This window comes from Erpetoichthys calabaricus, chromosome 10 (assembly GCF_900747795.2).
Source record: "Erpetoichthys calabaricus chromosome 10, fErpCal1.3, whole genome shotgun sequence".
In the NCBI taxonomy this organism is placed as follows: Eukaryota; Metazoa; Chordata; class Cladistia; order Polypteriformes; family Polypteridae; genus Erpetoichthys; species Erpetoichthys calabaricus.
The window spans coordinates 141,624,478-141,696,566 of NC_041403.2; the positions used below are offsets into that span (position 1 = coordinate 141,624,478).

The 72,089-nt window shown below is 39.1% G+C and overlaps 1 long non-coding RNA gene across 1 annotated transcript; it reads left to right on the plus strand.

The window, feature by feature from the left end:
• The first annotated feature begins 34,921 nt into the window (after nt 1-34,921).
• Nucleotides 34,922-56,048, plus strand: LOC114658601 (uncharacterized). The gene is made up of 3 exons (XR_003717432.2): nt 34,922-35,037; nt 38,988-39,042; nt 55,823-56,048. It is a non-coding gene; the product is annotated as an uncharacterized LOC114658601 (long non-coding RNA).
• The last annotated feature ends 16,041 nt before the right edge of the window (nt 56,049-72,089 follow it).

The following is a 72,089-nucleotide window of genomic DNA, read 5'->3' on the forward strand; positions in this document are numbered from 1 at the left end:
TCCTTAGTGGTGGTGCACTGTTCTATTGTCAGCGACACCTGAACATATGTGATCTTCCTAGTAGAGTCAGCAGAAGAAAAACATTTGTGCACCCTACAGGTAGACTGAAGTTTGCAAATGAACGTCTAAACAAACCTGATGCATTTTGGAAACAAGTCCTGTGGACTGATGAAGTCAAAATAGCAATTTTTGGCCACAATGTGCAAAGGTGTGTTTGGAGCAAAAAGGGTGCCGCATTCCAGGATAAGAAGACCTCTCCAACGATTAATCATGGGTGTGGATCAATAATGCTTTAGGCTTGTGTTACAGCCAGTGGCACTGGGAACATGTCACTGGTAGAGGCAAGAATGGATTTAAAGAAATACCAGCAAATTCTGGAAGTAAACATCACACCATCTGTAAAAAAAAAAAGTTGAAGTTTAAAGGTTGGATGGGTCCTACAACAAGATACTGTAATGATCTGGAACTCAACTCAAATTCTACAATAGAATACCTCAAGAGGTACAAGCTGACAGTTTTTGCCATGGCTGGCCCTCATGATCCCCTGACCTCATAGACCTCAAAAAGAGTGCATGCAAGACAGTGGAAGAATCTTGCAGAATTAGAAGCCTTTTGCAAGGATGAATGGATGAAAATCCCCCAAGTAAGAACTGAAAGTCTCTTAGCTGGCTACAAAAACTGTTTACAAGCAAAGGGGGTGTTATTAAGTACTGACCATGTCAGGTGCCCAAAACGTTTGCTTCAGGCCCTTTTCATTTTTTTGGTATTTGGTGCCTGTGAATGATGGAAATAAAAATGTAATCTTGCTTAAAATAACAAAGAAATGTTTTGCTTTAGGGTGGCGCAGTGGTATCACTGCTGCCTCGCTGTAAGGAGACCTGGGTTCGCTTCCCGTGTCCTCCCTACGTGGAGTTTGCATGTTCTCCCCGTGTCTGCGTGGGTTTCCTCCGGGTACTCTGGTTTCCTCCCACAGTCCAAAGACATACAGATTAGGTGGATTGGCGATTCTAAATTGGCCCTAGTGTGTGTGTGTGTGTGCGCCCTGCGGTGGGCTGGCGTCCTGTCTGGGGTTTGTTTCCTGTCTTGAGCCCTGGGATTGGCTCCAGCAGACCCCCTTGACCCTATAGTTAGTATATAGCGGGTTGGCTAATGGATCCAGGAAACGACTAGCGCATAGAGCCCCCTAGTATACTCATATAAAAAAATCTCGTTTAGCATATTTTATGTACAACTTTAGTGCTACTAATGTCCACAAATTTACAAAGAATAAGAAATAATATAAATATCACAAACAAGTGATAGTGGATCACCACATCATTCGTCTGTCTGTTCAGTGCCTCATCTTTGTTCAGCTCAACTTATCATCACTAACACCAGTCAAGTCTGTATGCATCTCTAGGTTGGTGACTGATGACCAGGTATCCTTTACTGACCCTGTTGCAACAGTGTTGGATTTCAGATTCACTCTATACAACATCTGCAAGATCAGAACCTCATTTGTAAATTGTACAGATTTCAATTTTGTAATCTTGTCCTGTAGTGCTTGTTCCTAAACATTACCTCAGACTGATATTTCTCGATTACGTTGACCTGCTGGATTAAAGCACCTACTAAGCAATCAAAATCACCAAGCATTGAGGTTGTAAAGGTAGTTATATAAAATTAACTTTATGGCCATAACTCCTAGCTTTTTTAATTTATTGTTATAATGTTACAATTTGGATGTGCAGTCATGGCAGTGGAGAGATTAGCGCAGCTGCTCACAGATGCAACTTCTTGGCTTTGGCTCCCCTAGCCATGGTCTGGATAGAGTCTGCCTGTTCTCCCCTTGTTAGTTTGGGTTTACTTCAGTTTTCCTTACACATGGAAAGAGGTGCACATTTAGCAATTTGGCAATGCTTGATTGACCCTGTGATCTGTGGATCCTTCAACAGACTGCTGCCCTTTCCATGTTGTCTCTCTCCTGCTAAGCTACAGGGGAATGTATTATTTTGTTGATTGCAACAAGCATGTCTGGGTTATTTGTGAAAGTAAGTGTATGGCCATGTTCGGACCACATCAGACAAAGTGAATGTGTTAATGTAGACTTTCGCTGATTTATGAACCTTGTTTGTAAATTGTACAGATTTCTTCATACTTCTGGCATCCAAGTCAGAATTAAAGCAGAAATCCTTTACTCAACCGATATTTAACTTGGTGTCCCTTGTTGACTGTTTTCATTAATTACCATCATTGCAGAAGGTAAAACTGATAATTAACTTAGTACTCATACATACCACCCTTCACCATCCATAGATGTGATACCAGCTTGCTTCTAACAAAAGGTTTACTCAAGATTTTCAGCCTTTCCTCTGTAAAATGGCATAAACTGCATCCCATTTTCTTCATAAGTCCTCCACATTTTAATTCACGTGATTAACCTGTACAATAATACAGTAAGTGCCCGACCCAATGGCATATTCATCCAAATCAATTCTGTACTGTACACACAAAGAGTGAGTTTATAGCGGGGTTCATGTATAAGAGTCAGTTATACAGTGATGACATTGCCTCTGCAGTCAAAAGGCTGAATAGACCCTCGCGCTCCATGTGGAAGGAATCAGAGCGAAGTAACATCTGTCTCATGTGCATTTACTACAGTCATGTGTAGAACTATATTGATGTAAAACAACTGCAAAACAAAGGTGTGTACGCAGTATCCAGAGGAAAGTGACTAGGGTGGCTGTATTTGAAAAATTTTATCAGATGCTTAAACCATTTGCTTTTTCCAATCCACGGTTTTATTAAACTTTTAAATCATGACCACACTGGTATTCACACATCTATTCATCCATTCATGGAACCTATTAAAGATCTAAATAAATAAATGTTCTAAATTTGATGTGGATGGTTCTTTTGGCAGCCAAAAATGGTTCCCCTATTGCACCAGTCTAAAGAATTGCTTTGGCTTCTTTATTTATACAAGTGTGGCGAAAATGCAGATGTTTTTGAATTGTTTATACATGTAAGTATCACATCACTGGACTTTTATTAATGCAAAGCCAGAGGAGAAATAAAGGGCAGATAATTCAACAATGAGATCAATGACCAAGTGCGTATCTGCTTGAAACAAAAACCTGTAGGACTGAGTAGTGGTGTCTCAGACTGAACCTTAGTGCCCATCTATATCTGCCTGCTGAAGGCTCTGTCTGACCTATCGGATAGGAGTTTGGGGCTTTTTCTTTACCATAGGACGGTAGTGAGACCAGCTATGATATGTGGGTTGGAGACGGTGGCACTGACCAGAAAGCAGAAGACAGAGCTGGAGGTAGCAGAGTTAAAGATGATAAGATTTGCACTGGGTGTAACGAGGATGGAGAGGATTACAAATGAGTACATTAGAGGGTCAGCTCAGGTAGGAGGGTTCAGAGACAAAGTCAGAGAGGCGAGATTGTGTTGGTTTGGACATGTGCAGAGGAGAGATGCTGGGTATATTGGGAGAAGTACGCTAAGGATAGAGCTACCAGGGAAGAGGAAAAGAGGAAGGCCTAAGAGAAGGTTTATGGATGTGGTGAGAGAGGACATGCAGGTGATGAGTGTGACAGAGCATGATGTAGAGCAGTGGTCACCAACTCCAGTCCTGGAGGACCACCATGGCTGTAGGTTTTCATTCTAACCCTTTTCTTAATGAGTGACCTGTTTTTGCTGTTAATTAACTTCTTTTGACCTAATTTTATATGACTTGTTCTAGAAGACTCAGACCCCTTAATTGTTTCTTTTTCCTTAATTAGCAGCCAAACAATAATGAGATACAAAGTGAGCCAAAACAACTGGTGTCCATCATACAATATCTGAAAATAAAGAAAGATGAAGGTCTCAGGAATGTCGATCTGCTCAGGTCCCCAAAACATTTTAACAGAGCTCTTAGAAAAGAGAAAATCAACAATTTCAGAAATGTCTGCTATTGCACAATGAGAGCAGCAACAAGCCACGAAATTAAAGAACGGGTTTAATTAATGACAAGAACTGGCACCTCATTAAGCAGCTGGTTGGAGTGAAATTGGTTGGAGTTTGAGGCCCTGATGTAGCTGGTCTTCTGTTCACATTTCATGTCTATTTTGGTGCCATTTAAGGAAAGAAATGAAGCAATAAAGAGGAACGAGGAAGAAACTCAGGGGAGCAAATCTTAAAAAACAAGTCCATTAAAATGAATTCGCAAGAACTTTATTGGCAGCATAAACAGGGCACTCATTAAAAAAAGGATTAGCATGAAAACCTGCAGCCATGGTGGTCCTGCTGGATTGGACTTGGCGACCCCTGATGTAGAGGACAGAAAGATATGGAAAAAGATGACCCGCTGTGGCAAACCCTAACGGGAGCAGCCGAAAGAAGAAGAAGAAGAGGTGTGGACACTTCTGTCAAAAGCAATGGTGGTGGTGGTAATTATGGGGTGGAGGGGGGTGTCTCACTCTGACTCTAAAGACCCTTGAAAGTGATACTTTTCAATAACTGGATTGCACAGGAATCATAAAGATTTTGTTGCCAAGAACACCAGAATGACAGCTTACGCTTTGTACTATTTCGTGTTTTGCATGTACCTAATGTAATGTTAGGATGTTGTACGTTGACTGGCCAGATTGAAACAGGCCACTGTGTAAACTGGTGGAAGTGACTGTACTGCTCATACTGTGTTGTTTGCAACTCATTCACACTGCTTACTCCTCCAGTCACTGTTACGGATATCATGTGGTTGGTCTAACAGCCAGATTGGTGTTTCAAAGGCCACATTTCTATGGCCCATAATAGATGGTTCTGTTGGTATGTTGTGTGTCAAGTGTCACACAATGGTTTAGATTTCATGTTTGCTATGGCTCACTACCTGAAGGTAAGCTACAGAGAGGCAGGCCATTTTTTATTAATAAAAAGGTCGTGGTGGTTGGTTGGGGGGGCGGAGGCTGGCCTCAATGAAGGACCTGCACGTAAGTTACGGTAATCTACTTCTGAATGCAGTTATAGAGACTGCGGAGACACGTCATGCACGCACTTGTTGGGAATTCTCCTCACGTGTGGTTTCTGTATTTCTATATTTACCGCTTTTCTGTTTCCTAGTTTACACAACACCAAGCAAGTCTATACAGTGCATCCAGAAAGTATTCACAGCGCATCACTTTTTCCACATTTTGTTATGTTACAGCCTTATTCCAAAATGGATTAAATTCATTTTTTTCCTCAGAATTCTACACACAACACCCCATAATGACAACGTGAAAAAAGTTTACTTGAGGTTTTTGCAAATTTAATAAAAATAAAAAAAACTGAGAAATCCCATGTACATAAGTATTCACAGCCTTTGCTCAATACTTTGTCGATGCACCTTTGGCAGCAATTACAGCCTCAAGTCTTTTTGAATATGATGCCACAAGCTTGGCACACCTATCCTTGGCCAGTTTCACCCATTCCTCTTTGCAGCACCTCTCAAGCTTCATCAGGTTGAATGGGAAGCGTCGGTGCACAGCCATTTTAAGATCTCTCCAGAGATGTTCAATCAGATTCAAGTCTGGGCTCTGGCTGGGCCACTCAAGGACATTCACAGAGTTGTCCTGAAGCCACTCCTTTGATATCTTGGCTGTGTGCTTAGGGTCGTTGTCCTGCTGAAAGATGAACCGTCACCCCAGTCTGAGGTCAAGAGCGCTCTGGAGCAGGTTTTCATCCAGGATGTCTCTGTACATTGCTGCAGTCATCTTTCCCTTTATCCTGACTAGTCTCCCAGTCCCTGCCACTGAAAACCATCCCCACAGCATGATGCTGCCACCACCATGCTTCACTGTAGCGATGGTATTGGCCTGGTGATGAGCGGTGCCTGGTTTCCTCCAAACGTGACGCCTGGCACTCACACCAAAGAGTTCAATCTTTGTCTCATCAGACCAAAGAATTTTCTTTTTCATGGTCTGAGAGTCCTTCAGGTGCCTTTTGGCAAACTCCAGATGGGCTGCCATGTGCCTTTTACTAAAGAGTGGCTTCCATCTGGCCACTCTAACCTACAGGCCTGATTGGTGGATTGCTGCAGAGATGGTTATCCTTCTGGAAGGTTCTCCTCTCTCCAAAGAGGACCACTGCAGCTCTGACAGAGTGACCTCCCTGACTAAGGCCCTTCTTCCCCGATCACTCAGTTTAGATGGCCGGCCAGCTCTAGGAAGAGTCCTGGTGATTTTGAACTTCTTCCACTTACGGATGATGGAGGCCACTGTGCTCATTGGGACCTTCAAAGCAGCAAAAATTTTTCTGTAACCTTCTCCAGATTTGTGCCTCGAGACAATCCTGTCTCTGAGGTCTGCAGACAATTCCTTTGACTTCATGCTTGGTTTGTGCTCTGACATGAACTGTCAGCTGTGGGACCTTATATAGACAGGTGTGTGCCTTTCCAAATCATGTCCTATCAACTGAATTTACCACAGGTGGACTCCAATTAAGCTGCAGAAACATCTCAATGATGATCAGGGGAAGCAGGATGCACCTCAGCTCAATTTCGAGCGTCACAGCAAAGGCTGTGAATACTTATGTACATGTGCTTTGTCAATATGTTTATTTTTAATAAATTTGCAAAAACCTCAAGTAAACTTTTTTCACGTTGTCATTATGGGGTGTTGTGTGTAGAATTCTGAGGAAAAAAATGAATTAAATCCATTTTGGAATAAGACTGTAACATAACAAAATGTGGAAAAAGTGATGCGCTTTGAATACTTTCCGGATGCACTGTAAATATAATCCTCACGAGATTGACAAGGCGACACCACAACGATCAAATAGAAATCATAAATTCTGGCTGCGTTACCTTCTGAGAATCACATTTTACAGAAAACGTGCGGGGACTCCGTGAGAACGGGCGCGAATATTAATAGAGGATCTGTGTAAAAATGATTTAAATTAATCTGACTGAAAGACCTCAGTCCTTTTAAAAAAGTAACAACGGTGCTTGCCATTTAAATGTTTGCGATAAAAAGCAGTACAGGCAGAAGCGCATAAAGAGTGAAGTGCCGAATTGACCTGAATGTACTAAAAAAAAGAGAGAGATTTCAAGCTCAACAGCTCAGGGATCAGACTGTGGCTCTGAAGGGGTTAAAATCCGCAACTGACCTGCTGACGTCACCACGTGCTCAGCAAATTAAAAGAATCCCCAAAGGTTTGGACAGCAGACGCAACTCAGGCTTCAGAGAGAGTGCAACGTTGCGCAAGTGTCACTTAAACTCACGCCTTCTCGGTGTAATCTGCTGTGGAGGGCCTGATCATGAGTCAGCGGGGATGCAGAGAACTTGACTGGGATCTGTCTTATATGAAACGAGGTGAAGACCAGGCCAGCAATTATAACGGGAATTAATTTATTGAGTTTTGTCATTTTGCGCTTAAACAACCTATAGATTTGATAATTCCGTATTTCTGGAATATAGTAAGATGAGCATAATCGAGACTGAGGCAAAAAAACTCGAGACTGAGGCAAAAAAACCCGTTCTTTGGTAATGCTAAACTATAACAAGAAAAACTAGTTTATAGGAATACGGATTTTATTTGCAATATTCATATCTATTACCCTCCCTAAATGACCCATGCGATTATATCTGAAAGGTCATAGAATAAGGAAGTAAATATTTAACCTCGTTAAACCACAAATAAATATGTAATGAAGTTCTTATCACACAAGAATGCTATTATTCATAGAAGAATGACGGACAGTTCCAACCATATCCTAGTATGCTGTCATTTTAGACAGCTTTCTGCATACATCCTGTTTGACTTGAACAATTAAAAGTAATGCCAAATAATCACAAAGGAAACAGTTCTTTATGTCGCCTGTCATTCAAGCAAAAATGAGCTGTTTTACAAGGGCAGAAAAAAAACATGAGATTGTGGATTTTAAAATTAAGAATTAAAGTTGAAGTACAGAAAAAGTAAACTCTGTGTAAAATAGAGTATTTACTACATTAATTTGTTTTACTTTTTCAGTCATGTACTGTATGCAGTTAGGATTTGAAAAAAGTCCCATTCCTGACTTTTAATTGTATCGGCATATTTTTAACAAAAAAAGTGCCCCTCATAATGTAAATGAAAACTAAAAATTTATATATATATATATATATATATATATATATATAATGTAATAATATATGTATGAATAATAAAGATCTATAGATATATCTATCTATAATGCCTTTCACATCTATCTATCTATCTATCTATCTATCTATCTATCTATCTATCTATCTATCTATCTATCTATCTATCTATCTATTATATAGTGCCTTTCACATCTATCTATCTATCTATCTATTATATAGTGCATTTCGTATCTATCTATCTATCTATCTATCTATCTATCTATCTATCTATCTTTCTATCTATCTATCTATCTATCTATCTATCTATCTATCTATCTAATTCTATTGTACACGATTCTATTGCAAACAGCTTGTCTCAAAAATTGTGAATTTCTAATTAAAACAAATTTTAAATGCATCTAAAAAAACACTAATAGAAAGACTGCAGTCTTTATGATTTAAAGCATACCAAACAGCAGACATTCAAGCCAATGCAAGGTGATAAGTTATAACTGAATGTGTTTGAGAATGTAAAGTTGAAAGACAAGGAAAGATGAGAGCATACATTATGATAAATAACACTGCAATATAAATAATACATTTAGAATAAATCTGATGTTACTCCGCAGGATATACACTTACTTCACTCTGTTTGACTTTGGTGACTAATGAGGAAAGAAAATGCCATTTTTTTCATTAAAACAAAGGTCTACAAATAAAAACAGACAGTATACTGCTCAGAAAATAAAACTACAGTAAACAAATTGTGGTTCCATCATTATACAGGACATAAAGGGACTGGCTGCAGTAAATTGTATAATAACATTTTTGAGAATTATTTTATAAACATATGTGAGCTGATAAAACTACTGAAATTGAAGTCTACCTTCCAAATACCGTTAATCTGACCAAATGTATTAATTTTCAGTTAAAAGTTATATCCATTTTTTATTAAAAAATAACTGAATTATTTTCTGAAAAAAAGTTGTTTCATTAAAAATAAAAATAACTAGTTTATTATTTTAAATCTTAGGAAAACTGAATCATTTGTATTTTTCTTTATTGTGAATATATAAACTAATCAATACCTTTATAAGTTTAATAATTAATTGTAATGCATTTTTCTTCCTACTAAAACAAGGTTTAAATTCACTAGACTTTCCTTTATTATTTGTACTGTTTTAAGTGGAAACAACACCCAATGTTCTTTTAATGCATATTGCAATTGTACTTCAGATACTAATTTATTGAAAAAGAAGGTCTTGGTTAGCATATTTTCATTATAAATTAGTAATCTGTTATTAACTGTTGGTGCAGGGCAACTGCACTGCTTCTTCTGTGTATCAGCTTACTGCAGTTACAATACCGACAAATGAGTAAGTGGATATTAGTTACTGCTGGACGAACAGATTTTAAAGGCAGTCAGGAGGTCTGCTATAAATGAAAGATAAACTAGATTTAAGTTTAGTTATTTGGATAAAACTAATTCTCAATAATGATTTGGGTGTGTCTGAGGAGCGGCACGGTGGCGCAGTGGGTAGCACTGCTGCCTCGCAGTTGGGAGATCTGGGGACCTGGGTTCGCTTCCCGGGTCCTCCCTGTGTGGAGTTTGCATGTTCTCCCCGTGTCTGCGTGGGTTTCCTCCGGGCGCTCCGGTTTCCTCCCAAAGACATGCAGGTTAGGTGGATTGGCGATTCTAAATTGGCCCTAGTGTGTGCTTGGTGTGTGGGTGTTTGTGCGTGTCCTGCGGTGGGTTGGCGCCCTGCCCGGGATTGGTTCCCTGCCTTGCACCCTGTGTTGGCTGGGATTGGCTCCAGCAGACCCCCCATGACCCTGTGTTCGGATTCAGCGGGTTGGAAAATGGATGGATGGATGGATGTGTCTGAGGACCACCAGGTTCACATGTTAATAATGCAAATAAAAAAAAAAATCTGATGAGGCCGGCACACGACTGACTGTCTTACTGTTCACAGGACAGCTACAATTTGGCTTTTGATTTTCCAGAATATGTGCAACATGCGCTATCAGTACTGCATTTGAAAATTTAAAACATTTTAACTTTAAAAGATCAAAGCCCAAGCTTTGGATTGAGCTTAATGTTCAGAGAAGTCTTTCTTTTAAAGTTCAGATGTATATGCAGATCTTGTGATATTTTGCTGTAATTTGGTTGTTAGTATTTAAATAATTTTATCTTTAAAAGCTCAGAATAGTTGAAATCACCCAAAACCGAATGAATTCTTAAGACTACTGAGTCCAAATTGATTAGTAATTTGGCCCTTCATTCTCACGCTACATTGTCCAAAAAATATCTACTACAGATGCATGGACACACGTGCTTGTGAAAATGCTCAGAACATATTCTAGGAAATCCAAAAATATTTTTGTTGTAATCTCAAAGTTTGTTTTTTTTTCCATGAAATCTATACAGTACTTGAAATATGAAGATGGAAAAAAGAACAGGAAATAATATCACATGTACAATGTTATCTAGCTATTCCTCCAAAACATAACATATCCAAAGATAATGATTACTAAAATGTGAGTGTTAAGAATACAATATTGTGTGTGTATTGGTTCAGAATTGCTTTGAACACAGAAAAAGAGTTAAAGAATACATTTGGTATTTTCAAGTCAAAGTTATGGTAATAGTCGTGGTATACAATTATTTGACATTTGAAATTGCATTCTAAATTGAAGTTTTTTTTATTATTTAAAAAAGTAACTAGCCTATTCTTGCATTTCTAAAGACCCCAGCACAAACGTGATAACAAAACCCTTAAAACTTGCTAAATATGTATACTTTGAATAGGCAAAGGTTTCAATATAAGAAAATGCATCTTCCATGTTAAGGAAGGTGTGCTTGTGACAGCAAATGTGAAGTATCCATTTTATCACAGATGTGTAGTACGACTGTATTTTTCTTGAGATACGGATATGTTTCCTGTTCACTTGTCTGCTCACAGCCGTCATTGTGCTTGGAGTTTGACATTTTCTACAGGCGCACTCCCAATCCCCTATAAACTTGAGCTGCACTGCAGCTTCAGCCTGCGTATTTTCCTCCTTTTGACCCTTCAATTCTGTTTCATCTATATAACAAATGATGATCTGCACAAAAGTAGGCCATGTGTCTAATATTTCAATAAAGCTGCTAGTATGTTATAAAATTATCTGATTTAAATCTGTAGTCAAACCATTGTGACTGTATCCTGGTGACACATGTGTACTCAAATCATTTTGGTTTTAATGACATTATGGCCAATCCACTGAAAACAAACACAAGCCATTGTGGCTCCTAAGTGGGTACACATACCCTCTGTTAGAGAAGACGTGGTGTGGTATCAGCATCCTATTGAATACATAGGTTATATGTTGTCACCCACAAAAGGCACCACCAGCAGGTGATGTTCAGAGCAGACATAAAAACAAACAAGGTTAAATGATCAACTTACATTTTATATAAGATATATCATCAAAGTACTTAATAAAATACAAATAAAGTACAAATAAAAAGGCATGGTTTCTTCATAAAGTCTAAATTACACTGTCAGCAAAACACAAAAAGGAAGAATAAAATAGGAAAAATAACAATGTACAAAATAGGATTTGAAAGAAATTGAGTAAAATTAAAATAACCAAACTACTACAAAATGTTGTTGACAATTCTGTTTGTTAGTCCAGTTCTCCCTATGTTAAGATGCTTTTAACTGTCCATTCATTTCCAAACCTGCACCTGACTAAATAGGAAAAGCGTTGTTTATCAGTTGAAATAGTCATCTTTGACAAAGCACCTCTCCTTTCTCTCTGGCCTCTTTTCCTCCATCAGTTGGGCCCTTATTCTTTTTTTTTTTTTATTGAATTTTTTAAAAACATATAACATTCCATACAATCAAGTCAAAACTTAACAGAACTAAATTCAAATCAACCTCCACCTATGAGAACGAGAGGTAGGCCAACAGCCAGAGCATAACTGTTGAGAGTAGTAAAGAGAGAAAGGAATCTTTTCTCCCCAATTTAAATGCTTATTCTAAAATATTCTTGCAAGATTTTAAAAAAGTTTTGAACAGATCCTCTAAGTGAGAATTTGATTTTTTCCAATTTCAAATAGTATATAACATCAGTTTTCCATTGACTTAAGAGAGGTGGGTTAGGATTCTTCCAGTTGTGCAAAATAAGTCTACGTGCCAGTAGTGTAGTAAAGGCAATTCCAGTTTGTTTATCCTTCTCCACTTTAAGCTCCTCTGTGAGCCCAACAAACACAGCGGTTAATGGATTAGGGGGGATTGGGACACCAAGGCTGTCTGAAAGGCATTTAAAGATTTTGGTCCAGAATGATGTTAATTTGGTGCAGGCCCAAAACATGTAACCCAGTGAGGCTGGAGCTCGATTGCAATGTTTGCAGGTTGGATCTTGCCCTGAAAACATTTTGGACAATTTTAAGTGAGATAGATGTGCTCGATGAAAGATTTTGTGTTGAATTACTGAATGCTTTACACATATGGAGCTCGAGTGAATTCTGTGCGTGGCTGCCTTCCCACTCTGTTTCTGACATGTTGAGTAAGAGATCGTTTTTCCACTGTACTCTGGTATCTTTAAAAGAAAAGGACTTTAAAATGTTTTTATATATTATAGAAATGCTGTCTGAGTCCCCATGATTGATCAGTATCTCTTCTGGAATAGAAATAGGTGGGAGGTGAGGAAAATTGGGCAGATTTTGTTTATCAAAGTTTCTAATTTGGAGATAGTGGAAAAATTGCGTTGATGAGAGACTAAATTTGGAGTGTAATTGTTCATAGGATGCGAAGACAATATTTATATACAAATCTGTAAATTATTTAATCCCATTTGTTTCCCAAACATTAATGTCTGCGTAAGTTCAAGAAGGTGGAAAAAAGTGTTTATCATGTAGAGGTGCCACAAATAATATATTCTCTAACTTAACTAGGGGGCTCCGCCCCCTGCTCGCTTTGCTCGCCAACCCCTGGTGTTGGGAATGAGAAAGAGCGTGATGTATGAATGAGATATAGAATAGTGTGAAGGTGTAGATGATGCAGTAATGTAATGACTTGGGTAGTTATGTTTTCCACATTAATATTTTTTGGACATAATATAGTGCATTGTGTTAAAAGGGGCATTTGGTCAAATGAGATTGCTGTTCAAAATCTGTTTGTAACTAAGTCGGCGCAGATAAAGGCTTGCGGAATTGTAATAATATCTGGGTGAAGTCTATTTGTATTGGTGAGTGTACCATCTCCCAGTTGTAATAACCAATTGTTGATCTGGATGTGGACATCGCATGTTATGTACTAACTGTATCTTTTGAAAGCAATGCCAATTGTCTGTGTATTGTAAGGTGCACTGAACAATAGCTGAGCGCATGGAATGTGGAACAATAGCTACGCACTGTCTAAAATCTCTTCGTAATAAAAGTACCTTTCCTCCAAAGGGAAGATCATTATTCATAAACGTTTGTAGAAGTTTATGAATGGTGTGGAGTAAGTGAGTGGATGCCATTGCACATTGATCAATAATTAACAGTTTTGCAAGACGGATGTCATGTGCAGTGCCACTGTTAATGTTCATAGTGGATATCGATTTGTAGGATCTAATGCAGTTCATAAAGATTTCACTTTCAGGTACATCGTTAGTTAGAAGCTTCTGTAGATATTCAGGATATGAATGTAAAGGAGGCAGTCTAATTTGACCGTTTTGATAACAACGTGTAAATTCATTACTTGTATTGCCAGTTGTTTCTTCAGGGAAGTTAAGTGAATGACAATGATTGCAAATGACATTCATTAATCTCAATGAATTTTCCTGAATAGTGGACTAATTATTGAACGCGTTGTCAGCTAACTGGCGCAATCGTTTAGCAGGTGTCTGTCGTTGATCTTTCCTTGCTGCCGTTTCTGTATGTCTGAGACGGGAGGTGTTTCGTTTTGAAGCAGTGCCTGTTTCGATGCAGTACTGTGAGACGTGCGCTGCATGTGTCCACGTTCAGTGCGTCTGTCCATTTGGGTTTGTTTCTGTAACTGTGTTAGTTGAGCTTTGCGTTTTTGGAGCCGAGACATTTTTTCTTCCAGAGTTTCAGAAGCGCGTTGGAGCCGACGTGTATTGTTTTTTTTCATGCGGGTTCGTGTGTTTGGTCCCGTTACTCGAGCCGTATCGGTTTGTACCCGTGATCGTGAATTCATGAATTGTTTGTTCTTCAGCGTTAGAAATATGGATAAGTAATAAGGAGGATCGCACTCACTGTTAATATGGAGCCTTTTCTGCGGTTGAACGGTTAATAGTGCCTCATTGTAATGAGATCCACCTATGCTGCAAAGTGTGAATTGTGTTTGGTCCCGTTATCCGAGCCGTATCGTTTTGTACCTGTGATTGTGAATTTATGACTTGTTTGTTCTTGAGCGTGATAAATATGAATAAGTAATAAGGAGGATCGCACTCACTGTTAATATGGAGCCTTTTCTGCGGTTGAACGGTTAATAGTGCCTTATTGTAATGAGATCCACCTATGCTGCATAGTGTGAACGTGTTGAGATGACGTATGTTTAATACGGACGGTTCATTTAGAAATAGGGCTTTGTGTGTAGATTTGTGCATATTTGCGTTGTTGATTTGTTTCAGGGTGTACTGTTCCAATGTGATGCAATATTTGTCCACATATGCGAAAGCAGTATGGGCCATTGCCTTTTGGTGGCCTGATATTTACTCCGGTAGATGCAAAAGCAAATGAACTATTGTAGGATCTAATGCAGTTCATAAAGTTTTTACTTTCAGGTACATCGTTAGTTAGAAGCTTCTGTAGATATTCAGGATATGAATGTAAAGGAGGCAGTCTAATCTGACCCTTTTGACAACAACGTGTAAATTCATTACTTGTATTGCCAGTTGTTTGTTCAGGGAAGTTAAGTGAATGACAGTGATTGCAAATGACATTCATTAATCCCAATGAATTTTCCTCAATAGTGGACTCATTATTGAACGCGTTGTCAGCTAAGTGGCGCAATCGTTTAGCAGGTGTCTGCGGACGGTTCCTTTAGAAATGGGGCTTTGGGTGTAACTTCTTATTGATGTTAGTGTGTTTGTGGGTCTGAATCGTCGTTGTTGTGAACGTTTCGTGTGCTATGTCCGTAGTCTGTCCCGTTTCGTCTCTAATGGGCTTGGTGTGGCGGTCATGGCTTCTTTTTTTTTGGTGTGGTAGGAGCTTGTTGAATCCTCCTCTTTGTGTGTGTCCTGTCCGTTGCTTGTGGGGGGGGTGTGGGTTGCGGGTTCTTTTTTTTTTTTGTGTGCCAGGGGCTTGTTGAATTGTCCTCTTTGTGTGTGTGTCCCGTCCGTTGCTTGTAGGGGGGGGGGGGGTGCTTGGAGGTGGGTGTGGGATTTGTGGTGCGCGAGCGGCTTCTTTTTTTTGTGTGCTAGTTTCGTGTGCAATGGCTTTCGTGCGGCGCGGTGTGCGTCGCCTGCGTTTGACTCCTTTTTTCTGTGGTCGCGGCGACTCATTTCTGTGACTCCTTTTTTCTGTGGTCGCGGCCGCCTCTCGCGGCGCCTCATTTCTTGGGGCGCCTGCGCAGTACGTCTTTTTGCGGCTACGGCCCATGGCCGGATGTCCCTGCGTCCATCCGGTTTAGCATTCTCGGTTAGTAATATGGATGTGCATTTGTTCCATATTCTGAGTGAATGAAGGACAATTGCGTTGTTAGTATGTTGATGATATCTTGTATTTACTGGTGTACAAAGCAAGGAATATAAAGAAGTGCTACAGGATTTCATTTCTATTGCACACCAAGCCAGTGTGTGTTCATTTGTTTGTGTCAATGTCCAGGTTTTTGTAGCTTGTATGTTTACCACCCAGTAATAAAACTGAAAATTAGGTCGTTCTGATTTAGGTCGTTGTAGGATCGCATTTTGAATGTATGGGTTTTTCAAATTCCAAATAAATGTGGTTATGATTGAATCTAATTTCTTAAAAATGATTTGTTAATGTATATGGGGATGTTTTGAAATAGGAACAGAAGCTTAGGGACGATATTCATCTTGACAATGTTAATTCTCCCAGCTAAAGTAAGATGGAGGGTAGACCATCTCTGCTTGTCTTGTTTAATTTTGTTCATGCAAACAGCAAAATTTTGTTGAAAAGGAGCCTTATATTTACTTGTGATGTTGACTCCTAGATACTTAAACTGATCTGCAATGATAAAGGGAAGGTATCCATTATTCTAGTGTAGTTTGCTAGAGAATTCACTGGAAAAAGCACACTTTTGTTCAAATTAATTTTGAGTCTAGATATCTATTGAAATTCTGCTAGTACATTTAGGACTGTAGTCACATAATTTTGTGGCTCTGATATATACAGTACCATATCATCTGCATATAATGATGTTTTCTATTCAAGTACTTCTCTGAATATCCCCTTTATCTCTGATGCATTTCAAAAGTGAACAGTCAGTGGTTCAATGGCGGTTGCAAATAGCAGTGGTGACAAGGGGCATACTTGTCTGGTACCACGTTCTAGTTTCAAGTGTCTGAAATAATGTTGTTAATACAAACTGAAGCTTCTAGACTGGTATACAATAGTTTGATCCATGCATGTATGTTCTGGCCAAACCCAAATTTATGCAAAGAGGGTTGAACGGGATTACCTGTTCACCAATCAAATTTTTTTTTTCTGCATTCAAAGATAATATGAGTTGAGCCCTTATTCTGACCCACATGTTGTCTCCAAGTTATACTGAGTAGTGAAAGAGAGGTGACTTCATGCCCAAGGTTGAGCGTCAGTTCTTCTGAGATCTCCAGGACTACTTCTGGGGTGAGATGTGTACTGTATAAGCCCTGGAGCAGAAAAGTCCAAGGAGCCTTTGCGCTGCTATGTAAAGCAGGGGTGCACATATAACCCACACACTTTGCTCTCCTCATACAGACTGTAGGACTTCTAATAAGTTTTCTGTTGTTCCTCTTTCACAGCTTAACACTTTTGACTTACTACTCCACTACAAATACAGAAACTACTGTCACTCAATAGCATGGCAGGTATACCATCAGGGTGACTTGGGTGCATGCAATGTGGTCCTACTTGCAACAGGGCCACAGGATATGTGAAAAACAATGCCTACACTTTGATCTTCATGATTTATAAACATAACCAATCACATCCAAATAAAAAGCTTTTAAAAGAAAAATATGAGTCCTGAATTTGACGTGTTACCACATCACAAAAAACAAAAAGACCAAATGGATGGTCATTCAAATTGAGAACACAGTAGTGCAGTGAAAAGAAATAAAAAATAAACAAAATACACTGTTTTGGTCAAAACTATTCCTGACATTATCAGAAAGTAAACCAAAGTGTTGATTTGAACAAGCCGTAAATATTGCAGTTGAATCTTCTGAGACCAACCTTACAGTTAGTCAGGTCAGGCTAATAGGGCCACTTCTAGCCAGCAATGTGGCGACCCACAAACCCGACATAGACATGAGCAACAAATTATAGGACAACAAAACCACTACAGGAAACGAGACACATCAAACAACGCCAAACCTGAACAAATGATGTGTGCAAATATGACAACCAAGAACATCACCTGGTGGCCACAAATTGGCAAAGGCATTTCAGATTGTTAGGTGTTCACTAATTGTTGCACTCATCAGTTAGTTTGTTGCATTCATTAAAATACACAAATGAACAAGAACAGAAGGTGAACTTGACCCGATATAAAGTTTGGGCTTGTGTTTATTTATTTTGTTATTCAGTGCCTGTAATTTATTTATTATTGACATGTGTGACATTCATAATGTGAGAGTACTGGATATCCATGTGTCTCGTGGGGAGGTGAGCTGAGCTAAAGTGGGAGGGGGTACCTTTCGAGCTTTGACGCCAAGTGAACCTTGGGTATCTTAATTCAGACTTGCTCACCAGAGTTCTAAATTAAGAAGTTAAAAAAGGTGAATTTTAAGGTGAGATCTAGACTTTGGGCTCCCACTTTTTTGAGGATCAGAGGTAAATGAGCACATGTGAGATTTGTGTAGCTAAGCTTTTCCGAATGAGAGCAAATAAGGGCAGATCATGGCTGTAAGGTGTCATTAAGTAGTGGAGAGGATAATTTAGCTTAGGGCCTAAATGGCTTACAGTGTATTTTATTAATATGTAGTGTGTATGCCGATGGAAAACGTGGGGCATTGGACAGGGGCTTTCATATTTGCCAGTACACTGCAAAAAATGTATATGCTAAAACGAAACAAACAGAAGTTGTTTTGCTCTTATTTAACAAAAAAATCCACCAATAGGGTAAGCAAAATTTACTTGACAAGATTTCTTAAAGTAAGCTAAATCAAGGATTGCCGACTCCGGTCCTGGAGGACCACTGTGGCTGCAGGTTTTCATTCTAACCCTTTTCTTAATGAGTGACCTGTATTTGCTGCTAATTAACATCTTTTGAACTTAATTTTAATTGACTTTCTCTTGAAGACTTGGACCCCTGAATTGTTTCTTTTTCCTTAATTAGCAGCCAAACAATAATGAGATACAAAATGAGCCAAAACAACTGGTGTCCATCATACAATATCTGAAAATAAAGAAAGATGAAGGTCTCAGGAATGTTGATCTGCTCAGGTCCACAAAACATTTTAACTTAGAAATGAGAAAATCAACAATTTCAGAAAGGTCTGCTGATGCACCACGAGAGTAGCAACAAGCCACGGAATTAATGAACGGGTTTAATTAATGTCAGGAATTGGCACCTCTTTTACCAGCTGGTTGGAGTGAAATTGGTTGGAGTTTCAGGCCCTGACTTAGTTGGTCTTCTGTTGGCTTCCTCACTTCACATTTCATTTCTCTTTGGGTGCCATTTAAGGAAAGAAATGAAGCAATTCAGAGGAACGATGAAGAAATTCAGGGGAGCAGATCTTAAAAAAAGCAATTCAATTAAAATTAATTCACAAGAAGTTAATTAGCAGCACAAACTGGGAACTCAAAAAGGGTTACAATGAAAACCTGCAGCCACGGTGGTCCTCCAAGACCAGTCAGTATTTCTTACAATAAGAAAAACAAGATTTAAATTCACAATCCAAGTTCTTTTCACTTGTTTAGATTTCATTTTTTGCAGTGCAATTGCTTATCTAAATTAGAAACATATAATGTATCACAAGAGCTTTTAAGATTTTTTTTCCAACATTTATTTGATTACAACTTTTGAAGAGAAGGCAGTACAATAATTAAAAGTTGCTATTGGAAATATTAGGTTTCAGATGAGAATTATGCTGTGACTTTACATTTTGGTGTGAATGCCTGTAACCGCAGCTTAATTAATGCCTGTGCTAATGAATATGCACAAGCGTGAGCCTCGATTTTCACTCTTTTGACCACAATCAGCTGTTTTTTTCTGTTAGGTGTTAATTCATATTTTAATCCCTCCAACTCCACTGACCTTTTATTAAATTGAAATGAAGATGCTCATCACAGGCAGTCTTCAGAGCTTGCCATCTGGAAGCAGAGAATGCTAGAGGCTTGTGATTATTAATATAGTATATCCAGGTAAGGATAAGGCAGTGTTTTGTTTAAGAGAGAGGCAGCTCATATTGTTAAGCAGGCAGTGCGGTGTAGAGGTAAAGGCTCTGAACCACAAACCCAGCTCACTTAACCAAACTGGCATTGAGTGCATTCAGATGTGTACACATCACCAAGGATAATGTGGGTAAACTGACTTAAGGTAGAAATCTGGTTTGTTAAAAATCCCTGTTTACGTCAGAAAGTAATCTTCTGGAGTTCTCCTTTGGCGAAACATTCTGACAGCAATAAACTGGAGATAAAGAGTTAAACATCATCATCGGCCACCATGAATCCATAAACAAGTATGAAGTCTGTGATCTTTTTTTTGTGTGTGCTTTACAAAAATGTTTAGACCTTGATGTGCTCTGAAGTAAGTAACATCCATCCACTTTTTATATCCTTGACCTGAGCCCCTGATGATTTCACGGTATGAATATCAGACACTGTGTAGCCTAATCACAGTGTTTCAATATATCAACAGCAAAAAGCTGGATTAAAACTAAACAGACACTTCATTTAATTTGTTTGTTTTACTGGATTGCATGCAGCAAACTCTCCTGCTTCACTGTGCGATTGAGACTGCAAAGAGCGAGTAGGTGTCTTACACTGAAGCTCTTACACCCAGTGCTACTGGCACAGTTTTAATTCATATGTTTAAACTGTAATAATACAAGTATTATGTTAGGCTACTCTTTACTTTAAAAAGTAACTGGACTACATACAGTAACACATTACTTTTTGCTCATTACCCTACTGCTTTCAAGGTTGTATTGCTGAGCTTAACACAATATGTTCAACTCATCAACATAAATTTAGCAATTTCTGAATTAGGGAGTCTGAAGGAGAAGGAATAACGTGATCGCTTGAACAGTTTGCCTCAGGAGATTTATCAAGTGGGGCGGCACGGTGGCACAGTGGGTAGCGCTGCTGCCTCGCAGTTGGGAGACCTGGGTTTGCTTCCTGGGTCCTCCCTGCGTGGAGTTTGCATGTTCTCCCCGTGTCTGCGTGGGTTTCCTCCGGGCGCTCCGGTTTCCTCCCACAGTCCAAAGACATGCAAGTTAGGTGGATTGGCGATTCTAAACTGGCCCTAGTGTGTGCTTGGTGTGTTTGTGTGTGTCCTGCGGTGGGTTGGCACCCTGCCCGGGATTGGTTCTTGCCTTGTGCCCTGTGTTGGCTGGGATTGGCTCCAGTAGACCCCCGTGACCCTGTGTTCGGATTCAGCGGGTTGGAAAATTGATGGATGGATGGATGGATTTATCAAGTGTGACTGATCAATGTGTGTGCAAAGCTAACATGCACAGGCTAACAGACTGCAACTGTCATGCACAGACAACAGAAACCTTAACTATAACCCGGTTAAAGGTTTACATGACTGAATAATTGGGTTTCTCATGGAGAAATCTACGTCTGTTTTCTCAGAGATCAATAACTCAGTCTCTCTAACCAGAATAATAGATTACATGGCACATTATACATCAGGTTGCGAAAAGTTTATTGTAGACTCGGATATTTTGCCTGTAGTGTTTGTGGATGTCACTTTAATCAGACAACAAATCGTTTAATTCTCGTGGATACACCTCTTCACTGGGAGGCAACACTACTTTTCCCTGATGGCAATACGAATTAGACGATCTACAAGTCTCCGAGTTAAACTTTAAAGCCTTACAATATCTACATACTTATGAGATATCACCTATGTCCATATATTCAATCTCTTTTTGCTGTTCCTTTATTTCACCTAGTAATAATTTCCATTTGTTTGTGTGAATGTGATCTGTAGTCTCTTTTGTTTGACACTTTCAAATTTTAGTACTGTCATATTTTTGAACTTGCTCTGCGTGTGTATTGCGTCAACGTTTCTTTGGAGCCTTTCGAATTCCACTGCTTTCATAATCTCTAACCCGCTGTGCATGTGTATCGTGCTAACGTTTTTCAACGTCTTTATGAAGTCTTAGAACGTATAAAATTTTTTAGAGCTGGGAGCACCTGAAGTGTGTCTGCCAAAAGCATTCCAACAACTGAGAGGTTAGATGTCCGTGATCTTGTTTTAAATTGTTTGTAAGTAGGGTGTGACGTGCAAAAGTCACTGTCTCACAAGTCTTACTTCCATAGGTTATAAAGTCTAGTCTTGCGGGACGTCAAAGTGTCTTTCCAAGAAGATCACATTTTTTTTATTATAATAGAGAGATATTAAACATGATTATCATAAAGCGCATTTAGCTGGACGGTGGGGTCAGAGCTCCCAACTGTGTTTCTGTGCTTTCCGTAAATGGAGACCCCTGAGAGGATATATTCTGAAGAGTTAAAGGGCCTCAGATGTGCTTCCCTGCTATTATAAAGTTCTACTGCACGGTCGATGCTGTTTTTTAACAGTTTACTTTTTTTATGTTTCATTTTATAGATGATTTTCCTTTGTTCCTTAAAATGGCTTGCAGCATCTTGATTCCACATCATGAGTGTGGTCATGAGCCATAATACCTGACATTACAATGATCATTCTTGCTATAAAAATGCAAGTCAGGGACACTAACTAGATCAGCAGCTCTTCTTAGTAGTATTGGAATCAATAGCTCTTCTACCATTCTTTTTGGTACTTTTAAGCCAATTTGCTTCTTTATTTAGTTTTTTTTTTAAATTAATAATATTGTCCTACACTGGGTGCATTTCATTATTTGTTTTGGTACCTTGATGTATATGCTCATTAGGGGTTAGTTTAAGGTGGGCAGGTACTCATGTCACTTTATTTTCCTGAGATATATTGTGTTGGTTTTGTATGTCTCCCAGTGTCATGTTTGTAAGCTAAGAGTTCCAAAGCCCATAAGTCCCAAAAGCACTTCTAATTCTGTCCAGTGGGGTGAAACACCATCAAAAATCCCCACCCAAACACAAAAAGGGCCTAGAAATATATTTATAAAATAAAAGATTTATTTTTAACAAAAATGCTCTGAACAAAACTGAGCCCCCAAAGAGCACAATGGCCATACAATGACTATAAAGGCAATTCCAAAACCAAACAAAGTCCCAATAAACAACAATGGCTAAGGTCAAAAACACAGCAAAGGTTCAAAAATCCAGAAAATCACAAAAAACCACAAGGCATAGTAAAAACACACAGTAGCGCTATATAAATGTAAAGAATTATTATTATTATTATTATTAACTTGTCCACTCTAGAACGCTTTCACAATGAACCACCTGGAACTATGGGAGAACCCATGTATTTACATGGCAAAGAGCAGTTCCTGGCTGTGAATGGCAGGTGGTCCCATCTCTTGGGAGACCACCCACAAAGCACATGGAACATAACCAAAGCATAGTACATAATGCAGACAATAAGCAAAAGAAGCACTGAGATAAATAAATGATTAAAACATTAACAAAAATGACATAAAACAAGGAACTGTACTTCAGCCAGGAGATGAATATATATATATACACACATAACAGGTGCTGGTCATAAAATTAGAATATCATGACAAAGTTGATTTATTTCAGTAATTCCATTCAAAAAGTGAAACTTGTATATTAGATTCATTCATTACACACAGACTGATGTATTTCAAATGTTTCTTTCTTTTAATTTTGATGATTATAACTGACAACTAATGAAAGTCCCAAATTCAGTATCTCGGAAAATTAGAATATTGTGAAAAGGTTCAATATTGAAGACACCTGGTGCCACACTCTAATCAGCTAATTAACTCAAAACACCTGGAAAAGCCTTTAAATGGTCTCTCAGTCTAGTTCTGTAGGCTACACAATCATGGGGAAGACTGCTGACTTGACAGTTGTCCAAAAGACGACCATTGACACCTTACACAAGAGGGCAAGACACAAAAGGTCATTGCTAAAGAGGCTGGCTGTTCACAGAGCTCTGTGTCCAAGCACATTAATAGAGAGGCGAAGGGAAGGACAAGATGTGGTAGAAAAAAGTGTACAAGCAATAGGGATAACCGCACCCTGGAGAGGATTGTGAAACAAAACCCATTCAAAAATGTGGTGGAGATTCACAAAGAGTGGACTGCAGCTGGAGTCAGTGCTTCAAGAACCACCACACACAGACGTATGCAAGACATGGGTTTCAGCTGTCGCATTCCTTGTGTCAAGCCACTCTTGAACAAGAGACAGCGTCAGAAGTGTCTCACCTGGGCTAAAGACAAAAAGGACTGGACTGCTGCTTTCTGATGAAAGTAAATTTTGCATTTCCTTTGGAAATCAAGGTCCCAGAGTCTGGAGGAAGAGAGGAGAGGCACAGAATCCACGTTGCGTGAGGTCCAGTGTAAAGTCTCCACAGTCAGTGATGGTTTGGGGTGCTATGTCATCTGCTGGTGTTGGTCCATTGTGTTTTCTGAGGTCCAAGGTCAACGCAGCCGTCTACCAGGAAGTTTTAGAGCACTTCATGCTTCCTGCTTCTGACGAACGTTATGGAGATGCAGATTTCATTTTCCAACAGGACCTGGCACCTGCACACAGTGCCAAAGCTACCAATACCTGGTTTAAGGACCATGGTATCCCTGTTCTTGACTGGTCAGCAAACTTGCCTGACCTTAACCCCATAGAAAATCTATGGGGTATTGTGAAGAGGAAGATGCAATACGCCAGACCCAACAATTCAGAAGAGCTGAAGGCCACTATCAGAGCAACATGGGCTCTCATAACACCTGAGCAGTGCCACAGACTGATCGACTCCATGCCACGCCGCATTGCTGCAGTAATCCAGGCCAAAGGAGCCCAACTAAATATTGAGTGCTGTACATGCTCATACTTTTCATGTTCATACCTTTCAGTTGGCCAACATTTCTAAAAATCCTATTTATGCATTGGTCTTAATTGATATTCTAATTTTCGAGATACTGAATTTGGGACTTTCATTAGTTGTCAGTTATAATCATCAACATTAAAAGAAATAAACATTTGAAATACATCAGTCTGTGTGTAATGAATGAATCTAATATACAAGTTTCACTTTTTGAATGGAATTACTGAAATAACTCAACTTTGTCATGATATTCTAATTTTATGACCAGCACCTGTATATATATATATATATATAACTTATATGTAATATATATGGAAAAATATATACTCGCGTATAAGTCGGGTCTTGAAACCCGAAAAATCGATCATAAAATCAGACCCCGACTTAAACGCCTGTTCAAAAATATGACACTTAATTTTTTTTTTACATCTTCTTGCCTCCTCCAATCTCACATCAGTTTCTCAGACACATCGGATTTTGTTGCAGCAGCGCAGTTACCAATTTCTTTCGCCACTTCAACGACTTCTAATTTAAAACCAGCTTCATATTTTCTTCTGATCGAACGCTCCATCGTAGATAAGGGATGCTGTTACGATAAAGGTGTATGAGGGTGTCGGATACAAAAAACACAAAACAGTGCAAACGTCACTTCGGAATAGTTTGGGTATTACCGTGTGGTCACGTAGGCACAATACATCGAAAAAAAAGGCCGTGTGCTCCGTGTTTACTCTCTCAGGTACGGAAGCATATTAGGGCCACAGAGAAGGAAAAAAATTTCGGACACAGTGAAGAAAAAAAAAGTATATGTCAGGATTAAAGTCGGGGAGAGGAAGAGAGGAAGTCAATTTAAGAAGCACGTACCAAGTAACATGGGTCAGGGAACACTTAACACATTTAGTTAGCACATTTAATGTGCTACGTTACTTATTACAGGGTTTGAGAAAATCTAGTAAATTAAACATTGATTTTAAAAAGGCATTTACGAAATTCAACTTTAATGACAAAATAAACTACAAGAATAAAGTCAACATGTTGACTTTAATCTCGACATAAACTTCAAATTTAAAATGGAAATGTCGTTGACTGTATTCTCAGCATACACTTTTTTTTCTTTACTGTGTCCGTATTTTTTTTTTCTTCTCCATGGCCCTAATAGTCTTCCGTACTCAAGTGGCCGTTAGCATATCATAACCTCTTGGACCAATATCGTGACTTTTCCACATTTGACTTATACGACCGGAATAATACCAGAAATTATACAGTAAAATCAATCCTTGAAGGGAGAAATTAAACGTGAGTATATACGGTATATATTACTTATATGGAATTTATGTAATCAATGCACACCTCAGCATTAACATTTGCAATGCACCATCTAGTGGAATGTATTTTGTAATGCATGTTGTAATAAAATGCATTGCTTTTGTCATTCCAACAGATGGCACATCAGAAATGTTTGTAGTAATAAAAACACATTACTACATATGCTTGTGATGTGCCACCTGCTGAAATGACAAATGTAATGCATGTGTCTCTGTTACATGCCATTTGGTATGGGATTCATAAAAGCAGTGTTAATTTTTGTGATGTTCCATCTGTTAGAATGGCAGAGGCACAGCAACCAGACGGACACACAGACACTTATCTTTTTATTAAGGTGGATATAGCAGCCTATATACTGTGTGATTTTTTAATAATATAATACAGTAGTGCATAATTTTGAATCCAGTTTTTTTTTGTAAATGGAGTTATTTATGCTTTGCTAAACTATACTATGCTGTAATGGTTTTCATTTGAATACTTGTTTCATATTCTATTTCTACCTAATATTGCATTATAGTTAGACATGTTAAAACACAGGATGCAATTTTGTCTTTCATTCTTTTAAGTTTAGGATGCACTTGAGGGTTTTTTTTGCCTATCAGGCTGCAAAGCTTCACAATCATCTGCCCCTTATATCTGTTATATGGATAGGCAATGCATAAAAATACATGTCTGCATTGAAAATGAAAATTCATATACATTTTTCATGTAACTGTATCTTATTTTATTCATGTGTTTGTTGATTGATTCAGCCCATTTTCAGTTCCAAATACGCAAATATAGGTAGCAGGGTGGGGTAAAATCTGTTCTGGCAGGATTAGAAACGTTGGCTGAGGCACCATTTCATCACCAAACTCCCACACAAATTTAAAGTCTCCAATTACTGTAACCAGCGAACAATTAAAAGAGTGGGAGGAAACTGGAGAACACAGACAAAAGTCACACACACAAAAGTGAGCGTGCAAACTTATTAAACAATGTGGAACTATGTCACTATTTATAGGTCATTTACTTTTTTAGGTTCTTTCATCCCTTAGTTTAAGCAATACATCATACTGCTACAAGTTCACTGACAGGAAATGCAATTTGCAGTGCAGGAATGAGGAAATCCCAGGTTAGTTTTAAGTTAGTTGGCTGTGGGCAAATACGTGTGTATGATGGTCTGGCACCCTATCCGAGGCTGATTCCTGCCTTTTGTTTGTCACTGCTGGGTTAGGCTGCAGTCTGTGCAATCGTGACCTGTATTAAGTGGGTTTGAGAATGTTAATTTTATGCTTCCCGTCATGTATGTTTCCATCCGTTCACAAATACAAATTTAGTGATAATTAGAATAAAACTTTAAAGCAAAACTTTAATTAAAATTAAATGTTACATATCAATAACTCCTTACATGTAAAAAATCTGAGGAGGCAGTCTATTCAGCCAAAACACCAATTCTTATTTATATACATATTGTACAAAACATGGAGTTGAAAATTAAAAGATTTCCATTCCATAAATTTCTATGAACTTATTTCTTATATATTGTACACTGCATTTAGCAAATAGGCTTTCCCACCTATTTTGAATAGAAGCTACTTTCATAAAATTGTTTTAAGTTATTTTACAAACAAATGTGATAAACATACACAAATGACATATAAAAGGGCATAGAGTTTTCATCAATAATGGTAAGTGTTAACTGAGATCTAAAAATTAGAATTTAACAATCTGACTTGCTCTGTAACACTGTAATCCAAAAATGACAAATGCTGGAAAAATAGACTGGAAAATAAACCATGCAAGAAATTTATAGAGGAGCATCTAGTGATCCTCAATGGAATAGCAAACTGTGTATAGACAAACCATTTAAGTTAGAAACAAATTTATTAAGACATATCAAGGCCAGGATGAGCAAAACAGTGCCCATTTGGGGGTTGCTGATTTGCACAGTTGTTTGTCTTATAATTACTCATATTTACATTGCTTCATGATTTCAAATTATATTCTATAATGCTGGCATAATAAAAGTAACACCAATATCTTTCATCCTCATTATCAATGCTTTGCACATATGACAACCTTGCAGAATTAGGATGAGATTCATTAATATCATGTAAGAAAAGTTATTAGTGCACTGCAGACAAATCACTAAACTCAAAACTGAAATGCTGCATCCCTGTGCTATAAAGTACAAAAGCAGAAAAATACTCTTTTTTATCTGGAGATGTATCTTATCTGGTTGCTCTCTGTTAGAAGTAAGCTGTGTTTCACGCTTGAAAGTTGGCCATCCTGTTTCTGATGAGTATATTTCTTCTTTCAATGCTTACACTGATAATATGAGGTATCTTTCCAGCATGCATAGTGGTATAGATATGAGCCAGGCATTGCAGGACATCAGATTGGTCAGGTATTTTGTCTGTTTTGACTGGAACTAATACAATTAGTGAATAAACAGAGTGCACCAATATACAGCTAGCATATATCAACAATGTATCCATTATTACTTAAATAACAGACTGGACTTTTCCCAAATAGTGATTTAAGGGAGGACAACTTTACTGGGGCCCAATAATCAAAAAACCTGGAAAATATGGAAGTTTAACTTGATGTATTTTTCCACATTTTACTCATAAATCAAAAGAAATGAGCATAGAAAGAAAAAAAAAAAGAATCAGTAAAGGGAACAACACAGACCCTAATAACGTTTGGTGTATTATCGTGATGTTTCCCTCTACTTACCCTTTACCTAGGGGTAAGTGTACTCATCAGATTCGTTACCGGATCGATCTACTGTTGCACCTTAACATTAACACATACATACATGGATGTACACATACACACCGAAACTCAACAGTGCCCAATGAATGACACACACAAAGCTAGTTAATCACTAGCACTTTACACCACACAAGTGCATTATGAATAACACAAGTTGTCTCTCTCCTAAGACTTCATGAGACTTAAATACTCACCGACCCTAGCCACAACAGTGCCCCACGAATGACACACACACAGCTGATTAACCTCTAGCACGTTAAACCAACCAAGTGCCTTAGGAATAACACAATCTGTCACTCAGCACTTCAAGAGACTTACTTATTATCGGCACAAACAAAATATGATTGGACCTAAATATTACTTTTGGTCTCCTAGAGTACATTTAAACATACAAAGGCTCAGCATCCTTGACTATAGGCCACTTATCAGCCAAGAATGCCTTACTTTATGTACTGTTCCCTACTTTTGGGTGGAGCTCTCACCCTCAGCCCTTAATAAACCTCACAGCACGGAGCGTATGGCAAACTTCCGGCTGCACCAGGTACTCAAAGAAATCTACCTCATTACTTCAATCACTTTAGACATTAAGACAAAGAATAGAAAGTTAAAAGCAGCATGGTATTTATTACAGGAATAATAATACCAGTAGAATAAAGAATAATAGGAAATAGGACTGATAGTAAAGTCTGGATATATATAGTCTTTAGAAGAAGCTTATAAAAAAATAAAAATGACAAGGATGAATCTCGCAGGCGGCTTGTGATCTAGCACTCGTCGTTGATATGAGATGCTTTTCTGATGATCAGATGGAAACTACTGCATGTTGCCGCCGCCCTCTTCTGACATTGCTCTGTTTTCTTCTCCTGACATCTTTGTTCCTTCTTCTATTTATTATAAAATTCTGCCGGGGTGTTTTGCAAGATGTGATTGTTAGGTATTCTGATTGGCTGGCTGTCAATATGATGAATGAATTCACTGTCCGTTTTTCCAAACAATAAAACTGTTTTGATGTTGCCTGAGGTATTGGCATGTCTTCCTTTCCCAGGCTGTAAAATAATTTAACTACTTGTTGTCCCAGGTACCCAGGTTATAAACTAATCAATAGCCTTAGGCACCAGCATGTCTTCCTTTCTTTTTTGGAATAGCTGTTTTAAAAGTGAGGTACAACTGGGAAAAAGATATGCTTTGATTTGCCCTGAATGTAGTTCATCTGTTGTCTTGAGCAAAATAGAATGAAAATACAGAACAAAATTTACAGATTGTGTACCCCACAACATTTGGCTTGTTAGGAATGCTACAGACCAGGTTGCCAAGCAACAATAATGGAGCCCTGACCTCCCCTGAATGAAATATATGCCGAGTTCACCTGATAGGATCATTTGTAAAATATTAGCAGGTTTATAAAATACTGAAAACTTATAAGTCATATCATTAAATTAGAAATACTAAACTGACTATTGGTCAGGTTATGATCACAAGACCTATTCCCAACAGCCAGTCCTGTTGTTTTCTGAGGGGATATGCCTAAGTAACATGCTCTCCTAAAATGGTCATGGTTTCACAGTGTATTTCACATTCCCCCTTGCCTTTTATTAGTGAGATACAAAACAGAGGTACATTGACTGATGGAGTCACAAGCTGGCAACATTCCATGCTTCCTCTAGACTAGATTTTAGTAAAACTCATCAATACCCCATTACGAATCCAAAAGTGACCTTGCATACAGTGATCAAGTGTTCTTGATAAAGCTCACTGAGTTTAAGTTCAGCAAGTCGAATATGGTAAGAACATCAGTACTGTATTTGATTACTAAAATTAGAAGACCATGATGGACAAACAGGTCAAATGCCTCAGTGTTTTGTCAAAGGAATAATGGAACTTTTTGTTTTGTATTATGCTGCTTTGTGTACCTATTCATTGTGTGCAAGATTATATTGCCCATTGAAAGAAAGGAAAAACTGAATATCCTTGTGAGATTGTGGTACCAGTTGGTATTGTCTCTAGTAGTGCTGGACGGTATGACCAAAATTCTATATCACGCTATTTTTCAAAATTATCCCGGTTTCACGGTATTGGACGGTATTTTTTTCCCCATGCATGAGTGGATGTTAACCACATTCTCCACTGCAATTACTGGCTAAGAATAACCTATTCCACTGTCATGAGAATTGTACATTGTACAAAAAAACATTTTAATGTGAACACAAGTATTAATACAGGTTTGCATGGCCCCATAAAGTGATAGTTTTCAAGGAGGAGGCACTAATGAAGAGAAGGAATCACATTGCATGATAGATGCAGTCAAAATATAGAGCCTTTTTACTGAACAAAGTTTGCAAACAACTTAAACTAGAATTTTGACAACATATTTTCAACCATCCAAAGAGGCATTTAGACTTAGTAAAATATCCAGAGGTGCTTGTCAAAAGTTGTATTGCACTGAACAGGTCTTAGAAAAGGAATAAATAATAAATATTTTTTGTAAACCAACTACACTTTCTGTTAATGTTAACAATCTCTGTCCACTTACACATTAAAGTGACTTTTTAAACAACTTTACCATCATTAAACTGCATAATATTTAAACTAATAAATAATAACAATAAAACAAATAATAGTGCAATTTCCAGTAATAATACTATTACTTCCAAGACTTCAAGCCCAGGTGCATTACACAGTATTCACCAAATAAAAATAAAATAAAACAAGTGCAACTTGGTTATGACATCTGTACCAACTGAACCATCATTAAGGCAAACTGCATTAATATGGACCTTGCTTCAAGCTAAGCTATATACATAAATAATAAAACTGCAACTTGCAATTATAATGCTATTTGTGGTATAGCCCTACGGAAGCGTATTAGGGCCACAGTGAAGAAAAAAAAATATGGATACAGTGAAGAAAAAAAAAACCATATGTCGAGATTAAAGTCGACATGTTGACTTTATTCTCGACATTTCCACTTTAATCTCGATTCTTATGTCGAGAATAAAGTCGACATTTCTACTTTATTTCCACTGTTTATGTTCATGTTTATGTCAGTTCTTAAATGACTTCCTCTTGCACTAAGAGGAGGCGCAGGCAGCGATCGCCATACAGAATCCATTCACTTCATGATATTCCGGCTCTCTGAAAATGTAGAATGCTAAGATAAATTTTCATGATGAAATGCATTAAAGCAGGTATTAAACATGCACGGTAGTGAGGCGGTAGTGCTGCTCCCTCGCAGTAAGGGGTCCCCAGGTGTACGTTCAGTGTAGAGAACTTTATGGTAGGTGTGACAAGGCTCCAAAACACTGGATGTATGAATGGGTATTGCACAGGTTTAACTTAAATATTGTGTAAATATTGGGTTTGTGATCTGGTGGTCGGAGACACGAACACAGAATTCAGTGGATGTTCTTCTGGGCGGGCTTTCTTTATTGCATGCGTGCTGTCTGTCTGACGTACCAAACCCCTAATTCCTATCCTTCCTTTTTCTTTCTCCACATAACTAATCACCACACGATAAACGTCTGTGAAATTAGACCATGGAGTGTTCAGAACTTTAAAAAAATCTTCATTATACATCTTTAATTATGCCATCCATTCAGGGTTGCACCCATCCTAGCAATCATTGTCTGCGAGGCAGGAGCAAATCCTGAACAGGACGCCAGCACATCGCAGGGTGAATACGAGCAAAACATACACTAGCAGGGTCAATATAGCAGAACAAAACCCCACATCCTACATGACTTTGAAAAAAACTGAAGCACGCCAAGTAAACCCACCAGAAAAACGTGCAAATTCAAGGCAGAGAACACCCGGGACCCCCTTGCTGCGACACAGCAATGCAACCTCCATGCCACCGTGCCCCCACATGATTAATACATGCTTTAATGCATTTCATCAAGTAAATGATATCAAGTATTTATCTTAGCATTGTAAATGTTCAGAGAGCAGGAATATCAGGAAGTGAATGGATTCTGTGCGGCGATCGCTGCCTGCGCCTCCTCAATGCAAGAGGAAGTCAGTTTAAGAAGCACGTAGCGATTAACATGGCTCGGGGAACACTTAACACAAAGCATTTAATGTGCTACATAACTTATGATGGGTTTTGAGAAAATCTAGTAAATTAAATATTCATTTTAAGATGAAGTTTAGTTTACGATGTTCTACTTTAATGGCAAATTACGAGAATAAAGTCAACATGTCGACTTTAATCTTGACATAAACAGTGAGAATAAAGTAGAAATGTTGAGAATAAAGTCAACATGTCGACTTTATTGTTGTCATAAGCGTTAAGATAAAAGTGCAAATGTCGAGAATAAAGTCAACATGTCGTCACACTATTACACAGAACCCAGGTACATTACACAGTATTGAGAAAAAAAAATTAAACAAGTACAACTTGGCCTGCAGTATTATCCAGTAGTATAGAAACAGTATTCACACATTTGAACATAGTGGTCCACATCCGACCTTTTAAAACCAAAGTATCTCCAGACAACAGACACGGCTCCTTTTTTCAGCAAAAGTTCTTCTGTGTCATCATGTTCAACTGTATCGTCTGCTACAGCTTCAGTTTCAGAATGTTCTCCGTCCATTTTCACCGTTCAATACCTCCAATAACGCATGTACTCGGTTGCATTCGTGTTTAGTGGTACAGCAGTGAAAAAGCCCTCTCCCCCCAACAGTTTCCCGCTGCACCACGTTCCGACCGTTATTTAGGCTATTTAAACTGGTGTTGCGGTATAAGAAGAATCCATGTCATAGCAAAAATAAAAAATGGTTGTTTGGTATGAACCGGTATACCGCCCAGCACTAGTCTCTAGTGTAAGTACCAGATGTTTTGTACACTTAAATGCTCAAATATGCATCTCCATTGACACAAATTGATGAACATATACAAACCTAGTCTGCATTAGAGTTAAAATCTTGCACTGCTTCTTTTTATCCCCTGTTCCTTGCTCCAGTAAATACAAACTATCGTCAATACACTAATAATCCAATTGCCCATCATTCACTTAGAATATGGAACCAATGTAGGAAGCACTTTAAGACAGTGAAGCTCTTATCTGTTACAACTCTACATGAAAACAACTTTCTTCCACCCTCTCAAACATACACAGTATTTAATGCTTTGAAAAAGTCTGGGGTTAAAACATTTAGAGACTTGCACATCGATAATGTTTTTGCATCCTACAAGCAATTAAGCTTCAAATTTAACTTCTCATCCACACGAGTTTTCCACTACTTTCAAGATAGAAACTTGGCTAAATGGAACTTGCCCAGAGTTCCTCACCTTCCACCTATTTCTATTCCAGAAGAAATATCGATCGGTCTTGATAGCATCTGTACAATTTATAAAAACATTTTTAAGTCCCTTCCTTTAAAAGATCCCAGGGTATAAAGGGGAACGGATCTTTCTCTTAATATTTCAGGAAAGCACTGAAGGGGCAGAATGTAGCCATGTACAGAATACACTCTAGCTCCATATGCGCAAAGAACATTCAGATTAAAATCTTCTATAGAGCGCATTTATCTCATTTAAACTGTCCAAAATGGTTCCAGGGCAAGTTTCAATATAAGAACGTTGCAATCTAACTCCAGCCTCATTGGGCCACATGTTCTGGGCATGCGCCTAATTAAGATCATTTTGGCCAAAAATCATTGAATGCCTGTCAGACAGCCTTGGTGTCACAATCACCCATTAATACCTGTGTTTGGTGGGCTCCCAGATGGGCGTAAAGTGGGGAAAGACAAACAAATCATAATTACTTTTACCTCACTACTAGCATGTAGACTTATTTTGCTCAACTGGAAGAATCCCACCCCACCACTTTTAAGTCATTGGGTAACTGATGTTCTATACTATTTATATATTCTATACTATTGTGAATTTCCCATTGGGATTAATAAAGTATCTATCTATCTATCTATCTATCTATCTATCTATCTATCTATCTATCTATCTATCTATCTATCTATCTATCTATCTATCTATCTATCTATCTATCTATCTATCTATCTATCTATCTATCTATCTATCTATCTATCTAATTCTATTGTACACGATTCTATTGCAAACAGCTTGTCTCAAAAATTGTGAATTTCTAATTAAAACAAATTTTAAATGCATCTAAAAAAACACTAATAGAAATCTATCTATCTAGTTATCTATTTCAAATTAGAAAAAAAAATCAAATTCTCACTCAGAGGATCTGTTCAAAACTTTTTAAAAATATGGCAGGATCTAATCAATACCATTTTAGAATAAGCTTCTATTTTAGGAAAGAGGATACTCTTCCATCCTTATTGCTTTTAAAGATTTGCTTTGTTGGTTTGCTCTCCTCTCTTTCTCTTGGTTTGTTAAGTTTGATTTGATTGTATGGCTGTTATTTGCTTTTAATTAAAATCAGTAAAAAACAAAAATCAAATATGAATCTCATAATCAACCTTTATTCTTTGCTTTTTCTTCAAAAGAAGGCTCAAGCAGCAGAACTCTCAGTCGAATGAGATTAACTGACATGCCAGAACCTCTCGCAAAAAGAAGAGCAATTGATGACATAGCACCTGGACCGTTTGGACTGCAAAATCAAGTAAGTGGCATTTCATAATTCTTATATTTGGGCACTGACAACAATTGAATATTTCAAAGATCGCTATTGGTGGTTTATACACTATAGTCATAATCCTTCAGCATATGCCTCTGCCATATATAACTTTTTCATGAAAAATCTCCCCCATCCCATCCAGGAGTCGCTCTCTTTGAGCACTTTTAGTCACAGGCTTATTCCACTGTGGTGTGCTAAGAAGCGCCTGTGGTGGTCTTTTGTGCCCACTGCTCTCAGGCAATTCAATGCTTCCACCCAATGTACTCTCCAAGTTTATTTTCATTTATTTATTTAATTTTTGATTGATTGCGTGCATTATCTATGCTGTGAGTCTGTATTCTTGTTTTTATGCTTCTGCTGATTTGAATTTCCCCATTGAATTAATAAAGTTTAATTTCCTTTCGTTGCAGTCTAAAATATCTTCAATAATTTACTCCAAACATGTCTGTAACTTTTCTACTTTTATCAAAAGTTTGTCAGGTCTAACTTTAATACTTTCAAATAGCTAATGCTGGTAATTATGGTTCAGAAATTTCACACAAGTTTCTTTCAGTTCGACATCTCCCTTACTGTATTATTTATTTTATTGATTGGCTTTGTGCAATAAGACACATCAAGATTGTACACTAAAATTCTGCTCAGTTTTTATTCACTGCTTCACTTCTTTTCTTTGTTATTACCTTAATGTTATCATTCTATAGTTTCATGTCCCATTTCAATTCCCAATTACTGCAGAAAGTGTCATTTTTGATAGTATTTTCATAGTATTCCTTAATAACTGTCCTGCCATCTTCCATAAACAGATAGTCGAACATTATTTTTTATTAATAAAATTTCCAATAACCTATATTCTTGCAATTTACACCATCAAAAACTCGGACAGAAAAATAACTTGCTGATGTGTCAGGACTGCGGGCTGAATGTGTGATTGTTGTAATTTGCCAATCACCCTTCTTCTGGGTTAATGGGAATTGCATCACATGAGCCCGGAGTGATGTCAGAACACTTCTAGAGAAATGTCGACTCGCTGCCATTTTAAAACAATCCTGCCGCAACTTTACTAGACATTGTGTTGGCGATCACCAAACAACAAATTTTTTAATTCTTGTGGATACGCCTCTTCATTGGGAAAAAACACTACTTTTCCTTGATGGCAACACGAATTAGGTGATCTACGAGTTTCCCACTTAAAGTTTAAATCCGAACAATATATTCGATCTCTTTTCGCTCTTCCGTTATTTCACTGAGTAATAATTTCCATTTGTTTGTGCTAATATGAGCTTTACTCTCATTTTTTTGGGACTTTCAAATTTTAGTACTTTAATTATCTCTAACCTGCTCTGCATGTGTATCGCGTCAACGTTTTGGAGCCTCTTTACGACGTTCTACTTTGTCATCTACTCTTTGTCTTTTATTTCTGGCCTGGCCATGGTTAAATCTCTTGGCACAAAGTCTCGTCTCGCGGGACTTGAAGTATCTCTCTGAAAAAGTCACGTCTCGTCCCAGGATTTTTCTTATATAATAGAGAGATGTTAAACAGGCAAACACTTCACAAAAGTACTCAAACTGATCCCCTTAGAACACTTAACATTTACAAAAAAATAATATTCCTACATTTGCATCTTCTATGATATTTTGCCCTTCTGTTTTATCAAAAAAGATTCTGTCACGTTAGCTTTACATTTAGTTAAGTTCCATCCATCCATTTTCCAACCCGCTGAATCTGAACACAGGGTCACGGGGGTCTGCTGGAGCCAATCCCAGCCAACACAGGGCACAAGGCAGGAACCAATGCCGGGCAGAGTGCCAACCCACCACAGGACACACACAAACACACCAAGCACACACTAGGACCAATTTAGAATCGCCAATCCACCTAACCTGCATGTCTTTGGACTGTGGGAGGAAACCCAGGCAGACACGGGGAGAACATGCAAAGTCCACGCAAGGAGGACCCGGGAAGCAAACCCAGGTCCCCAGGTCTCCGAACTGCGAGGCAGCAGCGCTACCCACTGCGCCACCATGCCACCATGCCGCCCCCTTTAGTTAAGTTTCAGAATTGTATTTAGGAAAAATAAAGTTGACTCTTTTACCTCTGCAGTACAAGGCAGGAACAGTCCAGGGACAGGGTAAGAGTCCATCACAGGGTGAACACATACAGTACCAGAGGCTAATTTAAAATTGTCATTCCATCAAACCTGCGTGTCTTTGGACTGTGGGAGGAGACAGGAGCACAATGCAATTTTATTAATACAAAGTTAAGCTGAAAAATAATATCTTCTTACACAAGATGTTGTTACGAATGCAATTCAAGTACAATACTTTTAAATCCACTACACTTGAAAAATATTTTTATTAACATTTACTCGGGCACTTACTTTTAATGAAAGTTCATCTTCAAATTAGGCATAGCTATTAAGTATTTTGCATAGTGTTAGAATACTTAACATTCTTATTTATGGATATTGGTTGTACTGTACCCTTCATTTTAATTTGAAGAAAAAACAAAACCGAATCCGTCACAAACAGTTCTACTTTATACTACTTTGTGTCCTCAATTATGCTAACAACAGGCTATATGTTTTATAAGTATTAATGAGTGGTAAACGGCAAAATGTTAAACTCTTCAGTCAGCCCCCGTCTGCGTAACCCTGCTAGCAGCAGAGGTATCTGAATAACGTCTTGTGCCCCTTTGAAAACTCGCCTGCAATATTCCTCATCTGGCACTGACTTTGGCTAAATCTCAGTGCTTCAGATTTGCATCTTTTTGATGTTTTACCAATGTCTTTCTGTTGCGCAGCATGTGAGCTTCTTGAATGTTTAATGTTTTGCCACTGTACTGGTCCTCCTCCTCACAAATATTGCATTGGCCTGTATTCTTTTCCATATGTGAAGATCAGCATTATACAACACTATGCTTTCAGTCTGCCTTTGTCATACACAGTGGGTTTATGACATTCTTGCGTCATTTCAATATGTGTGAGTGGAAAGTGTGTTAGTACATTCTATGCCTTTGTAAGAACCTTAATTGCTTCCGTGTCTCTCTATTATAATAAAAAAAATCCTGGGACGAGTCGTGACTTTTTCAGAGAGAGAAAGCCCCAAAAAATAGTAATCAATATTTTTTAATGGTTCTCAATATCAAACAAGTACAGTTTTGAGTATCAAAGTATTGATTACCGTGGTACTGATGTGCCCATCCCTACTCCACATCCACTTTAAACTGAAAAGCCTAGGCACATATAATGTGTAGGCATTAAGGTATGTAACTTAATTTGAAGTGCTTAATCATTTGAACTCAGAAAATGACTGTCCTTGCAAGATTTCAGAGTTTTACAGAATAAAAAGGTAATTAAGTAATTACTGACTCAAAAGTGTCCATATGTATAGGTCGTTTGGATGAGTGTGTGCATGAGTCATCCCTGTAATTAACTCGTGCCCTTCCTAGGGCTATAAGTCTTTTTACCTGATTTTGCATACTCCGGGCCTCTTGTGAAACTGAATTGGGTTTTTCACAGTGATGCAATATGTAAGGCCATATATGTAAAATATAAAAATATATATAAAATATATATATATAAAAATGTAAAAATATGTAAAGCCAGTCAAAGGTGAATGTTTAGTTTCAATCAATCTTTCAGTCCTCAAATGATTAATTGTTTTTCTGGTCTAAAAAACTGAACTTTCACATATCTATGTTAAGTGTTAACCCCTTATACTTGAATTATGTGTATGTCATTGCTTTAGTAATGGGAACATCTGCTCAACTTTAAAACACAGTTTCACTGTTAAGGTGAAATCAATTTGATGTTCTCCACAACTGGTATTATTTAAAGAGAACAGGTGCTATTCTGCACAATTTAGTTTGAAGTTAAACCTTGCATTATGCAAGAATCCTGCCTTATTTTCACTCAGTTTGTTGTTTTTATTATTAGGAGAACTTAATTCCTACCAACATGAATATGTCCAGCAGTGGCCCCAGCCATCAAGGTGAGTGCATAATTAAAGGAAACATGGTTTATGTCTAAAGATCTTGGGGGAAAAAAATCCTTTTTCTATAATTTTATGTAGAATTCCTTGTGAAACTGAAAATGTACAGGCCAGTATGGCTACTTGGCAATGCAGTTTTAGGATCACAAAATAATTAATATGCATTTGATAATATATAAAGTTATATGAACATTGAACAGCAATAACATGTCAAATAAAAATGTTTGGTCAAGAAAATTAATTTATATGTAAAGTGTAATTATACTGATTCATCAGGTATTTGTCGGTGATGGCGCTTATTCATAAATTATATTGAACAACAGTGTAACTACTTCATGTGTAAAAAGCCAACCAACACACAAACATATGTCAAAAAGACAATAGGAAATGATGTTTTGATTTACTCATCACCAGCACTATATCAGAAATTGACAAAGCCTTTAAGTTAAAAGCTTTTAATGTCGAAAGACCCCCAGTTTGTTTTTTTTTTTTTGCTCATGGCAGAAATGGTAGATTTCCAGATATCACAAACAATTGCAAGCCAGTCGGATCTAATAAAATCCGCCTTTGCCACTACTTTAGTCTGCATACTCGGATCACTCTTATAGCAAGGTCTAGGTAACACTTGAGTAACGTAAACATTAAGAGGTGGTAGATTCAATGTTTGATGACCTACTTAGGAATTGGTGGACAGTTTTGGTGGCCACATGCCACCCATGAGTATCCATCTGCCACTGCATACTTCTAATAAAAGTGATGGTAATGGCTGATAGCAGGCTTGTACTGATAGGTATTTTCCTGTCTGCTGAGGTGTGTGAGGCTATTTCTCTGTCTGATTGTGTATTTGTATACTTGATTTCAGCTGGTAATAGATTACCAGCTCAACGTTTGTAATGCACTGGTGAGGCCTTATTTGGAGTACTGGGTGCAGTTTTGGTCTCCAGGCATCAAAAAGGACATAGCAGCACTAGAAAAGGTCCAGAGAAGAGCGACTACGCTGATTCCAGGGCTATAGGGGATGAGTTATAAGGAATGATTAAAAGAGCTGAGCCTTTACAGTTTAAGCAAAAGAAGATTAAGAGGTGACCTGATTGGAGTGTTTAAAATTATGAATTATGGATCGAGACTGTGACTTTAAAATGAGTTCATCAAGAACACGGGGACACAGTTGGAAACTTGTTAAAAGTAAATTTCGCACAAACATTAGGAAGTATTTCTTTACACAAAGAACGTTAGATACTTGGAATAAGCTACCAAGTAGTGTGGTAGAGAGTAAGACATTAGGGACTTTCAAAACTCGACTTGATGTTTTTTTGGAAGAAATAAGTGGATAGGACTGGCGAGCTTTGTTAGGCTGAATGGCCTGTTCTTGTCTAGAGTGTTCTAATGTTCTAAAACCAATAGTTACAAGATAGCAAACGTTTATAACTGTACGGGCTTTTCATTGAAGGATGCTACACTGAATGGCATTTGGATGGAACTACATGTGTAGTGATGAACACTTAACACTGTAAATATCCGTAATTTTAAATAAAGTTATTTGATGTATTTATGTATAAAAATCAGTGAATGCAAAGTTAATGTGATTAGTGTAGAAAATATTTTTGTCACTTTGGAGTAAACCTACTGTTTATTTTCAGAGCTCTCCTAATCTAATTCAGCATTAAATATATAGCCAAAGCTTATCTCGATGGCATCCATGCAAGGCAAGTACGAACGACCCTGTATGCCTGGGCACACACACTTACACAGCCACATTAGCTCTTACCTTAACCTACAAGTGTTTGGGATGTGTGGGATGAACTGAAGAATGTAGAAAAGGTCATTTTCAGACACACAGAATGGCACCGTTCCACACTGACAATGATTGGGCCTGGATTCTTACCCAGTTGCCTTCCTAGACTTGTGTGGCAGACGCACTAAGAGCTGCATGTTGCAACTGTTGATTCATGAGTTGCCCTTATATTTTTTATTTTTATATAATGGTGCATCTTCTAATCAGCTAATATCGATTATACAGTTAATAGTGTAAGTATATCAATGAAAATTCCAATTCAAATAAAGACAATAAAAAATACAAAATGTATATACCAAATAATCAGAAATAAAATAAGCATATGTGTCTAAAAAATAAATTAATGCATGTTTTGCATCATTTCTATTTTTATGTTTAATCCTTTAATGACCTCTTGGGAACAGCCATCAGCAGTGTGTCTGTGTGCGGAGAGAGTGTCGACCTTGTTGAGAGATTTATTTACCTCGGCAGTGACATTCATGTCTATGGTGACTCTTCCTGTGAAGTCAGTAGACGGATTGAGAGAGCATGGGGGGTCATGAGGTCGCTGGAAAGGGTTGTGTGGCACTTCCGATATCTATGCAAAAGGACGAAGGTCCAAGTCTTTAGAGTCTTGGTGCTTCCTGTCTTGCTACACTGCTACAGTATATGGTTGAAAGACGTGGATGGTATCCAGTGACCTGAGATGAAGACTGGACTCCTTTGGTACTGTGTCTCTCCGGAAAATCCTTGGGTACCGTTGGTTTGACTTTGTGTCGAATGAGCGGTTGCTCGTGGAGTCCCGAATTAGGCACATTACTTGCATTGTGAGGGAGCCGTCAGTTATGGCACTACGGCCATGTGGTGCATTTCCCCGAGGGTGATCCAGCTCGTAAGATCATTGTTAGGGACCCGAATGGCTGGACCAGGCCAATGGGTCGCCCACGTAACACCTGCTTGCAGCAGATAAAGGGTAATTTCTGGAGGGTGGGACTGGACCGCGTGTCTGCCTGAGGGGTTGCTAACCAGGATCCCAAACTGTTTTGTCATGTGCTGGGTGTGGCAACACACTGTACCAGTGCAAGCTCCTCAACTTGACTTGACTTGACTTTATTATTTATAAACAAGACAAAACTAACCATGGAGTTCCAAGAATTTAGTTTGAAAGACATCGCCACAACTCAGTTTGGAAAAATGCGTATCACTCATGACATCAAGTATTTGTGAAATATATTGCCACACGCACTGACAAGCAGTAGAAGTACAATTTCTTTTTGAGGCTGAATATCATACCACTTAAATAATCTGCTAAATATGAAATATGAAACAAAAATGAGCCATAGTGATCCAAATAATAATGTGCTGATTTGAAGGGTGACTTTTTTTGCTGCTAACTGTATGGTTCGGTGTTAATGGGCAGCTCTTAAATGAGTTGGTCAGGTATCTCTTTTGATTGTTCAATTAAACCACTAAAGTGGCAGATAAATTCTCAACATTTGTTCTGTCTAGTGCTTAGAGTGAAGTTAGTCAGACCAACTGAGGAACTGCCTGGAATGTCAGCCCAGGACCAGCATCTGATTACTTCATCTGAGCGGCCTGTGGCACAAATGGAGACTGAACAAGAGACTGCATTGCCACATACTCAAGTAGGGGTAGGCCTTTCGGATCCACTTATCCCTGTAGCTGTACATCAGAGCCATGGAACTTTGAATCTAGGCGAAGAGATGCACAATGAAACAACCCATTCAGCTGAATCTCCAGCTGCACAAGGTTCTAATGGGTCACAGACACCAAGGGTCCACCCTGAGCATCTTAAGGATGGTTTCCACACCTTGTCCCTTTTTCGAACTCAAGGCTGGTGGATCTATGCCCGACGTGTACATATTCCTGTACATGAGGAATCGGATGCAGAGATCAGGAAAGCTAAATTCAGGTCCTATAATACATTACATGATTTGATGTCCACAAGGATTCTGCCATCACCTCCGATGGAGTCAGAAAGCATATCAGGCTTTCAGGAACTGGAAATGGAGGGTTTGCCTCACCCTGTTTCTGAGGAACTCAGGAATGCAGCCTCTGCCAGTACCACTGAAATCCAAGAAATTGCTCCTTCTGCAAGTCCTCGCCAAGCCCCCATTCGGTTTATCGAGGTGTCAGGCTACACAATAATCCCAAGATACCAGATTGATAGTTTGCCCACAAGAAGCTTTGAGGATAGTGATGCTGGGAACTCCTGCTGTATTTGTATCAAACATTACATTAAGGGAGATCAACTATGCAAACTTCCTTGCTACCATGAATTCCACCCTGATTGCATTAGCCGCTGGCTAAAAGAAAAGCACAATTGCCCAGTGTGCCGTAGGCCACTTTTAGCTCTGTTCAGATGACACTGTGCCTTGGAAGAAACTGGTATCTAAGCAAAGTGAAGGTAAGAAAAATTAATTGCACATACACATATTTAAAACATTGGCAAATGTATAAAACTTTAAATGTCTGATGGCCTAAAGTGTCTAAAGCTGGCCACAAGGCTGAGTTTGAGTAAGAGCACTTCTTGTTTGAATGTTTAAGCCTACATTGGGAAAAAATTAAGACTAATGAAAACAACAATTCCACATGGTTTTTATAACCACAATTCTCATTGGCACTGTATAACATACAGTAAATTGTAATCTGCCTTCCAGTCCAAGGGTGTTAAGAATCAAAATATCTGAGGTCCAGCTGTCTAAGCCTTTTAGGAGGGCATCTCATGCCTTGGACGGGCCCTCTTATCTGGTATTGAGCAAAACATTTGCATGTACAGCGTCCTGTTGGCAAACGTTATATGAGGCTCTAATGCCATTTTTTTCCAGCACATCTTCACTCCCATTTCTTGTTGGAGTCATTGATTTAGTTTTTATTTATTTTTGTGTATTATTTTGATCTTTTATAACAATGCTTCTCATACACATGTACAATATTTTTCCCTCATGCCTATCTTTTCTAATTTTTTACTTTGATTCCAATATTTTATCTTCATCCTTGCCTGCGATTTATTTGTACCAGTCAGTGGTAGAACCTTACAACATGTATGCTCTATGGAAGAATATTTTAGACAAACTTATATAAATAAAAAGAGTCTTAATTAGCGTAGGTTGCCCTAATTCAGAGTGTGCATAAGAAATATGATTTATTTCATAAACAATTATAGATGTGTCAGATATATTGAAATGTTCAAAAGTGTGCTTCAGTTTCAATGTTTAAAGTCTAAATACTGTCCTGTGCTGACTTGCGGCTCCATTTGGGACTGGCCTTTTGGCTGTATGGCGGTCACAAAGTGTACAGGTCATTGCAGTTGACCCTCTGCGGGTCTGGTGAGATCACTGGTGCACATACTTTAACTGCTGGCATGGAGTAGGACCATCTGATATTCGATTCTTCAGCTTTTTTGTTCAGGATGATGCACAGCACTTTTGAACTGCCACTCAACTGTCATCATCTCTCTCCTGCACACCAGTTAGGAAGTGCCGCAGAGCTGTGCTCCTGAAACTCCACGAGGGGGTCCATGGCAATCAATCGATAATTCATCAGGGGGGATCCCCATTCCTAGCTTGTCATTCACGTGTTGGTGCTTGTCAGGGTTTGTTACATCTTAGGGAAAACTTTGCGGGGATCAGTCGATACTTCCCAGGGGAAAGCTCATGTAGTGTAGTGGGACTGAAGAAATTGAAGATGCAAAAGGAAAGTACCAGCTCATCTATTTTTCACACATTAGCTGTATGTGTAGGTGGCCTGAAGTTTCTGCTGTAAATATGGCACTTGATGGTGGAAGGTATACGTACCTGCTAATGATGATTCACTAATAAACAAACTAGTAGTCGCTAGTGTCCGTCCTTTCAACTTTGATGAGCAAAACTGGTAGCTTTCATTTCAGGGCAAATTTAATGTTGCTTAAGGTGGCACAGAAATAAATAACCAACAAAATATTTTGTAACTCATTTAATTATTTATACACATGCCTTATGTTGTTGTTGTGTATTTATTGTCACATTTTACAGTAATGTTATTTATATGTTTTTGTCCAAAATATTCCTTCATAGTGTTCAGAACAGGCTAGAGTTAGTCTTAAATTTGAAGTAACTAATAATGCATTTCCACAGGAATTTACTTCTCAATTAGAATGCCCCATTTTGTAAAAAGTCCTGACAAAAATACTGTTCAGTATGTTTTTTTCCTCTTAAAAATTTTGCACACTGCTATGTTCTGATGGCTACATGTTGACACAGAACTCTTGATCTCTTATTCTTTTTCAGAAAATTGCATTCAGTTTAAGCATTTTCAGCCTGTGGAAAGTCTCAAATGTATGCCCACAGATTTGCTAAACTCTTTCCTGACAGCTATTTCTTTTTTGTGTCACTTAATTTGTCTCTCTTAAGAGGAGGTGTGTTTCTTACCATTAAAAAGTGGAATTAAATTATGTACATTGTATAATATTATATATAGTGTAACTTAGAGCAGCTCTGCTGGTGCTATAGCTACAAGATCATCCCAGTTTAATGTAGTTTTATATAACACTTTCTCTTACTCATAGGTTTACGTTGCTGCAAAATTTAAAACTATAATCCATGAAACTTGAGTGCTTCCATATTTGTGAAGACAAGCCAAATTGGAGCATAAACATGAGTGTTGTGTTTATTTCATGGAGACCCCAGTATCTTGGTAGGAGAACACTGGAATGCAACATTGGCATTCTGGTATGTGTGTGTCAGGCATTATTGATAATTAGATGGAATTAGTTGATGGCTTTTAGATAAATTCATCCATCAGTTTCATAAACCTACAGAATCAGTCATGTCAGACCAGTTTAATGTTTCATTTACAAAATCTATGAATTTGAACTTGTAGAAGAAGCCTGGACACAGATGGACACACAGACCAACAATGTCCCAAAAACACACGTTTGTTTTCCATCCATCCATCCATTATCCATCCTGCTATATCCTAACACAGAGTCACAGGGTTTGTCTGCTGGAGCCAATCCCAGCCAACACAGGACACAAGGAAGGAAACAAACCCTGGGCAAGGCGCCAGCCCACCTCAGGACACACACACACACACACACACACCAAGCACACAATAGGAACAATTTAGGATCGCCAATGCACCTAACCTGCATGTCTTTGGACTGTGGGAGGAAACTGGAGCGCCCAGAGGAAACCCACGCAGACAAGGGGAGAACATGCAAACTCCACGTAGGGAGGACCAGGGAAGCGAGCCCAAGTCTTCTAACTGCAAGGCAGCAGCGCTACCCACTGCCCCACCGTGCCGCCCTGTTTATTTTCTTTGCTGCCTTTTCCAGCTCACAATACACAAACCCACAATATATAGCTCAACCCTTTCTCTTGTTCTCTCTTTATTGCCGCCTCTACTTCTCTCCTTGCAAGCTTTGTCCTCTGCCTCCCAACTCCGGCTCCCCGAATGGAGTGAGGCGGCCTCTTTTATACTGTACCTGGAAGTGCTCCAGGTGCTCCCTGATCATCTTCTGGCAGCTGGAAGTGCTGCATGGGAACCCAGCTTCTCTTCTGGCAGCACTTCCAGGTGCGGTGGAAGTGCTGCAGACCCTGGCACTGGAGGTGTCCAGGTGCCCCATGTCAGAGGTCATGGGCCCCAGCAGGGTTGAGCTTCTAAGCCCGAAGTCTGTGGCCCTGATACAAACCAGGGGGGCTGCCCTCTCGTGTCCCAGGGGAAGTACTGCTGTTGACATGTCCTCTCCCCCAGTCCTCTTCTCAGAATCGCGTCACGACCGGGAAAGGACCCCGGTCATCTGTCACAAACTGTATGATGAAAATGAGGAAGAAAAAACATTATTATCTGTAATGATTATAAGTATTTAACTCACAAATACCAAGTATTTTGTATTAATCATGCTGCAGAGAGCTATATGATTTATTACTTCTATATGATTTGTTCTTCATTTAGGTAGAAAAAGAATTAAGCTTGTGCACAGAATTATTAGACTAATTTGCATTCTTTTATGAGAAAATGCTGACCTCTTGATACTAACAGAACACCCTGTGATATTATAAATCAATGTGATAGTTTCTGAATTCTTGCTTAAAACTATAAGAAACATGTCACTTATGAATTAATAAATAAGGGCGGGGGCAGTCTCTTTGATTCACCAAGAATAAAGAAATTGCTTTTTACTTTAAATTGGTGTTTGTCTTCCGTTGTTTTCGACTTCAGCGTCCACAAAATTAAATGGATGACAGAAGGCACTCCAGTTAATGTTCAAACTAGGGCATTAAGATGAAAATGAACAAAATGCAAAGTAAAGAGAGAGTGCTGAATTCCTGTCTTTTTCATAATTAATTGGGAATCTTCAGTTCAGTCTTGCTAAATTCAGTAACAACACCGCAGAGGATAAATTAGCTGAAAATAATAATTTACAGTTAGTGTAAATGGTATATCGGGTGTGTGTGCTTTTCTTTTAGCTGTCTTGGTTTTCTATGCCTAAGAAAAAAAAAATATTCAGAAACTGTGTACAGTGTGGCCATTGAGCACAGGTAACACACCTGCTTTATGTTATTTATCTCGTTAAACCTAAGAGTGATCTGATTGTACAAAGTTTTGCTATTGGGCATGAATTCAAATGTACAATTTTTACATATTTAATTTTGGTTGTGTTAGTGGTAAAGATGCAAATGTATTTGTCTTTTACCTTCCAAATAAAATAGTTGAGATACCATAGTTTGAGTTTATATAAAAATATTACTGTGAATTCTAGGTACAAACCAATCATTTTTATGTCAATTTTTAAACATAATAAACAAAGCTGAGTTTTAACTTATGCCAATTGTAAACTTATCCGTTTTCCTAAGACAGGTATTTTTTGTAACCGTACTTCCCCTGATTTGATTATTAAGTGTAGCCACAACTGGAAAAACCGACTAGACAACAAAGTAGAAAAATCCTTTAAACTGTATATTTTAAATATAGGTTATAGTATCACAAGTCAAGCCAATAAGAATTTCACTGTACTCTGTACAGGTGAATATGTTTACCTTACAGACATATAGATATGCAAATAATAATTCCATTGTACTTTGTACTTCACCCATTTCAGATTCTGTATGACTCCCTTTAAAAAAAAAATACTGCAATACCAAAAGTAACTTGGCATCCTGATTACAAGTATGAAATAGGCTTAGAATGACAAGCAGAAAGCTAATTTCAAAATACATTTTACAGCTTGGCTTTATATTATTTTCCGTTCCTGGTTTTGTGCGTTCCCTGTGATGACCTTTAAGAGACTGTACCTTTAATAAGTATTTTTTCTTTCTGGCAGTACATTAGATTGGCTGAATGGGAAGATTCTGTAGAATATTCTATAATAGGTAGTAGATCCAGTCAGCATTTACTTGTTGAGCTGTGCCCACAGACAGTACACTAAAGGTTATAGATTTAGCTTTAGGTTTGTATGTTTCCAGTTGATAAAGGTGTACACAGTTAACAAGCAATTAAGCACATACAGGCAAATCACTAACTCTACAGCAGACAAAGCTGACCTATGATCCTTGTACAGGGTGCACACAAAAACACTCCTTGATTTTAAATGGTTACAAAATCAAAATTTATTGGAATATTCTTTCACCTTTGAGGCTACAGTTTCATCAACTCATCAAGTTTCATATGGTATCTGTTGATTAAATACACTCGATGTGTGCCCCACCAGACTCTCCAAAGCATATCTGTCGTGATCGTGTTTATAGCTTCAGTGATGCATTCCTGCAGATCATCCATAGTTGCGGGTAGTGGAGGTACGTACACTCTTGTCTTTTATGTACCCCGAAAGGAACAAAATGGAGTTGTTAGTAGGCGGATTCACATGAAATTTACATCTGAAAGCACGCTGCACAGTCACAACACTTTTTGTTGTATGAAATTCCAACACACACCAGCTGTGTTGCTGACGGGTGAGCACCATCTTGAATTTCACGGTCTGCTAGCGGTATAAGGAGAGCACAGAAAAATCTGCGAAGAAAAGAAGAAATGTTTTGAGTTAATGTATTTGCTGTCATTTTATTTATAAACATATTCCAATAAGTTTTGATTTTGTAACCATTTAAAATCAAGGAGTGTTTTTGTGGGCACCCTGTATAATCTGCAATAGGGATGCTCTGATCTATCAGTTGCTGATCTGAATTGGCTAAAAAAGACTATTGATGATAGATAAATTCACAAAAGCCAATAATTCCAGCCCCTGCATTTCTAAGTTTATTTAGTTGCGGTGCCCCTTTATGCAGGGTATTCCGGTAGTTTAGCCAGCACCATCTTTTTTTTTTTTTCTTTTTTGTTGTCCTGCAGCGTAAACAAAGAGCAGCAAGTCAAGGCTTGTTTTAGCAGTACAGACACTTTCGTATAGCAGAGAGCAAGAGTCAATTGAAATATTCGCCTTAAAGTTAAAGAAGGTGGAGTAATAAACTGAAAAAAGGAATCGAAGGAATCATCCTGTACAATTAGGCAAATGACAAGAAAATCTTCTTTAAGAATTTTGACCTTTTTTAATTTGGCAGACACTGCCTTAGTTTGGTGCACTTACATTTTTAATTGGAAAATGAAAAGATTAAGACAAATGTGTAATTGCTGCTTAGTAAACGATAGGCTTGTTCGATTAACACCAAAATGTGACTTTTACTTATAAACCTGTTAAGCATGTTAGTCTTATGTCTTCTCGATGAACATTTGATATAATTGTGGCTTTTTTTTAAGATCTGTAGTGTGTTTAATATTTGTTGCTGTGTCAGAAAGCTTCTATGAGTCTGGTTATGTAGGAGTTTAGTATAAAACGTTTTTTAAAGGGATAAAGAGAAAACAGCATCGGAATCGGATAATCAGGTAACATGAAATTGTGATTGGTATCAGCCTTAAAACACCTGAACGCAGTATCTGTAGACTGCCAGCTACTGTATATTGATTCCAAACTTTTTTTTCCATGCTATAAGTTTAGTTAAAGCAAAACATTTTTGTCCTCATTTCAGACACACATTCACCCATCTGTTTACTGAATCTGCTTAATCCAGACTGAAGTTCAGTGAGAGCCAGAGTGAATTTTTGGAATATCTGGTACAAGACTGAAATCAACCATGGATGTGGTGATAAATCTACTGCATTTTATACCTACTCACAAAATGTTCCAGCTTGGAGATACCAGTTTACCTGTAACAACATCTGGGAGTATATAAGGAAAACTCAGACAGACATTGCTAGAATGTGCAGGCAAGACAGAGCGAGTGACTTGGATTAATATCTGAACCCAGCCTGCTGGATCTGTTAGGCAGCATCACTTTTTACACATCTGCAAGATGGATCTAAGTGGTCAGTAATGTATTCAAATTGTCAGCTAATTTTCTGTTATCTCCTAACACTGGTCTTGGGTAAATCAAGCTCATCAATTTGATTGAACAGTGGTGCTCACTGAAGAACATGACACAGCAGAAATCTGTGAGAGTCTAACCAAGATTAGAGCTTCATCTCTCAGAGTCATGCAAAATAGAGGAATTCTGCTGTGACAGCAGTAACTTACTTAGAAGCAAGAGCTGTTTTACAGGAAATTAGCACCAGACAAAACAGTGAAAGGAAAAATATTATCATTTTTATATATGTTGAGTGCCTGTTTGCCTTATTCTTTAAATTATTTCTACACAGTATCATTGAAATGTTACATGGGGGCATTTTATAAAGCACCCTCATACATTTAATGTCTTTCATCTTTTAAGTGTAAACTGGAATTAATTTTTTTTTTAAATCTTCAAATCAAAGTAAAAATAAATTACAAAATACAGCCGGTATGGAATTCTGTGAGGGTGTCATCCGATGCTTTGTGTGTAGCCTCCCCTTCTGAAAAAGAAGGGGATATGTTCACTGAGACTCATAGAAAAGCAAATGTCAGCCTAGCGTACTATTTATTAGGTACACAAGCCAATCATTTGACCCAATAGAGCAGGGGTCCCCAACCCCCGGTCCGCGGCCCACTACAGGTCCGCAGCCGTCTGACAGCCGGGCCGTGAGAGAACTGCCGGCAACGGAGACTCACTCAGACTTTTCAGAACGCTTGGCGGGTGGGGCGTTGCAGCGGCGCAGAGAGAGGAGAGAGACCGAGGTGAGAGACTATTACAACAAAGTATTTTTATGGTCCCGACAGTTTCCCCATGAGTCAATAGAAATCACGTTACTACGAAGTACATTCAACAGATGCTTTCATTACAACGAAGTGACCTTGAAATGCCTGAATGAATCATCCACAGAGCAGTTAGATCTGTGGTCGCAGCTCAGTTGTGCACGTTTGCACAACGATCCCCAAACAGAAACATTGTAAAAAAAATTCTTTCTTCGAACTTTCCTCGTACTGTTTTTTTTTTTGCTGTTTTTGTTTTCTGTGGTTTTCAGTGATACCTTTTGCTTACTGCTTGTCAACATTTGAAAAACATCCATTGGAATTTAACTCGTTGTCACCCACCTATAGAAACGGCAGACATGAAAAAAACGATAACAGTGTTAATGTTTGTGATGTGCAATCTGTTGGAATGGCAAATGCAAAGCATATGTCTTTGTTATATGCAAAAAAAGAAGAAAAATCTCGGGTTGCAAACGTATGCGAACTGCTTAATAACTTAATAATAAAAGAAATGTTATGTATAAAATTGCCCCCCCCCCCCCCAGACCGGTCAGTGGAAAAATTTGCATCTAATAAAGTGGTCCTTGCTGTCAAAAAGGTTGGGGACCACTGCAAAAGAGCATGCAGACCTGGTCAAGAGGTTTAGTGTTTAATTTGGTCAAACACTAGTATGAGCAAGACATGTGCATTGTTGTGCAATGTCACCTTATAAAGGTGTGGGAAATGTCGTCTTGGCACACATTTGGCCTTTTAAAAACAGCTATGATTTGAATTCTACGCAAACGTGTATCCTTTTATGGCCACAGTGTACCATTTTTTAAATGAATACTTCCAACAAGATAATTTCATAAAGCATACATCTCAAGCTGGTACCACAAACATGACAGCGACTTTTGCTTAATGTTGTGGCCTGCAAATTCTTTGGGTCTTTGGGACACATAGAGCACTGTTAGGGAGGGGTGTAATATGAGATTCAGAGCATGCATATGTGGCAGAAAAATCTGAACCAGAAAACCTATGTAATGTTTCCTGCACCTTGTTGAGTCTGAAGCCACTTCTTTTCAATAATAGTTGAACATAATATAAACTGCTCAAAAAAATTCAAGAAACACTTTGAAAACACATCAAATCTCGATAAGAAAAAAATCCTGCTGGATATCTCTACTGATATGGACTGATATGTTAATGTGTTAGGAACGAAAGGACGCCACATCGTTTGATGGAAATGAAAATTATCAACCTACAAAGGGCTGAATTCAAAGACACCGCGAAAATCAAAGTGAAAAAATGATGTGGCAGGCTAGTCCATTTTGCCGAAATTTCATTGCAGCAACTCCAAATCGTATTCAGTAGTTTATATGGCCCCCACATGCTTTTATGCATGCCTGACAATATATATATATATATATATATATATATATATATATATATATATATATATATATATATATATATATATATATATATATACACTAGGGGGCTCTGCCCCCTGCTCTCTTCGCTCGCCAACCCCCGTGTTTGGTTTACTGGATATACAATACAATTTATTTTTTGTATAGCCCAAAATCACACAAGAAGTGCCGCAATGGGCTTTAACAGCCCCCCCAGCCTTGCCCTCTAAGAAGACCAGAAAAAACTTCCAAAAAAAAAACTCTTGTAGGGAAAAAATGGAAGAAACCTAGGGAAAGGCAGTTCAAAGAGAGACCCCTTTCCAGGTAGGTTGGGCGTGCAGTGGGTGTCAAAAAGAAGGGGGTCAATACAATACAATACAATACAAAGAACAGAATAAATCCTCAATACAGTATAAAAATAAAAATTCTAGAAGTACGGAGTAGAATTTCACATTAGGTGATATCACATAATATGATTTGGATTTAAGTCCTGGAGACCTCATTCATCAAGCTGCCTCCCCCATTTTGCCATTCCACATCTGAAATAACGCTAATCCGATGAAAGGACCCCTCATTCCCACGTCCCCATTCATCAGGGATGACTTTACCTTAGACAGGCAATCTACAATATAAATAGATTGCTATTTTCTTGTGAATTGTTATATATGCATTAATTTCACTTTTACTTTAAAAACTTTTGTAAAAACAATACTTGTTTCTTTATTTCCTGCCCCGCGCGAGGTTACATCTCTTCCTTCCCAGACGTATAATACTGCTCGTGTTGTGAAGGTTGTTGCGGCTGAACGTACGCTAAGGATATGCCTTTGGATCATTTGCTGTCTTTTTGCTGCTTGCTAGCTGCCTCTTCTGCCTGTCGCATGTCGTATGTCGTTCTTTTAAGAGCTGGGAGCACACGATGCTTGCCTGCCAAAAGAAATCCAACAACTGCTAGCTTAGAGGTCTGTTGACTTGTTTTAAATGATGACTCACTGCCTGGTTTCGCATGACGTTGTAAAAGCAATACCCGTCTTTTATTTCTGGCCCCGGGTGTGGTTGAATCCTTTCTTGCAGGATGTATAAAGCTGCTCGCGTTCGGTTTGGGGTAGCTGCTGTCGCGCTGCTCTTCGATCTTTTTAAAGCCGTTACAGCCGCTGTCCTTTTTGCTACGGCCCTGGGACAATCTCTTGGCACCAAGTCTCATGTTTACAGTCCCCGCGAGATGCACCGTGGCAAGTCTCCTTGGTCTCGTGGGTCTTTAAAAAGTCTTTCACGATTATCACGTATTGTAGCCTTGCATTTGCTTTCCATTCCAGGATTTTCTTTTATATATATATATATATATATATATATATATATATATATATATATATATATATATATATTTACTCTAGGGGGCTCCGCCCCCTGCTCGCTTCGCTTGTCAACCCCTGTGCAGGCCCTTCGTGCTAGTCATTTCCCCGATCAGCCTCTTGTGACAAATTGTGCTGTGCTTTTGGATAAACACGAATAAAAAAACTTCTTTTTCTGTGTTTTTCAGATAAATTTCGTGTAAAGTGTGATACTTTTGGACGTATGTATCTGTATCCATTATTGGCTGTAGAATTTCTAATATGTATGATCATTTAACTCTTTCGACTCTATGTTGCATCACTTCTCTGTGTTTATAAATATAAACCTGACCGAATTGTGGTTTCTTTGAAATTAAACTTGTAGTAGCTCTGTCATATCACCTATGTCCATATATTTGATCTCTTTCCGCTGTTCTGTTATTTCACCAAGTAAAAATTTCCATTTGTTGGCACTAATGTGATCTTTACTAGCAGTTTTTTGAGACTTTCGAATTTTAGTACTTTCATAATTTCTAACCTGCTCTGCATGTGTATCGCGCCAACGTTTTTGAACCTCTTTACGACATTCTACTTTGTCTTCTACTCTTTGTCTTTTATTTCCGCCCCCGCTTGGACCTGTTAGATTTTCAATTCATTTTTTGGCACAAAGTCTTGTCTCACAGGACATGAAATTATCTCTGAAAATGTCTTGTCTTGTCCAACAATTTTTTTATATAACAGAAAGATATATATATATATATAATATATACTGTATATATATATATATATATATATATATATATATATATATATATATATATATATATATAGTGGCCGATAGAGGGTACTCCAACCACCCCAACCTGACACAGACAGACGCAGGACGCTCAAGTCCAATTTTTCTTTTTCCCTTGTGGGAAATGCCTTCCTCGTTCCCCATACGTAAGACACAGTTCCAGCAAGCACAACACTCTTTCTTTTTCTTTTCTTTTCTTTCCCCTCCACTCTTCCCTGGCAAGCTTTGTCTCACTCTTCCTGACTCTGGCTCACCGTCGTGTCTGCTAGCCCCTTATGTAAGACACCCAGAAATACTCCAGGTGCTCGGTGATGGACTTCTGGCAGCACTTCCGGGTGTAGCAGAAGTGCTGTGCTCCAGAGCTCAGCGTCTGCTGCAGCACCCCCTAGCTGTGCCCATGGAACCCAACAGGGTTGTATCAAACTACAACTTCCAAAGAGCCCTGTGGTACTCCAAGGCACCGCTGTCCAGCCTGGGCGGCTGCCACCTAGTGTTCCGGGGGACGCAATGTTCTGGCCACATCTCCTCCCCTTCTCCTTCCTGCGTGGAGGTGTCCTGGCTGGTCAGGGGCCCCTGCTGTCCATGACAATATACTGTATATTGTGATGGACGGCCGGCTACAGACTCCGGTCGCCACCCCCAGGCCGCCAGGAGGAGCCCTCCGGACAGCATAATCGTGCCCCGAGTTCCAGCAGGGCCTCATGGACTTTGTAGTTTGTATACACAGCCCTGCTGGATACCTTGGGGGCCACCGGGAGTCGCTGTAAGGGGGCTAGTGGGCTCTTATGTGCCCTATAACCTGGGAGTGCATCATCTTCACATGACAGGAAGGAATGACGTGCTCCCGGGCTGAAGAAAAGGACTGTTTACCCTGACCCGGAAGGAATAAGGACTTGTGGGTTTAGACAGGAACCACATCCGGGTCAGGGGATATAAAAGGACTCTGGGAAAGCCCAGACACTGAGCTGAGCTGGGAGGTAGGAGGGTGAAGTGTCTGGGCGAGGAGGAAAGAGTATTGTTTGTAGAGAACTGTGGTTTATATGAGTGTGGAGTGGAGGGTGCTTTGTGCACTGTATAATACTGAAATAAATAGTGATTATACTTTCACTTGGTGTTCAGAGTGGTACCTGAGGGTTCAAGAGGTGGACCACGCCTCTATCTGCTACAATATATATATATATTGGTGTAAGAATGGGATTTTCCTTTAAGCAATCCTCTTTTCTACCTAAACCAGGCAGGTTTTTAAACTTTTTAAATCACTACTTTGTGCCCCTAAAACAAACCTACATTTGTTTTAACTGCAAGCTTGTGATTTTCTGTCTTGTCTCTGTACCATAGATTGAACGATTTTGGAGAATGCGGGACCTGCTGCCACATGCTGTGCAATGTCAGAAATTGGCTTGGACAGAGAACATCTGTCTTTTCACAGTTAACCTTTCATCAGCCAGCACAATGTCTGGGTAAGTCAGGCAATTTGGGGGGGGGGGCGGTATGATGCTGTACATGTTAACATTTATAACTGAGAACATAGATAGGTAAAAGGAAAAAATAAATATCTAATGAACCGGACAGTTTTACTTTGAATATGACTTCTTAGATTATTGGATGTACATTACTAAAAGTGTTGCAAGAGGATTTGTTGTAAGGGAAACTATTGGCATCTTACTTCATTTGTGTCTATAAAAACTGTTTAGTCAATAAAATATATATAAATATACAGGATCAAATGCAAAACAATGGTAGTTAAAAAGCCCCATTTTGTCTTTTGTATACATTATTTGTATTATTTTGAGACACGTTGCTCATGCTGTAGATAAAACGCTATTTTTTTTTGCTGAAATTAGCAATATCTGGAAGAGTGTAAACAAAAATTTGATGGGCACTGCTGTGTTACTGTAACTGATAACATTTTTTTCAGTGCAGGATAACGGGAAGCCAGAACCTATCCTGGGGGCAACTGATGTTAGGCAGGAACCAACTCTGGATAGAACAAGCACAGTGGGCAGGGTTACTGCCCATCTATGCTTGGACCACAGTTTAATTCCTGAATGGGGTGTTACGTGGCGTGTCCATGTTGTCCCCAATTGGGAGGGAGTGCTTTGGGGTGTTGTTTTCCTTCCACAGTGCAAAGACCTGCTGTTGAAATGGTGACTATAAACTGGCCTGGTGTACATGAGTGATTTTAAAGTGGCAACGTGTTGTATGTTCTTTGGACGTACAAATAAGAATTTCACATTATGCTGCACATCTGAAATTTTACCATTACTACTACTCTTGCATTTCTTCATGATGTTGAAGAGAGGGTGGCCAGTAAATCGTTAGAAACCTTTTGACTTGTACTCAGTTGGCAAAATGTTCTCCTTCAGTGCATTCATTCTTCTGCACAATCACTATTTTGTCCAAGTAATGCACATTTTGTGTGATCTTTTTCCTCTTTAAAATGATTTCCATTAGCATGTTTTACATGTTTCAGAATATGATTTTAACTTCACTTATACAATTAAAATATAGGCCCTCAAATAATTTTCTCTACAAATATATTCAATTTTAGATTAATTTTGCTGAATTATTGTCACTGCGGTGGGCTGGCGCCCTGCCCAGGTTTTGTTTCCTGCCTTGTGCCCTGTGTTGGCTGGGATTGGCTCCAGCAGACCCCCGTGACCCTGTAGTTAGGATATAGCGGGTTGGATAATGGATGGATGGATGGATGGATGAATTATGGTCATTTTACAGCACTGCTGTCATTTTGCTGAAAAAAATGATACATAAATGGCATTCTCTTGTTGCTAATCTAAAAATATAACAGCACATGCATTCATCTATTTGGTTAGAGCACAACTGTAACACTTATAAAGTAAACCTCATTGCAGGGCCATCAGATTTGCATTCAGAGCTTCTTTCTATGCTGTGAAATAAATTTCAGCATTCCGTTTTTGAGTTATAAGTTATAATTAGTGCTCGTCAGTGTCTGGCATTGGTAAGGATGAGGAAGGGGAACGTGTGTTCACATATAAGCATGTAAATACATTATTGTCATAACTACATCGGTTGAATGGAATTTGATAAAAAAACATCAGCCGTTAAGTTCTTGTATCTGACATATTTAGATCTATACTTTTGTAAAATCTGCCAGTCGTGCTCTTGATTTGTTTACCACATGGATGGAGAGTGATCAGAGGAAGGATAGGATGTGATCGGTAATTAGTGTTATTTTAGGCCTTTTATCATTCTGTTCAAAGTGGCCTGTTGTTGACAGGATTTATGACATTTTTGTGTGGCACAGAGAGGTGCAAGTGGAAAATTCACAAAGTAAGAGATCTGCATCTCTCAGTACAAATCAAAACTGTTTCTGGTTCTAGTTATGAATGTCTCAAATAATACCTTTCTCCCCACTATGAATATAGTGAACTGCTCTGAAGTTACAACATTTTATTTGCTATGAGCCTTATCATGAAAATTGGTCGACTGGCTGTGCGGTTCTGGCTTGATTCCAGCTAATGCTGCTGAGATAGGTTACTGGATGACTGGATGAAACTTTTAAAAAATGGACAATTTATTAAAAAATATGTATTCTTTAACTTTTAACTATGTATTTTTTTTCATTAACAGCTATCTTTTATTACGAATCTAAAAATCAGGATTGAAACCTTGCTGGCTTTTTTTTTTATTTTTAATGTAATACAAATTTTAACAACTTCAACATTATCAATACAAACATTGAGGCAGGAAAGCTTTGTTGTGGTAATTGGATGATTTATTTCTCAGTGTGAATGAACATTGCTTTGAGTGCTATTGTTTTTCTCCTCGGTTTTGGTAAAATTGTTAAATTGCTCTCATGTTAAAGGACGCAAAGAAGTGTTTGTGCAGTCCATCCGCAAAATGTTATCAGCCAAGATCGGTGCTTTAAAAACCCCAGTCCAGGGCCAGGCTTCAGTGCGTTTGGAAAATGAACTTTACTCACTCCTTTAATTGTAGCATGGCAGTGTAACAGCTGAGTTTGTTGAGTGTTAAAAAATAAAAAGTAAATTTTTGCAATGGTACTTACGGACTGTAAAAAGTCACATTCCTTTTCTTTAAGACTTTCGGTTCATTCTTTTATTTTAATTGTAGATAGATAGATAGATAGATAGATAGATAGATAGATAGATAGATAGATAGATAGATAGATAGATAGATAGATAGATAGATAGATAGATAGATACTTTATTAATCTCAATGGGAAATTCACATTCTCCAGCAGCAGCATACTGATACAATAAATAATATTAAATTAAAGAATGATAATAATGCAGGTGAAAAACAGACAATAACTATATATAATGTTAAATGTTAACGTTTACCCCCCCGGATGGAATTAAAGAGTCGCATAGTTTGGGGGAGGAACGATGTACTGGGGGCTCGGCCCCCTGCTCGCTTTGTTCGCCCACCCCTGGGTTTGGTATACCGGATATACAATTTAAAGAGAGTGTTATTTTCATGGGAATTATTAAATATGCATTATTTTCACTTTTACTTTAAAATTTCAGTTAAAACAATATTTGGAATTAACTTTTCTTCAAGATCGCATTAAATTTTGATTCCGTGTTTGGATTTTCATCGTAACAACGCAACGTATAATTGGCCGTGAGTGAATATTGTTTCATTCTCTCTAATAAATAAAATTACTTTTTCGAATGTTTGTTCCTGTGATTTGTTAATTGTCATAGTAAAAACTAATCCAACGGGAAACTTTAAACATTTTAATACGAATGGCATATCAAGATCTTCTTTGGTGTCTAATGTTATTCACGGAATATGAACTATATTACCTTTCTTGTTGCCTGTTAAAATTTTACATGTCAGAATTTTTCGACCAATTTTTAATACAACTAATCTTGTTCCATTGCATAGTCCATCACTCATAACTAAATTACGCAATAACATTACGGTACATCTTTCTTTCAACAGTAATTTGGCATTGGTGTTAATGGTTGTAGTTATTCTTTGGGATATTGTAAACTGATGTTTCCATCTTCCGCACGATCTCCACCAACCGCTTCAGCGTAGTCTATTGATACACATTTAATCAATTTGCCGTGTAACCGATCGACAATTTTCACATTAATTCGTTTGACTTCATCGTTTCTCACTGCCATATTTAGAAGAATGTGTGATTCTAAACTGGATCTTCATAAGTGTGTGTGTGTGTGTTCATAAGTAAACCGTTTAATGGATTGTTGTCTGTCCAGGTTGTGCCGGAATGCATTTGATGACTGTGGTCTTGTTTGAAAATAGTTGTAAGTAGGGCGTGAATTGAAAGAATCTCATGGTAAAAGTCTCCGTCTCACAAGACTTACTTCCAAATAGTCTCTTCCAAAAGTCACATCTCATACCAAGATATTTTTATTATAATAGAAAGAGAGACATGAGAAGCTAACAGTTGTTTGACTCACTATGGTACTGTGCTTTCCCTGTTATATTTCAGAATATCAAAATAGGACAGAGAGTAATGAACGGTCAATGCATTTGACTGATTTTCTGTATTTTTGGCTAGTGCTGCTGCTGTATTAGCACCCTTTACTCACAGCTGCAGTGTCTTGGGGTCTATTTCTGGCTGGTCACTATCTAAGTGGGGTTGGCATGTTCATAATGTGTTGACATGGCATATTTTTTCATCAGTTTCCTCACAAAATCTTCAAGCATGGTCGACAACTCCAGATCTGATGTGAGTGTGAATGATTGTGCTCTTTAGTTGGCTGCTGTCATCTTTTTACCTTGTAAATGGTGCATGGCTGAAGTTTTTAAGATTACTTATAATAAGAGCTGTAGCTTTCCAGTAGTCAGCAGCAATAGATCACATGTTGTGATCTCAGCTTGTCCTTTATTCAAAGGAGAAGATAAAAATGGATCAACAGGATTTTTTTCAGATGCCCTTTAACAATGGTTTGTTTTTTTTTTTTGCAATCTTTACAGTTTTGTGTAGATTGGAATCCAGTAAAGGACAGGTTCATATCCTTAGCACTTTGCTGCAGGGGAAGCCTCTGTCTCTGAAATACAAAAGCACAGCAATACATTTGATGAATAGCAGAGTTGGTGTTTACTTACAATACAATACAATACAATTTATTTTTGTATAGCCCAAAATCACACAAGAAGTGCCACAATGGGCTTAAACAGGCCCTGCCTCTTGACAGCCCCCCAGCCTTGACTCTTTAAGAAGACAAGGAAAAACTCCCAAAAAAAACCTAGTAGGGAAAAAATGGAAGAAACCTTGGGAAAGGCAGTTCAAAAAGAGACCCTTTTCCAGGTAGGTTGGGCATACAGTGGGTGTCAAAAGAAGGGGGTCAATACAATACAGTACAATACACAGAATAGAACATCCTCAATACAGTATAAAAATAAAAATTTTAGAAGTACGGAGCAGAATTTAACAGTAGATGATATCACTGATTTGGATATATTTAGAGTCCTGGAGACCTCATCCATCAAGCGGCCTCCCCCTATTGGCCATTCCACGGCTGAAACAGTGTTGGGCCAGCCAATCCGATGAAAGACTCCTCTTTCCCACGATTCCTGCAATCCTCCATCAGACATGACTTTACCTTAGGCAGGCAAAACAACTTGGCAGGTGGGCCGTGGCACCAAGTGCCACATTTGAGTACCGAGAAGAGAAACAGAATAGGTGAGGGTTAGTATCCAATTCTAACTATCATGTTACTTATGTTTTATTGCTAATGACTAACAACAGAGATGCAGTCTGTACAGGTAATCAGCAGCTCTAGTCAGGGTATGCTAAACTGAAGTAGTGAGTCTTCAGCCTGGATTTAAAAACTGAGTGTTGGCCCTTAAATCTACACTCAATTATCCATAATGACAAAGTGCAAACATTTTCAGAAGTGTTTGCAAATTTATTACATACCAAAAACTGAAATCTGTCCTTTATATAAACAGTCAGACTATTTGCTGTGGTGCTACAAGTTGTGCTCAGGGGTATCCTGTTTGCTTTAATTCTCCTTAAATTGCGTCTAGAACTTGGCTAGACGTGGTTTAGAATGGCACACTCCTGTGTATATAAGGTCCCACAATTCACATTGCATGTCAGGACAAAAACCAAGCCATGAAGTCCTACAAACTGTCTGTAGACCTCCACAATCAAATTGTGATGAGGCATAGATCACGGCAAGGGGATAAAGGCATTTCTAAAGTGTTCCAAGGAGTACAATGGCCTCAGTGATTGTGACATAGAACAACTACTGGCACTCACCTGGCAAGAAGGGCCTTAGTCAGGGAGGGTGCCAAGAGCCCAATGGTCACACTAGCAGAGCTTCAGAAGTCCTCTGCTGAGATGGGAAAGCCTGTCGGAAAGATGACAATCTCAGCAGCACTCCATCAATCTGACAGCTGACTTGGTGTTTGCCAGAAAGCATTTAAAGGACTTCTAACAGCATAAGGAAAAAGACTTATCTGATGAGAGAGAAGTTGAACTCTTTAGGCAAATCTCCAAGCACTATGTCTGGCAAAGACTAGCCACTGCTCATCACCTGCATAATACTATGCAAACGGTGAAGCGTCATCAGTATGGGGGGGTTTTCTCAGCTATAACCAGAACAACTTGAAAAGAAGGGTTAAAATCACGGTGATGGTGATGCAAATCTTAAAAACTGAGATAATTAAAATTAAATTGCTTCCATGTAACATCCATAAATGCGCGATACATTTGAATAACAATTTAGCAAATCCAGTATTGTAATTTCGGGGTTGACACAGAAATATGCAAACTGGGAACAACACCTAGATTAATTAAGATGTGAAGGGCCGAACACGGGTTCAAGAAGAGCCAGATCAATTCAAAAAGGTTTGGGACTCCAGCCAGGTAGTCCCTTTTAATTCCTTGCAATTTTACAAACGTAGTAAACAGGTGCCGTCCTCTAATAAGGATCATAGGCAAGCAAAACAAACTCAGAATTACAATAGTGCCAGGTAAGCTAGCGTAATAACAGAACGAGTTCTCAGAGCTTTCACCCTCCAGCACTGGTCTCATCAAAAGACAACTTAATGGAGGCACCCGGTCCTTTTATAATGGGAAGATGGGAAGGGTAGAGCTAGTTTCCTTCACTGGGAGGTTTCTGGGAGCTGTGGGGAAAAAGGGAACAAGTTTAGCAACAGCGCCCCCTCTCACCCTGGAGGGTTACCATTTACCTCGAATGAGCCTTCAAGGAGATCGTCAGACACACATGCGTGACAAAGGTAATAGTTCACATGAAAGCAGAATGTCATTGTAGCAAAAACCTGTAGTCACAATGGGCCACTTGGAGTGAATATGCGATCCACACTCTCCAAACAGCTTCATTTAGTTCATACCTGCAGGGAACTGGAGCCTATCCAGCCTGTATAGAGTCCACAGAGGAAGCAACCCTGGATGTGATTATCTACTGCAGAGTTTACACTTTCATCCAGAAGGTTAACGTATTAATTCTGGATCACAGAGGACCATGTTAATGGGGTTTATTATTCTGTGTGAATTAGGGCTCTTGATGTCCTGCTGTTATTAACCACTGGGTGAATATTGTTCACTCTGATTATAATCTTGTTGCTGGAGGAGGAGCAAATTCTGGAACCCCTGATGGATAAAAACATAGATGCAGTAATCATGGTAACTGATTAATTTATTGTTCCTATCAATACCTCAGACACACAGATGAATTATAAATTATAATGTTTTACTAGGGGGCTTTGCCCCCTGCTTGCTTCGCTTGCCAACCCCGCCACCTGGCCTGTGCTACTTGTCAGTCGCGTCACATCTCTGCTGCTCGCGTATGTGGATTTCACTTTCACCAAACAACAAATCTTTTAATTCTCATGAATACGTCTCTTCATTGGGAAGAAACACTACTTTTCCCTCATGGCAACACGAATTAGATGATCTACAAGTCTCTGGCTTAAAGTTTAAATCTGAACTATATATTTGATCTCTTTTTGCTGTTCCGTTATTTCACCAAGTAATAATTTCCATTTGTTTGTGCTAATGCGATCTTTACTATCATTTTTTTGAGACTTTCGAATTTTAGTACTTTCATTATCTCTAACCTGCTCTGCATGTGTATTGCGCCAAACATTTTTGAATTCTTTACGACGTTCTACTTTGGCATCTGCTCTTTGTCTTTTATCCCCGAGCCTGGTTAAAAATATCTTGGCAAAAAGTCTCGTCTCGTGGGACGTGAAAGTATCTCTCTGAAAAAGTAACGTCCTGTCTCTCTGAAAAAGTCATGTCTCGTCCCAGGCTAAAAAGTCATGTCTCGTCCCAGGCTAAAAAGTCACGTCTCCTTCCAGGCTAAAAAGTCACGTCTTGTTCCAGGATTTTTTTACTATAATAGAGAGATATGGACAAAGCTTTTTTTTTATGGTTGGTGCTTTCATTCATATCCAGTAAGTGTAGTCTTATAATAAACCTGACTTTGACTGGACATTTGTGTCAGTCCTTTAATAAGTATTATATTTTGCATATTAACACTTACTAATTTTATCATTTATAACTGTAGTGTCTTCACAATGACATTGACTTTATCCATGCATAAAATATTTGAATGATTTAGTTTAAATGAAAATTGTGTTATTTGGAAAAAAATTTGTAAAAAAATTATTACCAGTTGAATTAAATAAAAGGTGTTTAATTGCTAATCAAGTCAGCAAACATAAGAGGCTCAGAACTTAGTAGCAGCCAAGAAGACTACAGGCGACCCAGTGGTAAGTGTCTAATGCTGAATATAATTTTGTCACTATCAGGGTTCTTTAAACTGTGCCTATCCAAACATAAATGGTGTGTCTTCTGTTTAATTCTACATTCTTCCCAGATACCTCAACTATGTTTTCACCAAACAGGTAAGTTATTCATTTGTCATGATTTTTAAAATGAATAGATGTTTGTATTAGTGCCAAGTGTGTGTCTTTAGAGCGGGTATTTCATACTTAACATTATGCTCCATACCTCTTTGCCGTCATCTTTATAGTTTCTGCTGTATTATTTTTTATATCGCTGAAGTTGTGCAGCAAATGGACTGCAGTTGCAGTGCTCATTTTTGATGATCAAGATGTTTGTTTGCATGTTCAGTGTTCTTAGTTCTCCTGTTAAGAATTGTACTTTATAAGACTAGAGTTGAATATAATTATTATCCTGTTATCATGCCTTATAGTTTGCTGTTGATATTTCAGCCATCTACAGTCAGGTAAGTAGAGTTTGAGTGATATTTAATTGCAGCACCAGATCAAGAATGTGTGTGCTGTGTATTAAATTCATACTGGGAGTACAGTGGGGCAAACTAGTGTATCAAATGTGGCACTTTTTACATGAGTAATTTTAATTGTGAAGTTTTATTTTTGTATCTTTTACAAGTTCACAGATTTTGCAAATGTTTTGTTAAATGGTATTGTTCATGATTACTACAGTCAGTAAACATACAATATTTGATATGATGTAGTTAATATGTTTTTATACTTCTGGATTTGCTGGTGGGCGGCACGGTGGAGCATTGGTACTGCTGCTGCCTTGCAGTAAGGAGACCTGGGTTCGGTTCCCGTGTCCTTCCTGCATGGAGTTCGCATGTTCTCCCCGTGTCTGCCTCAGTTTCCTCCCATAGTCCAAAGACATGCAGGTTAGGTGCATTGGCGATCCTAAATTGTCCCTAGTGTGTGCTTGGTGTAGGTGTGTGTGTTTGTGCCCTGCAGTGGGCTGGCACCCTGCCCAGGATTTGTTCCTGCCTTGCGCCTTGTGCTGGCTGGGACTGGTTCCAGCAGACCCCCGTGACCCTGTGTTAGGATATAGTGGGTTGGACAATGACTGACTGACTGACTGGATTTGCTGGTAGTACCAAAAAAAATGAGACAGTTGGTGGACAGAAGTGCAAGAAGTGTTGAAGTCTTTACTGCTCCAAAAAGATACCTATTGTATATGGACACACTGTGAAAGCTGAGGAGAATATTGTATATGAACATAATAGGTTATAATTCTGACATGTATAGTATGTGTGTTGTGAATCTGGAGCACTACTTTCTACCTCTGAGGTATTTTTTATTGTGTTACTTTTCTTTTGTTGGACATATATTGCAGATGTTCATCGCTTTGCTTTTCTGTTGGCAGCTTATCCGTTGTTCTTCTTCCGCTCCATCACCTGTCACGTCTTGCCTCCAAAGTCTGCCTAAGAAATAAACAGACATGTACACAGCAGAAATCCTTTTTGGACCAGATGGTGAATTCTTTCCTGTTGAGACAGCCAACCATTTCAATGATTTATTCATTCACGAATCCTCTTAATTAACATTGTCATACAGTGCTCTTTAGTGATGACAAGTTCAGAAAACAACACTGTTCACAACAAGGTTATTATAGTTAACAAAAACTAAAGTCAAATCTGAAACTATTAATAAAAAAAACATTTTCGTAAACAGAAATTAAAAAATGAAAACGTGTTAGTGAAGTATACCAAGGTGATGGTTTTTCTTTGAATGTGCTTGGCAACTTTCAAAGCTGCCACTCACTGTATCTCCAGGGCTCAAGAGAGAAGAATTCTAAATACAGAGAATTCTATAATTCTACAGAATTTCAGTGTGTTCATAAATGATGGCATGCTAAGTGTAATTCTGACTGAGCCAAGGGTACAGTATGTACGTACACAGCAATTAATACAGCAGCACACACACTAAGCCAAATTCCAGGCTGCATGAGTCTGATGTCCGTCATGACAAGCTGCCGCATTTCTTGGCACTTCTTGTATATTAAGATGTAATTCAAATGACTGAAGTTGGAATGTGTTGGTCAGTAAAACCTGTACAGTATGGACAGAAAAACATATTTAACAGATGAAAACAAAACCAGATAGTAAACCACGTAGTGTAGTGATATATATATATATATATATTTTGTATAATATATATATATATATTACTACACTACGTGGTTTATTTTGTGGCGGGTGGCTGGAGGCTGTGCCCACACCTAGAAAGACCGCGAGAGGGACTTTGCCTCCCCCCGACCACAAGAGGGCAGCCGCCCTGGTTTGTATGGGGGCCACGGGAATTGAGTAGTATGGAAGCTCAACCCTATAGGGGCCCGTGGCCACTGCCAGGGGGCGCCCGGATGAGTAAGGAGCCCTGGATGTCACGAAGAAATACTAGGGACACCCAGAGTGCTTCCGGGTGCTCATGAGGTACTTCCGCCACCCCAGGAAGTGCCACAGGAAGCTCATCAAGGGGCACCTGGAGCACATCCGTGTGGAAATTAAAGTGGTTGCCTCCCTCCAGTTGTCAGCCGGAGTCGGGAGGAAGAGGACGAAGCTCGGAGGTGGTGAAGGAAGGCTGGATCATTGAAAGGCCCAGACTTGAGGGTGATTGGTGGAAGGACACTGGGTTGTGTGCGGGACTGTAAATATTGTAAATAAACGTGTGTGTTGGACTTATTGGTGTCTGCCTGTTGGTCTTTGGGCTGGTCTTCCACAATGGCATCCCAGATGGGACTCTCCGTCAGATACAAGGCAGGGACCCATCAACAAAATAATATTGTGGACAGCCCGACACAGCTGGACACCGCACACACGCACCGCGGTAGAGCAGTTTACGCACAACCCCGCGAGTAGGAGCGACTCACCCAAAAGACCGCCTATGGTCCATGGAAGTGTTGTCTGTGCCCGATGGGGAGAAAGAAGAAAACGAAAGATGTGCAAGTAGTGGACTCTCCGGTGTGCGCCATCGCCGTGGACACACGGGTCGGCTCTGCGTCAGGAAAGGCCACACGGAGGCAGCTTCCTCCGAAGGGTGGGGTTCAGGAGGTAAGTTCCTTCCCCAGCGGCAGTTGGCCCTGGGGAGCCGGCGTTGCCGGACTGCATTTGTGTTTTGCAGTTGCGGACTACCTGAACCCATGTCAGTGGCTGAAGCAGCCCGATCCGGGAAGTGATGCCAGAACGATGGTGGTAGTCAAAACTGGGGAGGAGGAGCTACTGCGCGCCCGAAAGCCGCTGCAGTGGAAGAGCTGCCGGCAGGCCTGCCACCCCATCAGGTCCCAGAACAACAAGATGACGGAGGACTGGAAGTCCCTCCCCGAGGCTGGCGAGGGATTGGACGGTGTGTGTTGTGTTCCCACCGATGACTGGACGGAGGCGGGACCAAAGAATGTCCATCCTGAGCCAGGGGAGGACCTAACTGAGCCGAGGAGAAGGATCCGCGGCACGCAGCTGGCGTGTAGGACCAATCAAAAGGTAAGTCCACTGCCAGCTGACATTCTGTGTTTGTTGGCGGCTCTGTGCGAGCTGGAGGATTGCCTTCAGCCCGCAGAAACGCTACTGCAGGTCATGTGCATTCTGCGTGAGGTAATGGAGAAGCTGGAGGGGAAGGCAATCGCATCACTGAAGACACTACGTCAGTGGACAAAGCGGCGCAACGCTGGATTCTCCGGCCAGAGGGACGGTACAGGTAAGTGACACTTTTGCCGTAAAGAGAAAAGGGGGGTCATGCGAAGGGGGCCCGGTATAGGTAGGTTCCGGGTACCGAGTAGCCGTACCTCTGACAGTGGATGCAGTGGTGAGGGTCGATCGTGTGGTGGGAAAGGAACGAGCAAGAGGGCAGGTAAGGCGCCAGCTGTTGTGTGCTGGGAGTCTAGGTGTGGTGCTCCCAGAGCCAGCCATGACCTCATGCCACTCTACAGGGATGCAGACGGCACGGGGTCTCTTCCATTCCCATAGGGAGACTCAGACCATCAGGGTGCCCCAGAGAAAGTGGTGTCAGAGGGAAGCCCCGAAGGCAGCTGAGAAGACGGGGGTGCGAGCGGTCCTGTCAGATGTTCTGGTCTGGGGGGCACGACCTTGGAGGGGGTGCCGAAGTGACGAGTGCCGGGGTGCCGGTCGAAGGGTGGAGTGTTGCCTGTACGGTATGAAGAAAGACACCGAGCAGTGGCATCAAGGCAACGTTTCCGCCCCTTTTCCCAGTTTTTGTTTTGTAGGACTGGGCCCTGTACAGGAGTGTGTCAGCTCCCCACCGTGGGAGACCTGCCCTCGGGTCTCAACTGATGGAGGGGCAATGTGGCGGGCAGCTGGGGGCTGTGCCTAGCTGGGACGCCTAGAAGGACAGAGAGAGGGACTATGCCTCCCCCAGACCACGAGAGGGTAGTTTGTATGGGGACCACGGGAATTGAGCATAGAAGCTCAACCCTATAGGGGCCCGTGGCCAACGCTAGGGGGCGCCTTTACAAGTAAGGAGGCCGGGATGTCAGCACTTCCACCACACCTGGAGGTACTGGCGGAAGAAATACCAGGGACACCCAGAGTGCTTTCGGGTGCTCACACCAGGAAGTGCTGCAGGAAGCTCATCAAGGGGCATCTGGAGCACGTCCGGGTGGAAATAAAAGGGACTGCCTCCCTCCAGTCGTCAGCTGGAGTCGGGAGGAACAGGATGAAGCTTGGAGGAGAGGAGTGGAGGCGGTGAAGTAAGGCTGGATCATTGAAAGGCCTGGACTTGAGGGTGATTGGTGGAAGGACACTGGGTTGTGTGCGGGACTTTGTACTGTAAATGTTGTAAATAAACGTGTGTGTTGGACTTATTGGTGTCTGCCTGTTGGTGTTCGGGCTGGTCTTCCACAATATATATACACAAATAAAATAGATATCTCTTTGTGAAATATAAACTAATTTCTAAAACTAAAAATACATGAGGAAGGAAAACTAAAACTAAACTGAATTTTTAAATAAGATCAGAAATAATATTGAAATTAAAACTAATATAAAAAGGCAAAATGATAATGCCCTTAGATCACAATAAATGTCTTACTGATGATGTGGAGTTCCACCTAAATATTTTCTTTTATTTCATTATTGGCAGAATAAGCTTTTTTGTTTCCTTGACTATTTTCTCTTTAACAACCTCAATTCCCTGAGAGTTTCTGTAAGTAGTAGCACCCTTTACGTTTTTCCAGCTTGGGCAATAACCTTAACATCCTCGACTTATTTGTCATAGTTTTGCTTGTCTTGAAGTGATTTAATATTTTCTGTTTCCTGTATTGCATAGTCTTCTCTTTGCCTCATGTGTTGTTCTCTTATTTTTGACTTCCTCCTTTTAAAATTAGGAGTTTTTTAAGACTTTTAACATATTACTGTATTTGATGTTCATACATAAAGGATTATTAGCTTGGTTTATTATGTGGATCTTACCTTTTTACTTGCCTAGTTTCTAAGACATTGGATCTTACACTTATAGTTCAGCACCCTGAATACATGACCTGTCTGCACACTAATTGTGAAGCTGTTTAAATATATTTTTCACTATCTTAGTATCTATGGATTATACTTTAGTTTTGAAATATACTATATGAAATAAATTTGGTTTGTTCACATGATGTCTGAGCATCATTTTAGTCCCAGCATGTTTTCCAGCCCTGCTTGGGCCAGATTTAGGCAAACGATTTAACGGTACATCAAGAACAAGCCCCGCTTATCCACACATAGCCTCCCTGTATGTTGTTGAAACATACTTAATCCTTACTATTTCGATGTCTTCCCAAATGTTAAATAAACATGCACTCCATTTAGCATATGACACCAGGGAAGACAAGTCTGCAGTGGTTTGATTTTGTGTGTGTAAATGGTATGACAACTTCTTCTTTCTGCTGCTCCCATTAGAGGTTGCCACAGTGGATCATCTTTTTCCAAATCTTCCTGTCCTCTAAATCTTATTCTGTTACACCCATCCCCTGCATGTCCTCTCTCACCACATCCATAAACCTCCTCTTAGGCCTTCCTCTTTTCCTCTTCCCTGGCAGCTCTATCCTTAACATCCTTCTCTCAATATACTCAGCATCTCTTCTCTGCACATGTCCAAACCAACGTAATCTCGCCTCTCTGACTTTGTCTCCCAGCTGTCCAACTTGAGCTGACCCTCTAATATACTCGTTCCTAATCCTGTCCATCCTCGTCACACTCAATGCAAATCTTAGCATCTTTAACTCTGCCACCTCCAGCTCTGTCTCCTGCTTTCTAGTCAGTGCCACCGTCTCCAACCCATATAACATAGCTGGTCTCACTACCGTCCTGTAGACCTTCCCTTTCACTCTTGCTGATACCCGTCTGTCACAAATCACTCCTGACACTCTTCTCCACCCACTCCACCCTGCCTGCACTCTCTGTCTCACCTCTCTTCCACAATCCCCATTACTCTGTCAGCAAAATATTTTTTTTTTCATTGATGAAGAAAAATCGGGATGCCCACTTCCTTCAGTAGTAAAGAAAATTTCTTTTGCTGTGTTTTAGATTTATTATATGAAATTTGTAGTTATTTTGCCTAAACCTATTCCCACCATGATTATTTATTTTAATTTTATTTTTGCTTTATAATTTACTGGGAGGTTACTTACAGTGCACATATCTGAAAACATAATTGACCTAATAATCTGTTCATCCCTTCATGACGTGAATCTTTTTTTTTCACCACCATATTTATTATTAATTTTCCCTTGCATTATATTATAGCTCATTCCATTTCCCCCTTAAAAGAAAGTCCTTATTCTTTCAAACAAAAACATGAGCAGGGGTTGGCTTCAAGGCTTAAATGGTAATAAATCAATGACATTGATATTAAATTATTTTAGATCGGAAAGATTTATCTTTTCAAACCATTAACTTGATGTTCCAAACTATTGTCACCTTTCTTTCATCTAGAGAAGACAGTTTTATTTTTTGATTAATCTCATATTTCTTCTGCCTTCCACTCTTTGCCTTCCTATTGCTTTTTAGCTGTGCTGTGTACACACTTAAAGTCGTGTGATGAAACCTCCATTCCTCCCAGTCACTTATCCCTAAAATATACCTACTTTAAAAATCACAGCACTGTTGTTTTTTATTGACCATCTCCGTTTCAATAAGACAAAACACCACCACGGTGACTGAGGTTCAATTGATGGTTGGATGTCCATGGCAGAAGAATCCAATTCCATAAATGGACAGCATTACTCTTAACCTGTGGACTGAGTGTGTGAATAAGTCATAGCATAGGGAACTGCAAGAGATTAGAGGGCTGTGGGTGAGTCAATTTAAACATTTTAATATGCAACAATATTTAATTGTGGCTTATGTTGCATTCCACTGTTTATGTTAGAAACAAAATTGGCAGCATACAAAATACATGTACACCTTTGGTTAAAGGTTCCTTTGTTCATGTCTGTTTTTAATTCTGGAAAGCATGGATTTGAGTCTTTTCTGGCTGTTTTTCTCAGAGAAATGCACACCAGTCTCATTTCAGGTACTTGCTGGTGAGATTTCACTTGAGATCATACTGGAAAGACATTATCTGTCAGTCAAGGAGCCAGACCCTGCATTGACTGAAGTGCTGCCTCTGATTTATTGGCTATGAAAACTTTTAAAGTGCAGCAGCCCCGTGATTAAGGAAAGGCCTGTAAGTCTGAAACTCTTATTTGTAAATCAGATTGTCCAGGTTATGTTTTTTGTACACTCATCATGTCTTATGATATGTTTTTCCATTTAAATATATGAATATGCGACATTATCAGTGTTTAAAATTCTTGGGCTGTATTTTTGTGGTTTTCTACTCTTGTGCTTTTTTGAATTCTTTTCATTGCCGTTTCATTAAACAAAAG